This window comes from Helianthus annuus, chromosome 12 (genome assembly GCF_002127325.2).
Source record: "Helianthus annuus cultivar XRQ/B chromosome 12, HanXRQr2.0-SUNRISE, whole genome shotgun sequence".
Lineage (NCBI taxonomy): Eukaryota > Viridiplantae > Streptophyta > Magnoliopsida > Asterales > Asteraceae > Helianthus > Helianthus annuus.
Window position 1 is genome coordinate 63855931 of NC_035444.2, and position 72089 is coordinate 63928019.

The 72089-nt window shown below is 35.8% G+C and overlaps 1 protein-coding gene, 1 long non-coding RNA gene and 1 other non-coding gene across 23 annotated transcripts; 1 reads left to right on the plus strand and 2 right to left on the minus strand.

Annotated features, from left to right (window-relative positions):
- Positions 1-13509: 13509 nt before the first annotated feature.
- On the minus strand, positions 13510-28434 carry LOC110892999 (glutamate receptor 2.5). The gene is made up of 6 exons (XM_035981084.1): positions 28016-28434; positions 20116-20444; positions 16884-17717; positions 16279-16594; positions 14399-14799; positions 13510-14098 (listed from the first exon to the last, which is right to left on the minus strand). Exons 2-6 carry the CDS (start codon positions 20167-20169, stop codon positions 13733-13735), a joined length of 1971 nt encoding a protein of 656 aa, XP_035836977.1. The 5' UTR covers positions 20170-20444; positions 28016-28434; the 3' UTR covers positions 13510-13732.
- Positions 28435-29873: 1439 nt separating this feature from the next.
- On the plus strand, positions 29874-48911 carry LOC110895160. 21 transcript variants are annotated; one of them, XR_004875159.1, is made up of 18 exons: positions 29874-30373; positions 30873-30922; positions 31008-31074; positions 40567-40629; positions 40707-41075; positions 41204-41291; positions 41465-41575; positions 41680-41752; positions 42327-42517; positions 43001-43082; positions 43503-43572; positions 43879-43965; positions 44033-44109; positions 44221-44500; positions 44885-44954; positions 45356-45543; positions 45675-45774; positions 48747-48907. It is a non-coding gene; the product is annotated as an uncharacterized LOC110895160 (long non-coding RNA). The 21 variants fall into 21 exon arrangements; XR_004875166.1 differs by having other exon boundaries at positions 44449-44500; XR_004875158.1 differs by lacking the exon at positions 44885-44954 and having other exon boundaries at positions 29876-30373; positions 40707-40829; positions 40982-41075; positions 41145-41291; positions 48747-48908.
- Positions 48912-67585: 18674 nt separating this feature from the next.
- On the minus strand, positions 67586-67692 carry LOC118485289. Its single transcript, XR_004875594.1, has one exon. It is a non-coding gene; the product is annotated as a small nucleolar RNA R71 (small nucleolar RNA).
- Positions 67693-72089: the final 4397 nt, after the last annotated feature.

Here is a 72089-nt window from a genome sequence, read left to right on the forward strand (position 1 = left end):
CTAACTTGTTTTAGGGTTGGAACTTCATAGTTACAATTTCTCTAGAGAGAGAGGCAGAGGATTCGATTGGTGGTGTGTCAACTTGTACCAGACGTTTTGCTTTCATAGTAATAGAATGTGTGCAAGTTGAAAGTGATTCGGTATTGTGTTCTTCGTATTTTCTGTTTCTCGTGTTTTAATCTTGAATCATCTTGTGATTGGATTCCGCACTCTCACAAGATTAGGTTTGATATCATTGAAAGATCCGTTTTACGGGACTTACACACGGTTTAATGGGTCACGGGTACGAGTAAACGTGTCATTCTTCGGATCGCATAAAGTGGGCTATCCATGGAAGTTCCATATGAAAGGGTAAAATGCACGTTGAGAAGACCAAGTAAAAAGATCATGGGGATATGGATAAACCATGTGTACGTTGCCTCTTGGAGAATTAAGGTTTACATGGTAGAAAATACTAATATTATGTGGGCATTTTCTAATAAATGAATCTAGTCAAGGTTGACCGGGTTTGTCGCATGTGATCGTGTGAGCATGAAGTAGTTCTAAAATTTAGCAACTAGTAGGCAGAAGCTTTATTGTTTGTTTATTATAAATAGGGAGTTTAGTAGTTCATTAAATGTACACCCCTTCTTTCTTCGATAATATAGTAATAGAGCGTTTTATATTTCTTGTCAATACACATACATATTACATACATATACATGAGAGTTTATGTGTTGAGTGAGTGTGTTGTGGGGCCTGAACCAAAATTTGGTATCAGAGCCTAGGGCTCGAGAAGCGGTTTGAAGATCAGAGGAAGCCTTCGCCGCTGGCGGGTGTGTCGGTCGGTGGAGGGCAGGCGTAAAAGAGGGGTTCGGGATCGTTAAATAGCAGAAGACGGAGACCGAGAGGTGGTTCGTGTTGGTCGTTGTCGTGCAGAGAGTACCGATTAGGATGACGGGAGTGACGGGTGAACACCGGTGTGTCTCGTAGCTATTAGCGGTGATGAAAGGAAGATAATTCAGTGTTGTTCGGTTGTTAGTTGCGGGTTTGCGCAGTTGGTATACAACTGGTGATAATAGTAGATGGTGAGAACGGGTACCTTGATCAAATTGTTCGTGATAAGAGGAGACCGGCGTGTTGCGTGAAAAGCGGGCAGAAAGGATTAGTCAAAGCAGGTGGCTTTGGATTCGCTTCGTTTAGCAGTTGAAAGAAAACAATATAAGCAGGTGGCTTTGTTTTCTTTGTCGGTGGAGTGGCCTCTTGAACAAGGGTGATCGGAAAAAGGTAAAGGAAAAAATACATTGTAACATTATGGCGTTGGAGTTCAAATCGGGTGGCTTTGGATGTTACCAGGGTAAGGTCGTTGATCCGTGAAAAGTCGTGATGTTAGTGAGCGTTTCCAACGTGATGCCATGTGAGATGTTAAAAATGTAGTGAGTTGAACCAAGAAGACTTTGGACATGATCAGTGGAGGTTGGGTCTCCGGGATAAGTCGTGACGGTTCGAGAAAAAAACGGCGATTTGGGTGTCGTAAACGAGTGGTGTGAATAAAAGATTAACGGGGTGATTGTTGGGTTAATCGGTTATTCATGGTTTAATGGGTCACAGGTATGAGTAAACGCGTCATTGTTTAGATCGCATAAAGTGGGCTATCCATGGAAGTTCCATATGAAAGGGTAAAATGGACGTTGAGAAGACCAAGTAAAAAGATCATGGGAATATGGATGAACCATGTGTACGTTGCCTCTTGGAGAAATAAAGTTTGCATGGAAGAAAATATTAATATTATGTGGGCATCTTCTAATAAATAAAACTGGTCAAGGTTGACCGGGTTTGTCGCATGTGATCGTGTGAGCTTGAAGTAGTTCTAAAATTTAGCAACTAGTGGGCACAAGCTTTATTTAGCATGTGTTATAAATATTTGTTTGTTTATTATAAATAGGGAGTTTAGTAGTTCATTAAATGTACACCCCTTCTTTCTTCGATAATATATTAACAGAAGCTTTTATATTTCTTGTCAATACACATACATATTACATACATATACGTGAGAGTTTGTGCGTTAAGTGAGTGTGTTGTGGGGCCTGAACCAACAATGGCTCCTCTCAATCAACCAAATAACAAAGCCATTGTAAGTAGTGATTGTTGCTATTAACCATCACATTTCTATAGTGAAAGGCTTTAAGAACAGCAATGGTTGGTTTGATAATCTGGATCGAACTGATACAATCATCTCCAAACCCGACTCGGTGTATGGTTGTGTGAAATCTACAAATTCGTGTCTTTTCTCTGTAATTGTTACATCACCCGCTACTGCATCAAATTCATGCTCCAAATCAAATATATATACATGTATTAAATTTATGAGAACGTGGCAACTTAGTAATGGCAACTTAGTAATGGAAAGGGCCTTGTGCCACCCCAAAATTAAAGGTATGCATTTCCACAAATTTTATCATTTTCACAAAATTAATCCCAAGTTCCTGAATTTTCTTAACTTACACAACCCTTTCCAACATAAAAATCACTGAGTTCCCCCCTCAAGATCATTCTTGGTTTCGTTATATTACCAAAACGCAACCCAAACCTACTCTACCTTCAAACCTAAATCCAACAACCCGATTAAGACTTGTGTCAAAATGGAGCAAATGGACACTTCATAGATTCTCTCTCTTGAAACTCCCAACCCTAGATATTAAAATCCTCATCTTGTTTAGGGTTTGAAAAGCTTTAAGCCACTAATCCTCTCTTTTCTCCATGAATCCATCTTGTTGTGAGATCAATCCTCACAATCACCACTCAATTCGTCCTCCAGATGATCCTGATTTCCCCCCTCTGTCATGTTCTCTTAAGCACTGTCTTAAAAATCACTCTGTCATTCAATCGCAGGGTGCGAATGAAAAGTGGGTTCCATGTACGGCGCCTTCTGCTCCTAGATTGGTGGTCGATCTTACGGCGCCTTCTGCTCCTAAATTGGTGGTCGATCTTGACTTACAAGACTTCATAGACTCTTATCCCTCTTCAGAGACTCGCCAAGTTAGCTTTCCTCCCACAGAGACTCTCAACGAGGTACGTACCTCCTCCATTTCATCCCTAGGCAGTTGGGTTCAGCGTGTGGCAGATTCTAACCAAACAGCTGATGGTCTTTTGTTGCATCTACTAGAAATGGGGCATGTTACAGGTTCTCTGATTCGAAACTCCTCTATGTCAAATTCGATGGGTTTTGGGCATGGGGGTAAAAGCCCTAGGTAAATGGAGAATGGAAACCTAGCACAGGATATTGACATGGTTATGGGTGTGGTTGTTAACCCCCCCCCCCCCCAATTCGTGTGCCTACATAGGAGGAAAACCTGAACGAGCAACCTCATATAGCTAAATCTGTGTGGGAGAAACATCGTCCGGGAAGTAGAACCTTTGCCGATCAAATTAGGATGAACAATGAGTTTGAAGACACGAGGTTTGAATTTATCCCACCTGTGGTTTCTCCTGAGGGTAAGAAGCAGGTTTTAATCACTCAAGACGATCTCAGGTATTCGGCTAAATCATTCGCTTTACACCTCTATGGATACTTTCTAGGCACATCCATGGACTTTAAGGTTGTGAATTCGTGTTTTAGACGTTTATGGAGATTATTTGAGTTGGACACAATATCAAAAAGTTCTGTAGGGTTCTTCTTTTTCAAGTTTAAAAGTGAAAGTGGTATGAACCAGGCCCTTGAAAATGGCCCCTAGATGGTAAATAATGTTCCGATATTTTTGAGTAGATGGGAACCCAGGGTTTGTTTAGAAAGAATAGAACCTTCGGTTATTCCTTTGTGGGTAACGGTTCAACATGTCTCGTTGGAATTGTGGACAGGTAAAGGGCTTAGCAAAATTCTAAGTGGGGTATGGTATGCTCTATTAATGGATCGGGTCACCAAGGAACGCTGTGAAAACAAGACGGGCAAAATTAGGTATGCTCATGTTCTGGTTGATGTCCCTACCACTAGTAACTTACCTGATGAGGTAGAACTTGTGTTTCTCCAAATCAACCAAAGACCCCCTCGTAATGTGAAGCTGCATATTTCCTATCAATGGAAGCCTCCCATCTGCAGCCATTGTATTGCCTATGGTCATACGTTAAAACAATGTGTGAAGTATAATGTTCAATCTGTTTCTAGTGATAAAAATAGCACTGATATGTCGGCTGCCCAAAAAGATATAGATCAGTGTATGGAGGAGACAGGTGATGGTTTTGAAACAGTAGCAAAAAAAGGTGAACAACCCGAATCCCAAAATGAAAAGTACTCGGAAATCTTAAGCTCAGGTTAAAAACATGAATACAGCAGTTGTGGGTGGGACAAAGGAGAAGCAGAGTAATGGCCAAAAGAAAGATCCGACTCCTAAAATAGATAATTAGAGCAAGAAAGCGGCTGCCAAGACAAATAAATCAGGGAATGTGTCTGTGTATAAGGGTCCGGTTACAAGATCAGCAACAAAAAATCAAAAAACGTCCAATGGTTTTAACTTTAGCAAAGCTGTGAATAGTTTGGCTCAGAACCCCAAGAGTGGTTCGACTACAGCGCAGAGAAACAAAGGCACACTGGATACAAACACTCCCCCGGTTTCTTCTATTAACCGGTTTTCTGTTCTCGACATGGATGCTAGCTTTAGGTGTTCAAATCTTGTTGAAGATACTATTGATTTGTACCCTCCAGATTCGTTCAATCAAGAAACCATGGGTCATGTGGATATGCCGTCTACTTCTGTTCACACTCCTAGTGCAGCCAATCGTATTCTTCCTAAGTGGAACACCTCAAAGTCTACTGGGGTTGAGATTCGAGTAGGTTCGGATAATGACATGGAGGAATTTGATGAAGATGATGATGATAACGAGTATGACTATGGCATTACCCAAGCTCAAAAGGATGCCATCACCAAGCGTCTCAAATCGAAGTCTCAGACGGTGTTGGCCGAAGATACTCAGAATTGGGAACCGGGAGAATGGGATTTTTTCCATGATCAATGCCTCGAACTTGGATTAAATTTAGATTTTTGCATTGAGGATGTTGGTGAGGATACAAGTGAGTCTGCTCGTTTTTTCACAGGCCTCATGAGGGACCTGGTTGTGGCCAAACACTCCCATCGTAAGTAATTATGTTTCTCGCTAAGTTGATGTGTTGGGTCAGTGGGTTTGCTTTGTTGTCAAATTTTGTAGTTTTTGGTTGGTGGTGGATTATCTTCATGGCTTCGGTAGATTTGTGTTGGCTCTTGGGTTTATGTGATGTCTGGGTATATACCTCTATTATTCAATCTCCGGGTTGAGCGTCCGAGATTTAAATTTCCGGGGTCAAGCTTTCGTGTTTGTTGTTCGTAACCTAGTCTTATGGGTTTGGAGCCTGCGGTTTGATCCTCGGTCCTCAGCTCTGGTTTTTGGCTCCTCCGGGTGCGCTCCCGGGTTGTGTATTGGCCTTTCCGGGTTTATCTTTGGGCATGTTTCTGGGCCTGCTGTTAGTGTTAGCCTAAAGCCCAAATCCCTTGTTCTTGGTTTATTATCCAGGCCCATCTAATTTACCATGATGCTGCGCTGGGCTTGGTCTCCTTGGGCCTTTGTACAGCCTCTTCCAGCTAAAAGCCCATATATGTGTTGGTTTTTATTTTAAAGGCCCACTTCTATTGGGTTTTAATTATTTCTTTCTGGATAGTTTAACTTTGTATTTGTTGTAGTAGGTGTTGTTGATTTGTGTTTTCTAGTGGTAGTTAGTTTTATGTATCCTACTAAGTTACCTTTTTGATAGCCTAGTCGGGTGTTATAAAACTTTCTCGTTTTGTGAGGTTCCCAAAGCTTGTTTTGGGGTGTCCTCTTTTAGGAGTTTCGGGGGGTATGCCCCCTAAAAACCTATAACGCACCTCTTTTTGGAATATATTTATCAAGCAATGCTCATTTATCCAAAAAAAAAATCCAACAAGCCAACGAGTCTAGCGATGAAACCAAACTCGCCACACAACTCATCTAAGAATCTAACCCCTACCCCCACCCACAAAAAAAAGGAAGCATACTTGTACCAGGATGAGAACAAAACCATGGATTGAGGAAGGAGAGGCATTAGCCAAGGCCTAGATTGACACTTCAAACCTGACAAATGGAAATCAACAACGATTTTTGTGTCTGAACTTAAAGTCACCATGTTCAATGATTCTACCACAATAGTTTCATAGGGAGTGGAAAGATGTTGAATGCGGTGCTAGCACGAAAGTGTAGAATAGTACAACGACGGATATGAAAATGAAATGCTATTTTTAAAATAGTTTTTTTTTGTTATGATATTATTTTATAATTAATAAAAATTGTAGTTCCTATTTTTACTTTTTAAATTAGTTTTACATTTTTCATATTTTTTGAATAAACTTTATATATTTATTTTAATTTTTAAAAGACCCTGTTTGCGATGTGCACATATAATGTATTTTAACGTTATTTTACTAATTTCATGAAAATAACGTGTTAAAAGTGGGGGACGGTTAATCATGCATCATGTAAGTCGTTGATAGTCGAAAGACAAGGGGTTACATGCACTAATCAGCCTTTTTGCCGAGAGAGTTATGCGCCTTATGTCCAAGGCTTGATGCAAAACTATTTTGGAGTCAGTGGTCTCATTGGAAGCAGCCTCTCTAGTTCTTTGGGGTAAAGGTAAGGTTGTCTACATCTTACCCTCCTCAGACCCTATTTTAGCTTTGCTGTTGGTGGGATTTACTGAGTATGATGATGATGATGATTTCTTGTAATTTTTTAATAAATAATAAATGGATTACATATGGGTTTTCGGATCGCTGAGAGTTAGGGAAAATACGAAGAATAAAAATATATGATGTGTGGTTGATGTGGAGGATAAAGAGTGTGGTAATGATTATTATAGATAAAAAGATGGATATCATCTATCCTTATAAATGTCTACTATAATATATCTAACTTTTTTATCGCTTCAATCATTCTTCAAAAGAATGAGTGGGAATGAAATTACCATGATGATGCCTATGATTTGGGTATATGTACTTTAATTAACAAAGATGGGTTTACGAATCCGGCCCTACGATTAAGGTATGAATAATGTTTGTATTTTTGGTTTAATACCCAAACCTGGTTTTTCTATATCCGATTATAAAACCCAAACCCGGTTCTTGTTAATACCCTAACCTAGGTGCTTTCAATACGTGAACCATGTTTTCCAAATACACAGTTACCGTTAGAAATTGATCTAGCCGTTTTCAATGTTATTTATTATTATAAACTGTCTTGGTTGAATCTATACTCTATAATAAAAGAAACCAAATTTGGGACACATGTCACTCATAGAGGGCCTTTGGTTAAATGGGTACTTGATACGGGTATAATTCCTGACCCATGACCAACTTTCGGATCCTCTTATAACCCGTAACCACGCCTTTCTTTTCCCATCATATCCTCATTCTCTTCTCATCTTTGCCCTAATAAAACCTTTGGCAACACTCTTACCAGTAACCACCGTCTATACGCATCGCCACCGTCACCGCAACCACATATGGGTAAAGCTGCAAACAACGCCCCGAAATCTTCACTATCTATTGTTGATTGCTTTCGGCGGACTTGCTGGACTGGAAATCGATGCAAATCTGATGTGAATATGATGATAATATGAACAGATCTCAGATCTCCGGTTGAATTTCTTCTCTCCGATGAGAGTGATGAAGGTATGATGAGTGAGTTTGTTACTGATTTACCCTTGGTGTGTGTCATTCTGTTGTTGATCGGACTACTTGCGTTCTAGATCCGTCTTTATTCGGTGAAATTACTGGATCTGAACATCGTTTTATGTGTATATGATAATATAGTTTCAATTTCCGTCTTTTTTCGGTAAAATTACTGGATCTGAACATCGTTTTAGGTGTCTGAATCAAAAACTTGCAATTGGTAGCTTCTGCTCCAAGAACAAATGATTGTGTTTACATTTGTATTACTATGTTTCTTTATATGCTTGATCACGTTGGATGGGTTATACTATGAAGACAATTTGAAATTGAATCTGGGATCAGTTTTCTTAGGAGTTATTAAATTAGGGTTTTGATCTATTTTGTTTTATTCTTTACATTTGATTTGGTAGAGTTTACTGGATTTGAGTATTCTAGGATGTGTAATTTTACATGCAGGATGATTTTATGTTCGTTTATTGTTTTAGTTTTATAATTTAGAGAATGGATAATATTATTATTTAAAATTAATTGTAATTAAACTATTTAAACAATTAGAAAATAAAATAGAAATAATAATTTAAACATAAACGCGTAAATTGAAATATGATGAATCTATTTTAATATAATAAATAGATTTCAAAAGATGCTTCGCACCCCAATCGTTTTCCATCATCCAAAAGATTAGAAATATGATGAATCTATCTATCTAATATAATAAAAGAAACCAAGTCTGGGACACATGTCACTCAAAGAGGGCTCCTTTGATTAAATGGGTAGTGGATACGGGTATAACTCCTGACCCATGAACAAACTTCTGGATCCTATATAATCTCTTATAACCCGTACTCACGCCTTTTTTTCCCATCATATCCTCTTTCCTTTCTCATTTTCTATGAAACCCTAATTTCAAAATCCTCAATCGTATCATCCCTTTTCATCTCAACTATTAATTTCGATTACGGTCTCAGTGGGACAGAAGATAAGGTGCTCTTTCCTCCATCATCTTTCAAGGCTCGCAGTGGACCGCTACAACAGGCCATGGGGTTGGGGTTCGGGCCAGGGTCTATGCTGAGTGCACAACCTAGCCCATCTGAGACGGGTGTTTCGCCCAGAGAGTTGGCTTTGCAGAACACGCGATTGATCCTCGGTCGGGTGCTCGATAATTGTGCCCTTGGAAGAAGAAAGGATTATAAAAGGTTGGTGCCTTTTGTGACTAGCTCTGGTAACCTTTAAATCGTAGTTTTTATTAACTGTGTGTGTACATTAGTTGAGATACAAATGATGCCTATTTTGACTATTATGCATATTTAGTCTGTGAAACATACAATTTAAAGAAAAGTATACGCAAATTGAATGTAGTTGTTCTTGTCATGAAAAGAGTAATATTACACATGAAACATGATTGGCTTAGTATATAATACTTAAAAAAATACAATAAATTCATCATCATACAAGAAATTAAAAACGTGTGTTTCTATAATATGAGATAATTTGTAGACCTAATTTATTTTTACTTCATGTAGGCAGTAGGCTTTTTGATAGAAGCTTTCGGGTCAATGATATCTCCCGATGACATGGCGTCCGCGTACTGCCAAGCGGGATGATCTAAATAAAGCAAGTGATATGTCGCTAATGCACCGACTGAAACTAGAAACTATGAACAGTGATATCGAGATGTTCTTGCTTCAGATGCTTGGAGATGGTTTTCAGTTAGATATCAAAGTAATCAGAGAAGTTCTTGGTAAGAATTTTATTGTTTTCATATCCCCAAATTATTAGTAATTGGGCTTAATCTTTTGACCTTTGCAATAAATCCTTGTGGGCTCATAATGGGCTGCTTCAGATGAATAAAAAAGAAACTCAAGGCAGTTCCAGCTTTGCAGGGGATCGCATAACAAGTTATAAGAATAGCATTCAATAATAGACTTTTACACATAATTAATTGTCTTTATCTATTATTGTTTATTGTTTGAACTTTGTTAGTGTGTGAATTTGTGTTTTTATAGTAGGGTTAATAGTCTCATGGACATATCCACATTTTCTCTGTCGGAGACGAAGAGAGAATAAAATCGGTAGGCCCCGGCAAGTTGAAGTTTGGTTCCAAAACAGAAGAGCCAGGTATATATATTACTCCACGTTGCAAACAAAATTATGTATGCCATAAATCTAGAAAATTATAAATATTTTGATGATTTGTAATTTTATAAAAAAAGTGTTTTATAACATATGATTTAAATCATGTACAAAATATCGATCTTCTTTCTTATCTTTCAAATTTTCTAAATAAAAAACACAAAGTTGTAGTTGTAGTGAATTGATGGTCAGCCACACAATACTCTTCTTATATGAGGCATGGCAATGTCAAAACAAAACAAAAAATAAAAACAAAAAAAAATTGGGTCTTAGTACATAGAAAATAGAAACCATTGACTGATTGACATACCAATTACCAAATATCATTCTTTTGGGCTGGTCCACAACTCATGAAGTCATGGGCAATGGCTTGATCATAGACCTTCTTTTGGCATTTGTCCTATATGCATCATTCATTCATTTGTATGCAGACGTATACAAATAACCGGTTTCCAGACCGAAACCGGAAAAAAACCAGTTTATGTTTTTTTAACTGTTTTTTTTTTAACCGGTTCAGGCTTAACCCGAACTGGCGTTTATTGACCGGTTCTTATTTGGTCAGAACCGGTTATAACCGAACTGAACTGTTTCGTACCAGTTAGGCTTCCTATCAGTTAAAAGCGGTTAAAAAACTGGTTCGGTTTTTTTGCCAAAAAAAAGGCAGGTGTGCTACCTGCCGATGGACGTGTGTATTGTTTGTGATGGACAAAAGTTTACGGGGAAACTTTCAGATGAGCAAACACGGAGAATGTTGAAGTTGGGGTGCTGGAAACCGATGGAATGGAAAGCGATTATTGATAGGGTTATGGCTAGATCCTTTGGTCCGTCTAGGTATGTATAAGCTATAACCTCTTTCCTTTGAATTCCTTTTTTTTATATCATCACAAATATAATTATTGGATTTACAAACTTATAATGTTGGGTTTATTTAGAAAACTTTTGAAGAAAAGGAGTAAAAATGGAGGAATATGAATAACCGCAAGGAATGTGGAGCTCTATTTAGAAATCCTACACAGCAGAAGCAATATATGTAAGGCTAATGTATTTTTTTTGTAATATGTTTTTTTGTTTATTTTATTTTGATTGCAGTGATCAGTTAATGTGATATTTGTATTTCAATGTAATATGAACTAACAATATATTAAGTTTATTTGTAATATTGAATAAATTTTCATTTTATTTTTATTTAATCGGAACAAATTCAAAGAAATTCATTTGTTAAACCGCGTGTATACGCGGGCTCTAATCTAGTTCACTCTAAAAAAGGCTCAAAATCTCATAAACCACACTATAAATGCTCTAGAAAATGGCTTCCAAAAATGCTACTTCTTTTGTTGGTGTGGGTTCTTCGTCAAACCCCGGAGAACTTGTAGAAATAGTTCTTACAATGAGGAACCACGACATTTGAACGCATTGTCAATTTGTAATTCATCTGTGTTTTGTATTATATTTTAATTTATATTTGTCTAATATCTAAAGTTTTAACAAATATCTAATATAAAGTTAGTAAAATTTAATCGTTGTTACAAATTTTAATTATTTTTACAAAATGCAAAGCAAATTTAAAATGGATCTAAGAGTCTAAGAGATGGTGGTCAATGTGGTTCGGATTCTAAGAGTCTTTCATTTGTGTTCAGGGCCAAAATTAACTTAGACAAATCAAATTTGTTTGGGATGGGGGTGAGTGCGGAGGATCTCGGGGAGATGGCCTTGCTTATCGGGTGCAATGTGGGGTCGTTCCCTTTTTGTTATTTAGGGCTAAAAGTGGGTGCCAATATGAATCGGGTTGCAAATTGGAACCCGGTGTATGAGATTTTTGACGCTCGGTTGCCTAGATGGAAGGCTTCTTTATTGTCCATCGGAGGTGTAAGGTATCGGACCACATTAAACCAGCGTCGGGCAGTAACATTTCCGGTTCTGTTTTCGTGTGGGATTGGAGCAGGAATATCATGGCTGGGATCGAGGTTGACGAATTGGTGAATCTGTGTAGTAATCTGATTCATGTGAGTTTGGAGGATAGGTCGGACACATGGGAATGGATAGGAGCTGGGGACAAAAAATTCAGTGTGGGAGTAGTGAAAAGAATTTTGAATAGCAGTGGGCAGCCTGATGTTTCATCTTTGGTTCTTTTAGAAGAGTGTAAATGGTTACCGGAGAAGCTTAACATCTTTATGTGGAGATCGGCTCTTAACAGGATCGCGACGGTGGAGGCTCTTAATCACAGGAATATTCAACAGGTGCGTCTTTTGTAACGATGGGGAAGACTCGGTCTCTCATATTTTTTCGTCTTGTTATGTGGCGTCGGTCGTTTGGAATCAAATCAGCAGATGGTGCAACATTCAAAATTTGTTTTTCTTTGGATTCAAAGATATCACGGAGATTCACGAGTTCTTGGGATTAACCGGGGACAAAAAGGAAGCTTTCAAAGGTATCATAAGGATTGTGGTGTGGTGTATTTGGAAAGCTAGAAACAAGATGAGGTTTGAAAACAAAGAGGTTTGTATTGGGGACATCGTTAATGAGGTGGAAGCTTTAGGTTTTTTATGGTTCAAGAATAGAGGTAATTGTAAAAATATTGAATGGGTCGATTGGTGTAAATTTGTAATTATGTAGGTTCGGAGTGTTGTTTGGGCCCCTCGATTTGAGGGTGTCGTTTTGTGTTTTAACGAAGTTCTCCTTTCAAAAAAAGAAAAAAAAAATTTAAATGGATCTAAATAAGAACAATATATATTTTGTTTAGTCACCAGGCCATAATATCTAGCTATACCTAAACCAATTTCAGAGACCATACCTTAGCCGTATACACAGAGTTGGGTTTTTTTCCTTGTTACCTAAACCCTGCTCGGTTTCTTGCAATGCCTTTTTCATCAAAACCCGACATACCCGTAGTCTAGTGCGAAAAAAACCCCAAAAATGTGCCCCTTCTAAGTAAAGCCTTTTTCTCCTTTTTACTATTAGTTTCTCCAATGTTGATAGCTACTTCCATTTAATCTCAGAAATCGTATCTACTAGGAAATTGTATGTCTGAGATATTTTTTCCGATTTGAAATGTTCATCCAGAATTTCGAAGTTTGATAAATATCTGTATATACTCCAGAATTTTGAAGTTTGATAGATATATGTATATATATTCCAGCATTGTATGATGGCTCTCATACCACTTTGTTGGAGAACAAAGGCTATTTTGTTGGCGATAGTACATGAATAAAGATGACTCAAATAAATTGAAGATTATCTGTGATTTGAATTTTCGAAATAGACACGGTGCATAGACAAAAATCCTTTTATTAAATATACACATCAACCATCTGGCTTATTTACAAATAGAAATATATGTACATGACTAAATGGTGCCTTCAACCATTGCACCTCTTTAGAGCAGGCGGTAGTTTGATGACCCAGCAACTAACTTTTCTTTTTTTTTTTTTTCTGTTCTGATAGTACTTTGGATCATAATAATAGCCATAATACTTAAGATAAAGTCTAGATCAGATATAACACAAACGTATTTAACAACTAAGAGTAACATTAAACTTTTGATCATATCTAAATTGTCTGCCTCATTTATTTAATCAATCTTTATGGTGTTAAACGTTGGCAACTATTAGTATTATAAACATAATTTATAATTATTATTTGTATCAAACTTATACTTATTAGATATATGTGTATGTAAATGAACGGAGATATTCGAATGGATATGTTGGTTAGATAACACCGTTTAAAACGACGGTTATTCCCGCCAAACATAACTACTCTTATAACCGTTCTTATGAATATGTATAAATAGGTTTTACCGGCAAACATTACCGGTTACCAAGACAATTTATGTTACATCAGATTGTCCATTAAATTGTTCGTATAGTCTTTCTGTACTAAGTTTGATCGAATACATTCATAAGATTCCGCTGCTAATCTTCTGGATATGCAAGAGCAACTATGCTAGATGACTTTCTCATTCCACGGTGCCAACCTTTAATAAATGCTGAAATCAGTTGGAATAAACTTGTGTGTTCTTGAACAGATTTTTTGAAATCATTGATGCTGATGATGATATAGATGGCAAGAGCAACGGTTGATGTCCCTCCGGTTAACACGAATAGTACTGAAAAGCTGTGAAGGTTAAGACTCTCATTTTCATCAGGCGAGGATTCTTCATCCAGGCACTTCTCAGAGTTAATATATCGGTCCTCGAGTTCCTTGAGTGTCCCACTTTCGGATACATTCATTAATGCCTTGTTTGCATCTGCAAGTTTTGGAGATCCCCTAGCAAATGCCTGTAAATATAATAGTGGATGATGTTAATTGTCCAAGAAAATAATGGGGTTGGCCAATTACCGTACCCCACCCCCTAATTTTTTTCTCATACTCTGGTGAAAAGAACAATTAATGATGTGACATGTTAACAAAGAGCGGGTGGTTACGTTTAGCACAACCCATCTACAATCAGTGTGACTTTAGTTATAAATTCAAAAAGACTTCAAACATAAACAATGATCAATTTCAAATTATTTGAATAAGTATTTTCTAAAATTGGAAGTAAAAAATGTATTGGCATTGTGAGGTAGAGGACTTACAAATCCATAACCACCAACTTTGAATGTCTCTCCTGTTCTAACGAAGCTCTTGCAATACTGAGCTAGAAAAACTTTAGCTGCTGGAACATCAAGAAAGATAGCGGCGATTTCACCAGTTTTAAGGGCCTCAGCATATCCATGTGTTGAGTTATAGCTATTGGTCTTGATGTCCTCAAAACGGAGAACTTTTACCAAATAGTCCTTTACAATTGTTGATCCATCGCAATACCCTACAGTCGCATTCTTGTTTCTAAGCATGTCAACACTTGCTATCGTCGGTTCTAGCCTTTGAGCCGTGAGCATGCTTGCCAAGCTAGCGGTGTAGCTTTGCGTGATAACTAATGCCACAAAAAGCCACACGACTATTGCCATTCTTGACAAATTGCTATGCATCTTATCACCTGTAAGCGAAAATGATCATAAGTAAAATGACAAGCAAAGATTACAATGTTCTAGAGGTGCCAAGATTGGTGGTTAAAAATTAGATCACATAAAACAACTATGTTTATTATTGATGTGACCAAGCAAAAATTAATTTTTCCATATTTTATTTTGAGTAAATTGCCAAATCGTCCTCGAGGTTTGGGCATGTTTGTCATTTTCATCATAAACAACTTTTTGTACCATATAGTCCTTCACTTTTGATATATTTTGCCATTTTCATCCAAACGTCTGACTTTTTTGCCAAAATCGTCCCTAAGATTTGTGATTTTTTGCCATTTTCATCCCAATGTTTGATAGAAAAAAGAGTAAATTGCTAAAATGGTCCCTGAGGTTTGGTCACTTTTGACACTTTTGTCCAAAACTCAAACCTTTTGAATCTGGGTCCATGTGGTTTCAATTTTGTTGCCATTTTCATCCAAAATCAAAATCTAGTCAGAATTTTCAGTTAGCATCCATTTTTTTGTCTTTTTCTTCCGTTTTAAAGGGAAAAATGGTCTTTTAACGTTTTATTATAACAAATTAAAAAAAATGATCATTTTGTCCTTCATTAAAAAGGAGGAAAAAACAAAAAAACCGGATGTTAGCTGATTAATCTGACTAGATTTTGCTTTTAGATGAAAATGACAACAAAATTGAAACCACGGGAACCTAGATTCAAAAGATTTGAGTTTTGTACTAAAGTGACAAAAGTGACCAAACCTCAGGGACTATTTTGGCAATTTACTCTAGAAAAAATAAAGGAAACTAGACGTTTGGATAAAAATGTCAAAAAAAATCCCAAAAGTGAAGGACTATATTGTACAAAAAAGTTATTTTGGATGAAAATAGCAAACATGCCCAAACCTCAGGGACAATTTTGGCAATTTACTCTTTTATTTTATTTTTCAGATTTAATGTGTTATATGTAATTACAAAAGAATGTTGTTTTAAATAATAATACAAATATTTGAACAAAATGTATGAATTTAGACTTATGATCAATTTTCATTTGAAGATAAACTTGTCATTTAACGCGTTTGAGATAAAATAAAAGTCTTTGGATTTATAGATGGTTTGGAGACTTGCTAAGTGGTTCTAGACATTTGTTTTGAGTTCTTGTACATATAGGCAAATGAGTAGGGAACTCATTCAAAAGATGACAAAGAATTTTAACGTCTGTAGTGGTGGCGACTTGGTTTTCAATAAGATGTATATTGGAACGTGAGAAAGCAAGCATGCACAAGTTTTTCGAAGAAATTTCAGTTTGGAGTTTGCTTGCCACCTTAGCAGACGCCAAAATTCTGTCAGCAGCTTTTACATGAGTACTCGACCCTTCTTATTTGTACAAGAATTTTCAAAGAAATGACTAGAAATACTTACAAAATCTTAAAACCACCTATAAATCTAAAAAAAATCAAATAAAACATTATTGTTGATAGCAAAAATATGCAAGTTACCACGCAAAGTGAAGAGGGAAGTGAATGCAAGCCAAAAGACTATTCCGATTTGCGTAACGATATTCGGGCCTTGGAGACTTTTATTATGGCTCCTCTCAATCAACCATATAACAAAGCCATTGTAAGTAGTGATTGCTGCTATTAACCACCACATTTCTGCAGTGAAAGGCTTTAAGAACAACCATGGTTGGTTTGATAATCTGGATCGAACTGGTACAATCATCTCCAAACCAGACTCGGTGTATGGTTGTGTGAAATCTACAAATTTGTGTCTTTTCTCTGTAATTGTTACATCACCTGCTACTGCATCAAATTCCTGCTCCAAATCAAATATATATACAAGAATTAAATTTATGAGAACGTCGCAACTTAGTAATGGAAATGGCCTTATGCCACGCCCTAACCTTCAAACAGATGTTTGACGAATATGCAACCGGTCATTTAAAAGTATGGGGGCTATGACGTAAGCCCCAACCCTCAAACAGTCATTCGGTGCAACCTCAAACAACCATTTGAAATGATGTGGGATTAGATTGTTAGTTGCTTGTGTTATACAGGCCCCCAAACAAAAAATTTGTATTATTATGTATAATTTAATGTTGGACCTTTAATTGAATTGCTTCCACTAGTTCATCGTATGAACGACTAAATCGAACTGGTTCATAAGATTGATTCATTCTTCTCATCATTTCATCAAACACCTTGACTACGAATCCATCGAAGACATCTTCATTTTTCTGGATGTCAAATTTCACGCTCACGAATTGTTCAAACAAAGATTGATCAGGAATGCCAACTCTCATTGTTTTTTCTGAATTTTCCATAAGATTCCGAGGGTGACCTTGATCAGCATACCATGGTTGCACCGGCCACAGAGCTTTTCCAAGATTATCAATAGAAGTTGCTCCATTGGTGTCATCTTCAATTTTCTCTGAAAACCCTAATCCTTCAGTCCAGTACACACTATTATACCCCTTTCCAATCACGTTAACAATCTCTACTGTGGTCACCGAAATTGGTTTCCATTTATGGAAGTTCTTTTCTAACAACCTAACGGAGTTATATCCTTGCATGGCGAAGATTCCAGGTTCGTTTTGCTCTTCTTCCGGGTAATCGGAAATGAACTTTTGATGAAATCTTTTTCTGAAATGTTGAAACTCCGACGTGTTTTCTAGGAAGTAAGTTTTGACTCCAACTATACCTTTTAGTGAAGAAATCATGGTGGAGTTAATGGAATGAAAAAGATCAGTCATTCCATTAGTTGCGATCCATAGATACCCATCTCCGGTCATTTCCATCTTCTTGGCTGTTTGAAATAGGCGAACCCCGAGTTCTAGAGATGTATGAATTAAGAAGGCATTATGATCCTGTTTCTTAATTGCTGCAAGCTCTTCATCTAGCGAAGACGAATCCGATGTGAGTGGTAAAGTATTTCTTACCTAGATGAGGGACAAATAACCGAATTAACAAAATTATACATAGATTGGTGAGAGTGTTGTAACACTGGAAAGACACTAATATATACATATCAAACTGATTTTGAAAATTATCTTAGATGTGTATTTAATAATAAAATTATGTGTTGTCTTCAACTCATGCACCTTTTTTAGTTAGCACATTTTCTCTAATTATCATTTTTTTGCCACACCTTGTGTTATATACAACAAATAGCAATTTCGTCCTATGTCGTGATAGCCCAGGACAGGATGTGCAGCGAATTCTTCATATGAATTCGACATCGTAATTGCAGCGGATTGAAAGTTTAGAGAAAATGGACAATTATACAGTTGTGATAAATTGTCTTGGTAACGAGAATATCTCCCGCCAAGTACTATATATACATTGAAAAGTGGCGGTTTCTCCGGTTGAACAAATGGCGGGAGTAACTGCCATTTAAAACGTTTCAACCAAAAACCAACACACAGGTTCATATTGTCACACATACATATACATATAAAATCCATAATCTTAAATAAACCTAGATAGTTATACGAATTATGTTTATAATATATCTAATACCCTCCCCTAAACATGATTCTGTTTTCGAGAGTATTTCAGCACACTTGCATTTGCGTCGTCCATTGCTGCCTTCGCCCTATTGAAATCAAACTTTCGTCGTGCTTGCCTTCTCTTGTTTTCACTCCATTCATTGTTGACGAACAATGCATAGTGCTCCGATGAGTCTCTCACGGTTCCTTGAACATCTCCAGCCCTTCCTTCTTGATCTGCATCATGTATAGCAGCATCACCTTCACTACGGCTGCCTCTCGGATTTGCACTCTTTTCCAGCATTGTCTCCTCTTCAGTTACTTCCTTGTCTTGAACGTTGGATTGAATGGACTTGAATTTGTAATAATACACGAGAACGTCTAAATACATGGTATACACTAACCGCATTAACTCTCCTTCAGCATATTCGAAACCCATTTCTTTGGCTATCATTGGCCACATATTATTCTCAGTAATGCATCGGTGACCTCCCTCTCTTTCTACTATTAGATATAAGTCTAACAGAAATATTCTTCGGTTGTTAGAGGCATAGGCTGGAATTGGTCTTGTTGTTACCCCTAATTTTTCGATTATGAACCACTCCACCATTTCATCAAACTTTGCTTGCAAAATGAACTTGTATTTTCGGATGTAATTGTCGTCATCCATCATGTCAAGTAGTGCCTTGCAATCTAAGAAATCCTTGAATTTCATAGTTTGAAGTATCATTAAATTCCAGTCCGATTCCGTGGATGATATTTCAAGTTTTTCGAAATAATCATTCAAGAAATTCGTTTTATACTTCATGAATTCCGATTCCTTCTCTACTAGAATTTGTTTTTCCATTTGACCCAGTTCTTCTTCTTTGGTCATTCCACTTATCCTACTTCTGATGTTTATTAACGGAACACTGAACGTTGGAAACAATTTGCACTTGTCTCCGGTAAATTTCACCGTAAACCCTTGTATTATTAATTGATCATAACTTAAGACATTCCTGTCTATGTCTTGAGTATAGAACACACTTTGTATACGGGTTTTCTCTATTCCATTATTAACATCAACTACACCCATCCCTTTAATAAAGTAGAACTGATTTTCACCGGTTTCAGTTTCAACATCATTCATATATTTGATACGTTTAAACATATCCAGATTCCTGAGAAATGATGTTTAAGGGATTTACTTACATACCACATGTTCGACCAGAAACCCCCATCGGTTCCTGTCACGAGATATTCTGACTTCTGTCCGCTACACCGTTTGTCATCATCATCTTTTGGTTGTTGTTGTTGTGTTCCTTTGTTTATCGCTAGACGTAATAACTGAGACTCTTCATCATCTTCCTTCTTTTTGCAGTTTGTGATTTTGTGTCCCTTTTGGTTGCAATAATAACATCGTCTTGCAATCCAGTTCTGTTCCCTCATGTTGTGTGTATAATGATGACACGGTATGACTGTGGAATTTGCCCGGTGATCAGAATTTCCTGTTGCTCTGATACCAGTTTGATAGCCCAGGACAGGATGTGCAGCGAATTCTTCATATGAATTCGACATCGTAATTGCAGCGGATTGAAAGTTTAGAGAAAATGGACAATTATACAGTTGTGATAAATTGTCTTGGTAACGAGAATATCTCCCGCCAAGTACTATATATACATTGAAAAGTGGCGGTTTCTCCGGTTGAACAAATGGCGGGAGTAACTGCCATTTAAAACGTTTCAACCAAAAACCAACACACCGGTTCATATTGTCACACATACATATACATATAAAATCCATAATCTTAAATAAACCTAGATAGTTATACGAATTATGTTTATAATATATCTAATATGTCGTTAATTACCTTAGAACCGGTTTGTCGAAATGCCTGAGAAAGATGAGAGACAAGAGATGCCATTGAGGTTTCGTATATAAGAGTAACTTGGTGTATACCTAACGATTGTAAAACGGCAGCTGCAGCTTTCACCTGTGTGGATTGTGTGGGTACGGCTTGAATGAAAAATGGTCATTGATCGGTTGCATGCTGTGGAATTGAGCTTGCTAAGGAAAGAAAGATCGGGATATCATGATCAAGCTCATTGTCATTGATAACCTCAGCTATGGTAGATGCTTGTTCCCATGTGTGAGCTCCCAAAATAGCCTTTACTTTATGTTCATGAATTAGTTCTCTAGCTGCATAATTTGCACATCACGAATAAGTTAGCATTTTAGCTGAGTTTATTATGTATTATAGTTAGGGTGGGGTTCGGCTATAAAGTTCAATTTTTCTAAAAAGTGTAAAAAGTCATAAAACACTATAATTTCAGACATAAAACACACCTAAAACCCACAAATAAGAGAGTGAAGACTACTAAAACACCATATTCAAACCATAACAGTCCATAAAAACTTCAAACACACAATCATAGAACTATGAATATATAACACAACATGCTAATCAACACACAACACAATAATGTTTGCCTTTCGATAATCAGAGCCTTATCATCCAATACACAAAACACAACCCATTTATATGATGTTTTGATAATCTTCATTTTGTTATTTGTGGGTTTTGTGCGTGTTTTATGGTTGATATTTTGGTGTTTTATGATTTTTTACACTTTTTAGGAAATTTGGACCTTGTAGCTAACTCCTAGCCTTCTACTTAATAAAATTTGTTCCATCATTTACTTTCTGAAGAACTAATCTCTCGCATCCTTAAGTTCGAGGGCTGTTTTGTAATTAGTAGATAATTAGTTTATGTTGTCATTAGATTAGTTAAATAAGTACAAGAACCAGAAGCGACAAACGAAAGAATATAACCTACATCATAAGGGAATCGACATCCCCTGGAGACGCGTCGATTCATAAAGGGAGGCAAAACATCAGACTCTTAAACAGGCACGTTGATTAGGGGGTAGACGCAATGGTTCAGACGCACCTCTTCGAATAGTATAAATAGGCTTATAATTGCATTTGTAATTTATTCATGTACTCTCAAACATTAAAGATCATATAAAAGTTATGTTTTATTTCATTCTTTTTCATTTGTTCTAGAGATCAAAGATGAAGTCTGGGCAACCATTGGTATTAGGGCATCTGGCTCTAGACACCGGAATCGCAAGGCAAAGAAGATCGCAAGAATCATTCGCGATTACAAGTTTCGATTTTTATTTTTTCATTCGCAGTCAGTTTTGCTTCTAGGATCAAACTAGGGTTTCAAAATCAAGGAAAGTTTTTGGTTTCAAGTTATAGTGCAAATTAGATAGTTATAGGAATTTGGTGGTTACGCGATTGGTTTATTGGTGGGTTTAAGATCAGAAGGTTTACCGAATTCAAGGAAATTAAATTCCAACAGTACATGGATTCGTTTGGTGGGCAGTTTTTTAGAAACAAGAAAGTAAAGGTTGTTTGATTACAAGTTTTGTTAAAGTAAATATCGTTCGATCAGAAATCATGTTGGTATAACTGGACCAAATCAACAAGTTATAATCCAAAAGTAATGAAGTTCTCTTTCCCAATTTCAATGCCCAATTTTGAAACCTACAAATTACATCGTTTGGGCAATTTGCATCGAGACAATATTTCAAGTGAATGGACTTTAGGAAACGATTGAACTGTCAGAAAATACACAACCAGATGTAAAGAAAGTCAAGTCAGCAATCATATATTTGTTCGAAGCAATATCAGTTGAAAACAAGTCACATTGGTGTTGATCGAGTACAAAAGGCTTGTTTCCATACACCCTTGTTAGAATTTGAGTTATTGCAAATGAAGGAAGACGACACTGTGGATTCGTTCTCTGCAAAGATGAACAAGATTATTACAAGAGCAAGTGAATTTTGAACAACACTGAATCTGTCTATTCTGGTACACAAACTTTTAAATGATATACGAAATAGATTCACTCAAGTTGTAGCCTCTACATAACAATACTCCGATCTGGATACAATGACACTAGAAGAAGTAGTTGGAAGACTAAAGACTTACGAAGAGAGATTTAGGTTAAAGAAATGAAGCTCAGGAGATAGTTAACACAGATTGTTGTTTACAAATCAAGACAACAATTCGAGCAGAGAAAGGAAGTTTGGAAACCGCGGGCGTGGCAGGTTCAACCAACCATGTGGAAAATGGCGAGACAATAAAGATAAGCACTAAAAATAAGGGATCTTCATACAGGCTTAGAGGTGGAAATTTTAAGAATTGGAGGATGTTTGCTAGGAACCAAATAGATCCAAGCAAGATCTGGTGTTTCAAGTGTCAAAAGTTTAGACACTTTAAGAGGGACTATCCTTAGAAGGAAATTGTACAAGAAAATTCAAATCTTGTGGAAGAAGATGAAGTACCAACTTTCTTGATGACAATTAGAGAAGACAATGATGTTCAGAAAGAAGTTTTACTAAATGAAGAACACAAAAAACCAACAAGGTATGCCACTATAGACGAAAGTCTATGGTACTTAAACAATGGAGCAAGTAATCATATGACAGGTGTACGAAGTCAATTTAGAGAATTGGATGAAAAAGTGACTAGACAAGTACATTTTGGTGATTGGTCGCATGTAGAGATTAAAGGGACAGGTTCAATAATTTTGGAATGTCATAATCAAGAACAAAGGATTATTTCTAAAGTCTATTGCATTCCAAGTCTGAAAAGCAACATATTAAGCCTTGAACCACTCACAAAAATTGTTTGCAAAATGATTATGGACGGAGTTCTACTAACACTTCATGATCGAAATAGAAAGTTACTAATACGAGTCCGAATAATGAAGAAAAGGTAATACAAGGTTAAATTGAATATTGGGAAGCCAATCTGCCTGCTCTCAAACACTGAAGATTAAGCATGGTTATGGCATGCAAGGTTAGGCCATTTACACTTTGATGCTATTAAATAAATTTTAGGCCATTTACACTTTGATGCTATTAAATAAATTACTCAAAACAAAATTGGTACAACGAATTCCTCAAATAAGTCACGTTGGTCAAATTTTTGATGCATGCTTATTATGGAAACATAGTAGGGCACCATTTCTAAATCAGGCAAAATTAAGATCTTTTTAGTCTATGGAGATCTATGTGATCATATCCCCACCAACACATGCAGGGAAGAAGTACATATTCCTACTTGTAAACGATTGCACTCGCTACATGTTGGCATATCTACTGACTTCCAAAGATCAAGCATTTGAAACTTTCAAAGAATTCAAAGAAAAGGTGGAAATAGAGACACAAACCAAGTTAAAGATGCTAAGGACAAACAAAGGAGAAGAATTCACATAGAATGAATTCAACCAGTACTATAAAGATAACGACATAGCAAGGCAGCTTACAGCGCGATCATCCCCATAGCAAAATGGAGTAGTAGAGAGAAGAAACAGGACGATGTTATCCACTAGTCGCAGTATGTTAAAAATGCAATGAACATGCCACAAAATTTTTGTGGTGAGCGGTACGACATTCAATATACGTACTAAACAGGGTTCCAACGAAAGCCTTGGTAAACAAGACACCATATGAAGCATTGAAAGGAAGAAAGCCAAATAGTTGCACGACATACGCTAAGGTATTGCCACTCCAACTCAAGAAGTTAGATGATAGTAGCATGCCTATGGTATATCTTGGAATAGAAGAAGGATCAAAGGCGTTAGATTATATGATCCAGCAAAGAACATGATATGTGTTAGTAGAGATGTAAAGTTCATGGAAGGTCAACCATGGAACTGAGTACTTGCATGGAAGGGGTAGATTCAGGAAATCCTGAATGGACAAACTTTGTCTTTCAAGAAAATGACGACCCACCAGAGTTAGAAAAAAGCGCACCAAGTAGCCCTGATAATATTGGGCCACCCCATGAAGATGCAGGAGTAGATCAATTAGAAAACAATCCAGACTCCTACATAACTCCGCCAGCGTATTCGTGCACTCTGAAGTCATCATGGCGATCTAGCAGCTTATCAACAAGTATAGGTTCATCTATATCTGAAAGTACAACCAAGAGTATTAGTGACACTCCTGTACAACTAAAAAGTCTTGATGAATTATATGATGAGACAGAGGAAATTCAAGTAGACCCATATGAATTTTGGTTGTTGAAGAAGAGCCAAGGAATTACAAGGAAGCATCTATTGATAGCAAATGGATTGAGGCAGTGAAGGTTGCGTTAGACTCAATAAACAAGAATAACACTTGGAGGTTGACAAAATTTCCAAGAGATCACAAGGCAATAGGATTAAAGTGGGTATTCAAGACAGTTCGTCCAACAAAGCAAGATTGGTAGCAAAAGGTTACGTTCAACAACACGAGATAGATTTTGATGAAGTATTTAAACCAGTGGCACGCATCGAGATATTTTGTCTAATGTTGGCTTTGGCAGCATACCAAGGTTGGGAGGTACATCACTTAGATGTCAAGTCTGCATTTTTGCATAAAAATCTCAAACAGGAGGTCTATGTCTCACAACCGAAAGGATTCATGAAGCCAGGAAATGAAGGAAAGGTTTACAAACTATCAAAAGCTCTGTATGGATTGAGGCAAGCACCACGTGCTTGGAACACGAAGTTAGATCAAACTTTAAAGTCACTTAACTTCAAGAAGTGCACTTTAGAACACGCAACTATACAAGGACATATAAGACTTCTAAACTAATTGTTGGAGTCTATCTTGATGATTTGATAGTCACTGGAACTCCAAAGAGGAAAATAGATATCTTCAAGTCTTAGATGTAGAAGAAGTTTGAAATGAGCGATATTGGATTGCTAGCATACTATCTGGGAATAGAAGTCACTCAAACAGGGGGTGAGATAGCTATAAAGCAGATAGGGTATATAAAAAAGTTACTCAAAGATGTTGATATGTTGAACTGCAACGAAACAAAGATTCATATGAATTCAGGAACACAATTAACAAAGACTGAAGAGGGAGATTTACTAGATGCCACACCTTACTGAAGCTTGACTGGTTCTCTCAAGTACTTGTTGTATACAAGACGAGATCTATGTTACTCGGTCAGTTTGCTTAGCAGATTCATGCAAGAACCAAATGAGCATCACTTGAAGGCAGTCAAGCAAGTAATATGTTACATTAAAGGAACTAAGGAGTGTAAAATCATCTACAAGAAGCAAGGAGGATGTAAGATCACACTTATAGTGATAGCAGTTATAGTGTTAACACAGTCCAAGGAAAAGGTGCAACTGGTATGGTATTTTACTTTGGAGAATCTCCTATAACCTGGTGCACACAAAACAACAAACAATGGCACTTTCGTCATGTGAATCAGATTTCATGGTAGCCACTATAGCAGCATGACAAGCACTATGGCTTAACAGGTTGTTAAGTGAAGTTACATGCTAGAAAGAAGAGAAGATAACACTAAGTGTGGATAACATTTCTGCAATAGCACTCATGAAGAATCCAGTCTTTCATGGAAGGAGCAAGCACATAGACACATGCCATCATTTTATAAGAGAATGCGTGGATAATGAACACATGAATGTGGAACACATCAGTGGTGAACTACAAAGAGCAGATATATTCACAAAGGCATTAGCAAGAGTCAAGTTTGCTACAATGCGAGAATTGCTCGGAGTTCAAGACCTACAACAACTCAAGGATGTTCATGATTAGGGGGTGAATGAAGAACAAATCTCTCACATCCTTAAGTTCGAGGGTTGTTATGTAATTAGTAGATAGTTAGTTTATGTTGTAATTAGATTAGTTAAATTAGTGCAAGGACCGAAAGCGACAAAATGAAAGATTATAACCTACATCATAAGGGAGTCGACATCCCCTAGAGACGCATCGATTCACAAAAGGCGGCAAAACATCAGACTCTTCAACAAGCACGTCGATTAGGGGGGAGACGCAGTGGTTCAGACGCACCTATTCGATTAGTATAAATAGGCTTAGAATCTCATTTGTAATTCATCCATGTACTCTCAAACATTCAAGATTATATAGAAGTTCTGTTTTATTTCATTGTTGTTCATCGTTCTAGAGATCAAAGATCAAGTCTGGGCAACACTTTCAAGTTTCTTTGTTAATTATTAGAGTAAACTGTCATTTTTCTCCATGAGGTTTGGTCACTTTTGCCACTTTAAGTCCAAAACTCAAACCTTTTGAATCTGGGTCCCTGTGGTTTTAGTTTTATTGCTATTTTGGTCCAAAAGTAAAATCAACTCAGACTTCTCAAATAAAATCCTGGTATTTTATCCTTTTCCTTAGGAGCAAAATGGTCATTATAAGTTTTATTATAATAATTATTAATTAAATAATAAAATTAAATATTTTGTCTTTTTCCCCCAAACATCATCTTCTCTAAACCCACCCTCTACCCTTTCTTCTTCATCTCTCATCAAACCACCAGCACCATCGTCACATCTGCCAAGATTCCGGCGAAACTTAATGGGTTATAATCTTTTTTACAGGTATGGATATGTTATGCCTGATGATGTACCCGTGTTGTTTGATCAACACACTGAGAAAGGTGAACTTGTAGACCGCCTTTGGAGGTAATTATGTTCTATTTCGGTGTGTTTTGGAGTTACGATTAGAATTAGTTATAATTAGGCTGATAGCGATTTTATTAGTAATCATTCATTTGTGTACTATACATATGAACATGGGTAAATAGACAAAGAAATGTGATGACCATGTGAAGCGATACATATCTGGATTGTTGCTTTTGTACTCTCTGTAGTTGCCTAGTTGGGTATAGATAGACGATGCATTCCAAGTGACAGATCGATGATTTATCGATCTTTTAAATGATTAAGATCATCGATAATTGTTAAAAGAGTCTACTTTCCCTAGGGGCAAATGGGGTTATCAGAACAATGCCAAATGAAAGCTCAAGAACAAGGGTTACAGCAAACGGTGATGACAACATGGAAAGAAGCATAGAAGATGAATCACCGGTGCAGGATGACAGTTGTTGTTAGGAAAATGGTGGTTCTGCATGTTGTCGGGTTTCGAACCCGCCTGAAAACGCAGTGAATTTCAATCTGGAATCGAAGATTAACGGTGAAAAGAAAAAGGGTATCAAGAAGCAGATTTCTATCAATATCGGTAACAAAGGTGCACCTACTGCCATCCACCTGTATATGCAGTGAATTTATGAGGTGTCGGAAGTTACAGGTTCGCCGGAATCTGGGCAGATGTGACGGTGGTGCTGGTGGTTTGATGAGAGATGAAGAAGAAAGGGGTAGAGGATGGGTTTGGAGAAGATGATATTTGGGGAAAAGGACAAAATATTTAATTTTATTATTTTAATTAATAATTGTTATAATAAAACTTATAATGACCATTTTGCCCATGAGGAAAAGGACATCTAAGCTGATTTTATTTTTGGACCAAAATGACAATAAAACTGAAACCACAGGGACTCAGATTCAAAAGGTTTGAGTTTTGAACTAAAGTATTAAAAGTAACCAAACCTCAGGGGCCAAAATGATAGTTTACTTTAATTATTATTTTATCTAGTTTGAATAGTATGAAGTTATTGACATTTTTAAATAGACAGGGTCACTTGGTTTTTAGGTATTCAATACACAGAACATAATATCCACCAATATAGTTTTTCAATTATTTTGAATTCTTTCTAGAATGATTATGAATTTCCATATCAAAGTTATATTTGAATTTAGGACTTGATTATGATTTTGAAGAGAAAATATCACAGAATAGTAGATGAACCTGTAAAGAAATGGGTCAATGGAGATTTGATATTATAAAGACATATTCTCCTAAAAGTGAATGATTTACCTGCAATAGCTGCACGGACAGGTTTGTTTCTAGAGTTTTGAAGATGCAGAACCCAATGCTTACTGGTTTTGATGTTCAAATCTTGTATTGCTAGCTCGATCGCCACTTTGGCCTCTTTGCCGGGCCTAGAAGTTTGGTCAAGAATGGCACCGATCCCAGTTGATCTGAAGAGTTCTGGTACCGTACTCAAGCTTCCGGTGATTAGTGTCGCTTGCGGAAGAAATACAACAAAATAAAGGATTAGGTAAATGTGCATCTCCGTTAGATTCTCCTTTTGGTGGATTCCTATGTACCTCAAAAGCTAATGCATCTTTTTGTTAGACATGATGGTATAACTTTATAATGATTTTTTTTAAATAAAGGTCCTTATCACACGTTCGGGGGAAAAGTATGTGCTATAGAAATTTCCATCAGTTTTCGTTTATTGTATGGCGACGTATGTGGCATAGTCTTACCCATTCATTTTTATGTTTTTAGATTTTAGGATATTAATAATCGTTGAGAATTCTCAATAAGAATGCTTTTACTAAGTTCATCTATCATCTTTTGTCAAATTAGCATTCGAATCCTACAAATCAGCTCATTTGTACTCCACACCTTTTAACTCGTATTATGTCTAGTGTTTTCTAAACTAGGTTGGCCGGATGAGGAACTCTTTCCTTGCATTCCTCGAACACTAACACGCGACAAGCCGACAATCACCAACTTCATCACTGCCTTCTTGTTACACATCGATTGGGTTCCCACCCCAGCTCTGAGTTAACAATTTCAAAGCTTTATCCCTTTCTTCTTTCTTTCCTACCCTATCTAACTATTTTCCAGTTGAACAGTCCGGTTGGACCGGATCAGATGGTTGGACCGCAATTCTCATTTATAGAATCCCTTCATATTTTATTTATTTAAGTCTCAATATTTTATTAATATTGCAAGGTCAAACAAAAAGTAAATTATTTTTCATTTTATTTTGTAATAGATATATTTATATAGTTTTATGTTTATATAATTTATAACATTACGTCATCCGGTTTTTAAATAAAGTCTGAGCAGTGAACCTGATATGTCAACCAATTTGTCATTTGATCCGGTTCTGTAAACATTAATTATATCTTAACTAATATCTCACTTTCATCTAATATCAAATCTCATCATTTTAGATAGCTAAGGGTATAAGGAGTGGTTAAACACTTTAAAGTGGCAAACCAAAAAACCGATCAATGAGAGCGCGCCATGTCAATCAGTCAAAAATGTTTAAACTTTGGTGAAAAATGTTGGCAATGGTTTAAACACTTGGTGAAGTGGTAAACTATTTTTTAAAAAAAAAGGAAAAAGGTGTGATTGGTTGAGATAGGAATGGACCCCACCCCACACCCCCTCTCTCTCTTTCCTTTCTCCTTTCCCGCTTCGGTAAAGCTTCACCGCATGGGATCCTCATTGATCGGTAAACTTTGGTTGGCAATGGTTTGCCATTTCGGTAAACCAAGTTTACCGACACAAATATGTGCCACACCGTATCCCCTAATGACACTATAAACCGCTAATATAAACATCACATATTTCACTTTTTTTATACTAATATTTCAATAAATACTAGGAATTAAGGTAGGGTATTCTAGAGAACCCTGGTCAATGATTTAACTAAAATGTGAAAACGTTTATGGTTGCGTGTTCTGACTTTACATGCTTTAAATGTCCAATGTTGTTATTTGCAACTTGCAAGTAATGACATTTTCTGATATTTATATACACCAGGATCTGATTAGTCATTCTAGATGGGTTTATATTAATTCTTTTTCCAACCTTTAAGATTTGATAATTATAAAACAACTAATTTGAATCATATCAAGAGTTTAACCAGTTGAAAACAACAAACCGACCAAAATCCACTAGTACACAAGTCAACTGTTGGTGCGATGGATTTTTTTTTATGGTGCGGCTCAAGTATACCACCGCATCATCATATCTTCATTTAGAAATCAACCATCAAATAACAAAGGATCCAGCACCATTTAAGAAAGAATCGCACCTTTTAACAATATAATAAAATAATCTACTAATATATTTTTCAGCATTTCTATCTCTCCCCCAAAATTGAGCTTCTCCCCCCCAAAATTTTCAACCAAAATACATCGATCTCTTCCTTACCGCCACTTTTACTCTGTTCTTCATTACTCAATACACATCTTTCTCCTCTCCCCAAGAACCCTAACCAACCGACAGAAACCTCTACCCCAATCGAAAACCCTAATTACTAACCGGCGGCTACAAACCCTAATCGGAGTGTAAGAGGAGGATGTTGTTCTACCTTTTCAGTTGAGCTTGAACCGCCGGTCCACCTCCTCGGCGCCGCCGCACCACCAGGTAATCCTGTTGCCTTTGATTGTCTCTAATTAGTATTATATATTTACATATTTCTTGAGTTAGAATGTCAAAATTATTGAGTTAAGAGTAGTATAGTAGGTTATTGTGTGAATGTAAAGTAAGAAAGAGCTGAGTTAGAGGTTAATTGTTGCATTTTTTTGATAACTAGGTTTGGAGAGTAGTTGAAGTGTGTTGGTGTTTGGGTTTAAAGAGTAGTTGTAGGGATGGATACTTCAAAATTGGAAAATGTTAGAAAATTGATTAATGAGATGAATATAAAATGACCCAAGTACCCAACCATCCGAACACCCTCTTATTCTTGATTGTGGTGATGATATTTTGGTGTGCTTTAGTGGTTGAACACTCTGGTGAGTCTTGTTCTTTCATTCTATATCTTGCCATGGACTCCTGACAATATAGTTTAATCTTTTTTATTCGGTTCTCTTTTTGGTCACCTGCTACTTGCTATTTAATAATTACAGAGGTTTGGATTTTGCAGGTATCGGGCTCTAGAGTTACTTCAGTCGCCAATATATGGCTCTGCAGTTGGTGAGTTGATGCAACTTTGCAGTAATGTTTCTTCAAGTGTATTACAATGCTTGTGGATCTAATATTTCTTTCATTTCAATCACAGATTTATGGGCAATGGGCGCCATCATGGCTGAACTATTTACTCTCCGTCCCCTTTTCCCAGGTTCAAGGTATAGTATGATCCTTGCAATCGTATTTGACATACTAATTACTTGTAAAATAGATTAACAAGAATCGTTTTAACCATACAAAATTACCTGTTAACTTACTCGCCCGATCACTCGATCATGGATCAAAGTTATTCATATACCGTTACTCCAGCCGAAATTACCGGTTGCGTGCATCGAACCGATAGCCAAATCACTCGGTTGCCAAATTTTAAACAAGGCGAACCAACAAAACTGTTAGGAGTTTTAACTGATTTACCTGTCCTTGGTCCAAACGGTTAGTGTTGATGAAAAAGTTTGCCAAAAGAGAAATTTGTGTACGCAACATCATCCTCAAACATTATTATATACTACTAATTCTCATGTAAATTTGATTTTTCAGAAATAACATGTGTTCGTTAACCTTTTTTAAGTTGAATACGTAGGTGTGTTTAATTTTTTTTCTTGACAATCGGTTACGGTATGAATTTTGTTGGAAACGGAGTTCTATTCAAAGTAGACTATCTTTTTGGTATAGTAAGCTGTAGTGATTGCCCGTACCGATGCGGTGACATAAATAACCGATACCAACCTTGGCACCAACTTTGGGTATTATCATTTGTTGGTACGAACACGTGTCAATATTCTTTTAAGCATATCACAACTTTACTTTTTATATTATTTTTTTCGTTTTCACTTTCGATTGCTAAACCTAGTGCCACTACCGTAATGAACCGAATTAATACCGACCAGGGATGGCAATGGGCCGGGTGGGTATGGGTAGGGTATGGCTAATCTCATACCCATACCCGGTTGCAAAATCTTGTTCCGTACCCGTCCCATTACCCGTTGGGTATTTGACGGGTATTTACTAGTCTGGTATCGTGCATACCCGCGGGTATCGGGTATACCTGTTGGGATTTTCATGTATATGTAATTTTTACTTTCCTTTATAATTTTATTTTTTTAAAGCCTATATAATATATTAAATATTGATATTTAAAAATGTATTTATATTATAATATAATCTCAAAAGTTAATTTTCCATTTCGTAAGATATAAACATGAATGATGTATCAAAATAGTGAAGTTTATTTTGACAAATTTGTAGTTCTAGATTGATAATGGCCTTTTGACATGATGACTAGAAGATAGACTGCCGCAGTCTTCTTTGAAAAATTGTATGTTATATTTTAAAAGATAGACTGCCGCAGTCTTCTTTGAAAAATTATATTATATTTTAAAAGATGACTAGATGGTGTTGCATGCGAACCGGGCCTTCGTCATCAAAGTCCACAAGAGATATATACGCATGCACGTGTTTCCTTTTTAAATTTGTCCCAAGAATAAGCCCAACCTGAATGGTCCATCAAATAGCCCAACGCTGTGTGGCTAAAATCTGGGCTTGACTTCATTAGGTTGGGGCATGCAACATTTGATCGAATAACAAAGCCAAGTGTTCTTAGATTAACGTGAGTAACCGTCACTAATACTTTAGTTGTGGTCACGGGTATTTAAGTTCCATCTATGATGGGCTCGGGTGAGTTTTTTCCCTCTAGGTCTCAACTTCAAGTCTGGGTGATAAAGGTTTTCATTGAGGGGTTTAAATTGGGGATTTATTGTGCGAGGGGGATCTCTAACGCGAACACGATTAAAACAACGTATGCTAGACCTCCTGACATTTGCGAATAATTCACACCTTTAAAAAAAGATTAACGTGAGTGGTAAACACCAAAGTGGGTTAAAGGGTTGATTAAGTGAGGTGTTACTAGCTTGGTTAGTTGTCTCTATGAAAAGGTTTGTTTTCGATAATCCTTGTGGTTGGTTTTATTTGTTTTTATAATTTTTGTTATGCATTTAGACTCATGGTGGGTGATCCGACGTTTCATTTGGATCAGTTCTTGTACACGCTTTCGCTTGATTAAAAATTCAAAAACATGTGTACGAGTACCAACACAATATTAGGTAGGTTTTGGATACTTTTTCGAAAAAAATGGGTGTTTTAATAGTTGATTAGACACGGTTTTAGGTGCTTTTGAGGTTCCTTATGGTGGATAGTCTAATTATATCAAAATACAAATCCATATTATCCCAAATGGTTTACAAAAAATAAACCATATGCTTGACTTGGTGGGGACTTATCACCTATGTGATATAGCTAAGAATTACTAGATAAAATTCAAAATAGCACACGACTAGGTACCCTCTCGAGCTAATAATTTTCTTCACAAATAAAAAATTCCAATCCCACTAACCGCTGATTTGCACCTTTGTTCAGATTATATCCTTCAAACTCCATATTGACTTGCATGAAGTGCTATAAGATCATCAACTTAGAACAATGTTCTCAAATAGCTACGCCAATGACTTTGTACAAGTTGCTAAGTTATTTTAGTAAAATTACTTATCAATGGATGGTGGTCCATTGGCAAAGGCAAAGTTTTTGAACACATGGCTTTGAAAGAGAGATCTTGAGTTAAATTCCACAGACGATAGAAATTAAAAAAAATTATCACTCAGAAAAAAAAAATTATTTCAATTACTTAAGTTAGTTGATCGAAAAAAAAACTTAGTACAATTACAAAAAAAAAAAAAATTAATTTAATTATGGTATATACTTTAACTCCTATTGTATATATTATTAACTAGGTTAGAATTCAGTGTGTTACACACATGGATTAAGTGATAAATAGTTGGTTCGGTAATAGACAAAACCAAACCTTACATCAATGTTTCAAAATTTTTGTTTACCTTTCTAACAAATTTGTTTTAGTTAAGAAAGGTTTCGTCTTAGGTTGTATGGAAAGTCAAGTTCAGATAATCAAAAGTCTATTTAAATAAATCAAAGTGTGGTATAAAGATCAAATGTATTAAAAAAAAACCAAAATATAAATATAAATTGATAATATGAATCCAACAAATCAATTCCTATCGTTTTTTATATATATATTATTAGACAAATATTATACAGTGTAAATGTAAATGTGCAACTTGTTTTAAAGAAGTTTTATTTCATTTCAATCGGAACAAAAATTCAAATGTCATTCAAGCTGTCTATGTTTGTAATACATTAAAAATAAAAATTAGAGTTAATTACATAGTTAGTCCATGTGCTTTGCCCAAAGTAACATACTTGGGTACTAATAGTTTAAAATCACATTCTAGGGTATTAACTTTTCATTTTGTCACGTTTGGGGGTATTAACGTTATTTGTAGGTTTAAAATCACATTCTACTAGTACCTAAATATGTTATTTTGTGCAAACCACATGGACTAACTATGTTATTACCCTCGAAGTTAATACCTCGAAACGTTACGAAATGAAAAGTTAATACACTAGAAGGTGATTTTAAACTGTTAGTACCTAAGTATGTTATTTTGTGCAAACCACAAGGACTAATTATGTAATTAACTCTAAAAATTATAAGAAACATTTTCGTTAATATATTTACTAATATTATTTGACAAATATAATACCCATACGATAATTAACATATTAGTTAAAATTATATTAAAAAATATTTATAAAACATTACATAAATTAATATTTCACGTTCTCTAATATAATATTAATTAAAATTAATATTAATTTGTTATGAATGCAATCATTTTATGGCCCAACCCAATGTTTATGGACTTTAGGTTTTTAGGGATTCTATTGTACTAGTTTATATATACGATGTATATGTCAGATGAATGGTATGATTGAATCAGTTTCTCTCTATTTCTCTCTTGTTTTATCACACGTTATCAGCATACCGCTCTCCAAAATTCCTTAATTTTGTAACCGAATTTCCATTCATTTTCTTTTTCTTTCCACCTTTCTGATTTGTCATGATTTCAATAACCCAACCCGAAGCATCTTTTCTTTTCATTTGAGGGAGATATGAGGTGAATATACGAAGTGAAATAGAGAAAATTACCAAGCTAATTATTGAACAAACGGCTTCTTTGTTGCATTTTTTTTGTCCCTACGAACGATGACCATGGCCACCGAACCACGTCACCGGTCGCATTCGGAAACATGATCGCCGTGTTTGAGAACCCGACGGTGGCAGAATTCATGAATGCTGGATTGATGTGCGTATAAACACATCCGACTGAGAATTGGATATCAATCAAGAGCCGTATACAACAATTGAGGTAACATATCAAACAAACTTCTGTGATTTATTGCACAATACGTATATCATACATATATAGATATACATTATACAGATTATTCGGTATGGTTCTGTAAATTGATTTTTAGTTTCCGGCCAATAGTATTTTGTAAATTAGAAACTGAAAATAAAGAAGATTAATACAAAGCTAATATACCCAGAAATTAGCCCTCTCAAATATCCACATATAATTTTTGTAGTAGATGAACAAATAAAGTAGAAAGTGTTATTTTTACATTATGTGATGTAGTCTAAAAAAAAGAATTATCTTTTCAGGCAACCGGAAATCGTTTCCGGAGAAAATGACCGTAACCCATTGGAATCTGTTAGTTGGCCGAATTTGGTGGAATTGTAGGTCAAGGAGTTATTATGGTCAAAGCCTAGCAACCGTTTTACTCGGTCAAAAATTCAACCAAGTCATTAATTATCCTAATCAATTTAAATTAATCGGTCAAAAATTCAACCAAGTCATTAATTATCCCAATCAATTTAAAATTTGTTTCAAGCTCAAACTTTTATCATTAAGTTCTTGAGTTTTTTCCCAAAGTGGTGTTAGGGGAAAAAATATTTACCATTTTAGTGTTCCTTCAAAACTATTTACCAAAATAGTGTTTTCTCTCATTTTTTATTTACTTTTTTATTAAGTCATTCGTTTATTAAATAAAAAAAAATTGAAAAATTGGCAAATTTACTCCGTGCAGAATTCAACATTTCGGTGGAGTCATTTTTTGTTCTTTTATGATATTTTTTTATCTTCTTATTTGATTTACCATTTATTTGTTTTTTTTATTTTAGTTTTTTCAATCTTGAGTTTTATTTTTCTTAATTTATTATTATCAGCTTAACCATATTTCATTTTTTAACAACAGCCATGAATAATCTAAAATAAATCTAAACAATGAAATAAAAAACATGACAAAGCTAATTAAATATTAAACTTGACGCATTACCGGTTTCAATATCAAATACAAACAAAACTAAAAATGCTAAATAAAGTCGAGTCACAACCGATCTCAATTTCAAACAGATTAAAAGAAAAAATGTCAAAAAATCCAACCAACTTAGTGATCATTATTCGTTCTTCTAGGCTTAGCGGGACATCTTGCCCGGTTATGGTCAGGTCGTCTACAAATACCACAAAGCACAGTTCTTTTCTTCTCTTTAATATCCATTCCATTACGTAGCCTTGTTGAGCGAGGACGACCCCTTTTATCTCGTTTTAGATCTGAATTGGGAAGTAATTCTATAATAGATGATGGTTGTGGCCAATATGCTTCATGAGGGAGTGGCGAAAACTCATACGACCAAGTAGCACAATAATCAACAATTGAGTAGCATTTATAAACATATTGCCAAGTGTTTAAAGAAAGATTGGCGCATGCACTCAAAACATGAGAACAGGGATACTTGAATATCTCCCACTTACCACATTTGCAAGTTTTTTGTTCCAAATTAACTATTTGAACATTTTTTCCCTTTTGAGTTATCACCTCAAATATTCCTTTTTGTCGGTTAAATGATCTTAAAGAATGTGCACTAGCTTTTGACATCAAAGCTGCCTGTTTTGCAGCAACATGAGGAGTATACACATCTCCGTTAGCTTGAGCACTAGATCCCATAGGACGCCTTACATCAAAATAGTTAACCAATCTATAAAATGTAAGTTGAACACATGCTGTGATTGGTAAAAAACGAGCACCATTAAGTACACTGTTGAATATCTCTGACAAGTTTGTAGTAAGTAGCCATATCGCTTACCACCATCATGTGCAAGTGTCCATTTATCAAGTGCATGACTCTCAAGCCATTGACGAGCTTGTCGATTTATTTTCCCAATTTCTTCCATAATGGAGTTGAACTTTCGAATTTGATTTTGACTCCCAGCACGGTAAGCTAAAGTTTTCAGTTGTGAGTTGCGAAACTTATCATTAAAGTTGTTGATAAAATGCCTTAAGCAATACCTGTAGACAAGCTTTAAAGGGTGAGTTGTAAAATCAATACGATGAAGGTTACAAAAGATAATCAAACTTGGTGGTATATTCACAAACAAACAAAATTTTCACATGTACAGATCAATCGATGGATATATTATTATTAAAAAACAATCAAACTTTGCGGTATATTCACAAACAAACAAACTTTTCAATGATAAAAATATATAAACAGAGAATCGTATTAAAATAAGCGATCAAAAATTATGGTTTCAACTAAACCCTAATGCAATATTGTTTCAGATGAGATGATTATGGATAGACTTGTTTCGCGATCGATCTATGTTCTCGTAAGGACGATTTAGTTGGCTGTGATAGAGTTCAGCCATGGGGAAGAGAACATGGAGAGGTCAATAGTAGATGGAGGTATGGAAGTGATAAATGAAACGTCGGAGGGAGTTTGCCCCTTTTCTAATTTTTTATTCTAATAAATAAATGAGTTAAAATAAAAAAAATAGATGGAAACACTATTTTGGTAAATAGTTTTCAAAGAACACTAAAATGGTAAATATTTTTTCCCATAACACCACTTTGGGAAAAAACTCAAGTTCTTAACCTTATAGATTAAAAAGGAATTAATACATATCAAAAATGTTAAAATAATAATAAATGATATATCCATGAAAAGTATGGTGTTTTATCAACTGGGTTTTATAAACTATTTTTATATATAATTGATAAACGCATTAAAGTAAATAAATCATAAAGTTAATTTTTTTTGGGTTCTCTACATTGTAAGATCCGTTATCGATCATTATGATTATTTTATTTTTTACTGCGCAATGATATAGATTGTGGCATTTAGCACAAATAAATTGGTCTTAAGCTAGTTAAGTAAATAAGTTAATTATAACGAATCCTAAGTTTTTGATCATTCAATTTGTTACACTACTATGCATTGTCAACATATTACTTGTATAATTATTCTTATCGTTTTTGTATAGCTGCAAAACAAATATTGATAGATATTAATATAGTCAATAGTTCACACAAAAAAAATATGAAAAATAGGTAGTGGTCTCTTAGCTTAAACAAACTACATAGATAGATGATGAACCATCTTTTGAAGTCATTATTTTTCTCTGTTGTACCACGCGAATAAGTTATATATATGTTAAAATACAATTTAACTCTATTTAAATAATAAATCACTTTTAGTTCGAATTTTTAAGAAAATTCGAATTTTTAAGAAAAATGTTCAAAAGATCCTTCTTTTGATCATAGCACCTCTATAGAAAAAAATTGAATTTCACATGAATCCTAAATAATTGTTGGTACCCAAAGTTTTCTCAAATGTATACAAAGTCATGTTTCGTTTCCAATCCTAAATCATTGTTGGTACCCGAAGTTTTCTCAAATGTATACAAAGTCATGTTTCGTTTCCATGACATTTTTTTTTCAATGTTAAATTCAAACTTGAGTTGATCACACTCGACATATTCATCTTCGGATAACATATAGCCTAGTGGTGGAAAACCTTTTGACTAGTTCATGATTTCCCTCCAAACAAAGGTTAAAACTATAATATTTCTCCTCTGTGACATATTTTGGATGTGTGAAGGTACTCGATCAACATGTTTGACCACCAGAAGTTGGTCATCCTCTAAAAAGCTTGCTATAAATTTTCTTGACATGCTCCTAATGCAGCAATACCGAAAATGTGTTTTCACAAAATACTCGGAGGTTATATCACATCTTTTAAATTACAAATCAAAATATCAAGCTAATATTTATATTTCCTTTCAATTCAATCTGACTAACACGTGCTAGCTCATTCCCTGAGGTAAATGTTATAATTGGTTAATGTCATCAGATGAGAAAAAGGATTATTTGGCCATAGTAAAGGCCACACGTGTGGATGATCATGGTAATATAAAAAAATGATATCAATGGCTCAAACAAACTTAATATGAGTCAGTCACTAAGAGGCAGGTACGAGAAGGGGAAATATAAACATTCGCTTCAAATGTGGATAAAAAAAAAGAAAAAAAACCCCTTAACATACTCATGTGAATGCATGCATTATACATATGTGTATCTAGAAGCTCCAGTAGAGCAATCACAAATTAAGATGGCAAACGTCCGATATACAACAACACAATTAACACTATCACAAAACGTAAGAAATATTTTTACCAGTTGTAGTTGTCTCAGTAGAGACATTATTGATTTTTTAAGTTTCAACTATTTTTGGATAAAAAGTCATCACTTTGGAATGATGTTAAAGAAAAATGATACCAAATATGAAATATCTACAATCTACTACTTCTAATAAAGCAAAATAAACTTATGCCACATGGCATCTTCTTAAACCACCTATTGACACCTGGCATCTTATTATTGTATTCTGAATCAGTTTGAGCGGTAAAACAAAAACACGCTCTCCCCTTCCTTCGTATTCACATTCTCAATCCACCGCCTTTTTCTTCTCTGAATCAATTTGTGCGGTAAAACAAAAACACGCTCTCCCCTTCCTTCGTATTCACATTCTCAATCCACCGCCTTTTTCTTCTCTGAAAACCTCTCTGTATTCCTTTTTTTCTTTCATCCGCCTCTATATCCATAAACCCTAATCTCCTTTCTCTCTTCTCCCTCTTCGTCGCCTTTCATCTTCTTCCTTTGTACATTGTTTAGGGTTTTACAAAAATAGAGATTCAACAAACAACGCAAAGTATGAAACTGAGGAATAAAAGACCGATCCTTTTCTTGGTCTATTTTATTTTTCTTCTCTGATCGATCTTCTAATAGGTACTCTGATTTAACTTTTTCACTTTGTCAGTATTAATTTTGTTTTCGTATTCGATTGATTGTTGTAAGAATTTTGAGGGATTTGTTATCACTTTAGAGTTACAATCAAAATGTTTTCTTGAATCTTTTGTAGACAATTGTTCGGAAGTTTATGTTTTCACTAAACATTCATGTTCTTGAGAACCCTAATTTTTTTCTGTTTGATGATACGGATTGAATATCATGTGGTTTGATGCTGGTTGGATGTCACAAAAACACAAATTAATCTTTATTTTGTCTTAGGGTTTCACATTTTATTATATGAGACCGATTAATGGTATTTTGTTTTTCATCATTATTAGGATTTTTGGCATGCATAACTTTCATGTTTTTTAAAATACCTAATTATTCAGTTTTGTTGATACAGTTTTGTTGATACTGATTTGAACTTTACGTGGTTTAATACTGATGAGAATGTTACCAATACACATATTAGTCCTTATTTCATTTTAGGGTTTGACATTGGAGTATCTTGTGGTTTGACTTTATTTTTTTAAACAAACTGATAATGCCGTGACCTTTTGTTTGAATGATGAATCTGCGAATAATGTGTTTGTTTGTGTTTCTTTATATAGGTTTCTGGTATTAAGAGCATGGATGCTTTTTTTCAAAGTTTTGAGATACCCGGAAATGGATGAGTTCGTACTTTTCATTTTATATTCATATTTCGAAATATGATGTTATGCTTATTAATTTTATAACTTTTGAAATCCAGGTTCTTCCCAAAGCTTATGTCTGAAAAAATTTCAAGCGACTGCAACTAAAGTATCAGTTCATATGATACTGAGGTTTGATGGGATGCGTTCATGGCTTCTTACTTATAAGAGGCTTGATGATGGTATAGCAATTACGGATGGTTGGAAAAGAGTAGTCGATGACCTTGGTTTTAAACTTGGTTGTTTATTGGTGTTTACACCGTTTGAGTCTTATGTTGATTTCATGTTAACTGCGTTTAATGTTGACTTTCGTGTTGTCTGTCAATCTTGAAAGGGACTTTCTAATTTATGTCTTATGGATCTTGCTGGTGATAAAGAAAGCTCTTTCGGATTGATACGTCATGTTAGTGTCATCATGTAGCTGTGTGGTAGGTAAACAAAAAAATATATGTCATTAACTATATGTTTTATGTTATATTTTATGTTTGGTATTTCAGTTTTATGTATTGCTGTCCGCGATAGTAAGGCATCATCTTAGTTTGAAATGTTACAATAGGATGGCTCCTCAATTGTGTTGTTATGCTCTCGGTGTTCTTGATAAAGAGACGTAGAGGTTGAAGACCATTAAGATTGAGGCCAATACGGTATCATCTTTTATCCCCATTTCCATATGTCATATAGAATGGTAAATGTGATTATGAAAGGTGTTAATGTGATATGATTGAATATTAATATGCTAATTATTGATTGATTGTTTGAGTTTTTGATTCTTCTAATGTTCTAATTGTGAATTATTGCCTACTTATACCGATTTCAGTTGTGGCTTCTCTGTTTGGTTGCTTTTAGTTATTGCCTCGGTTAGAGCTGCCTTGCTGAGTTAACTTGGTTGTTTAATGGTGTGTTTTTCATGGACCATATTTGCACTAAGGTCAGTTCAATTCATAACCTAAGTACCAAAATCAGTTTGTTCATTTGAAATCCAATTTCTTTGAGTCTTAATCTGAAAATGGGGTGATTCGTTTTGGTGTCCAGCGCAGCTGCAAGCTTTCGTGTACTACTGTCACTGTTGTCCCATTCTTCGATTTGTTGCTGCTCATCTGTTGAGGTATGGATTTCTGGTCCGATTTCGAATATAGCTATGGTGATTATTAATTGATTCATGTGAGTAAACCCTTTTAGTTGGAAAAAGATATTATAAAGAAGATGAGATAATATTAACTATAAAAGAAAAAATCTCTACTTACGTTGTTTCCGTTCGGTTGCCGTCTGGTTTCCTCTGCTTGATATATTTGCTGCATGCGAACAAAAACCAGTTAAAAAGTGTCAGTGTTTCAAAAGTTTATCCGGATAATAAGATTTTATGCATCAATTGCAAGTATAAAAGGATTGGAGGAAGTAAAAGAGGAAACTGGTGATTTGAGTCTACAGTTAACTCGTGTTGATCATGCACCATTGGATGGTAATGTATCAACGCATATTGTTATTCCAAAAGTATGATTTCACAAAAAAAAAGTATTTTTTGCTGGAGCCTTAAGGTGAGATAGGGCTTTGAAATAGTTTTGCACCCAAAAAAAATGTAGAAATCATGCAACTTAATCGTTTGGTATGTTGGTTTTGGTTGTTTGATGCAAACATGATATGATGTGTTTACCGTTTTAACCACTTTTATTCCACTGCAGGTGCAACAGTACAAACATGAAAGGGAGTGTGATTAAGTTATTTGGAAACTGCAGGAAGATAAAGTTGCCAGCCTTGAGGACCTGATGGATGGTGTGTTGTCAGCAGTTGACTTTGTAAATGAAGAATTGAGATCTTTAGGGCAAGATAAAGTAGCCACCCTTGAGGACCTGATAGATGTTAAAGTATGTATGTAAGTTTTAAAAATCTGAATTAACCTGTTTGACACACTTCTCACTCTGCTCATTTTTCGACAAGCATGTACGTATGTAAATTTTGCATCCGAATTGACCATTCATACGGACATGCACTCCAGTTAATTATTTTTACAAGATTTTATCATCCCATCCTTCTGGGTGATAAGATGGGTTGCTTGAGTAATGGGTCAATTGGTTTGACCTGTAAAATCTCTCTTTTTTAAATGTTTTATAAGAAATGATGTCATATGTTTTTTTTCAAGGAAATTGGCGAAGATTTATAATTGGACGGTATCATTTGTTTTTGTTTCAAAATTTTATTTGTTTTCTTGATAAGTGTGAAATTATGGAGCATAACTTACTTAGGCGATACTCTTTGTTGTTTTGAAATTTCCCTTACGCCGTATAACAAGTTTTGCATTATGTTCTAAATAATTTTGATCCAAAATGGCATATAACTTGTGATCTTTAATTCTCAGATAAAGTTCATGGTTACAAGGCATATAATTCTACTCTTAGAAGGGAATAGAGTTAAGGAAGCAAGCCTTGATGACAACCAAGGTCTGGTAATAGTATATAAGCAAGTTATGATAAAGCTAAAGCAAGAGTTTATCGATGTATCATGAGTTAGTTGCCATATAAAAGTCTTATATATAAACTTTCTGTATTGAAGTTGTGATCCTTATTATTAGATGGTAGCAAAGGGTATCAAAAAGGCAATCACTCATCTCATGCTTTTAAAAACTAGAGATAAACGTAACCCGGATAAGCAAAAGGGTATTTGCCACCTATATGTGGACGAGTTAAACTTTGTCTCTATTAAAAAAAAATTTGGTTTGTATCTTAAGGTCTTGGTTCCAACATGAATTACATTTGTGGGAGAGATTGGGTTGATCCATTTACTCATTTTTATCCAATGTTAAAATCTAATTTATTTATACACTAATGTCTAATTATATCTAAATGTTTGCATTTTTGTAGGTACGAGTGTATGTTCTTGGGTCAAGCTGACCAAAAGTTGCTAAACTCAACCGGGACATGTATAGTACGGGTATAATGAATTCTTATATTACATCCAACCTCCTATATCACGTATGGCATACATTTTGTGGGTTTGGGTTTAGGCTAAACAGGTTTGGGTCAGAATCAAGTTGAACCCATTTAACTAAATGGGTCATGTTAGGGTTGGACCTAACGGGTTCACCCGTTTATTTAAAATAAAAATATATGTAGAGTATATAATATTGTGTCAATATTTAAAGTGGGTGTATTGTGTTAAAACAGAAACCTAAATATTGGGTGGCTAGAACATGGAATGGTCTCCCTTTAACCTAAATGTCTAATTTGGTAATTTCAGATCGACTCTTCGGGTATCTATTTGCCTACAAGTTTTTTTCGAGTTCTATCTGAGTGCGGCTCTATGTTTTCAAATTTTAGACGCGAGGTAAGTCTTTGTGATGTATGATACATTTGTAGTTTTGTACGCTAACACGTTGTGGTTGTTATTGCAGCATAGTACAAGTCCCCTTCATTTTTCTCAAGAAGCTAAAGTTGATGAAAAACATGGCTACAAGCTCCCTTATAACAGGTACGGGTTTGCATTACTTTGATATTTCTTTCACTCCCATGTGTTATAATGAGGTCTTGCATCTTGAAAATTTTTGAGGTTTAGATCAGCATAATGAATTGCTTTTTGTAGTTGTCTCATGGGGATTGGTGTCATAAGGAGACTTTAAAAGCCAAGGGAAGTCATCTTTTTAAAAATACACATCCTTAGTGATGTTTTATTTGTTTATCTTCCATGGAAATTATGTTTCATGGAAATCCAACATGTCTGTATATCTTCCATGGAAATCCAACATGTCTGTATATTTGTTGAAACCTATCAGAGGACCAATAGTTTAATGTTTGTTGTTATAATTTTCAGTCAACCTTCATTGATGAACTGCCGAAGTAGAGAGACTGCATTTCGTCTTGGGGTATATTTCTTTCGATATGTGTTTTAAAGTGGCAAACAAACAGGTTCTGTCAGTTGAAATTGGGTCAAAAAACTGAGTTTTATATATGTATAGTAATATATAATCTGATATTGATTTACTTATTGTTATTTCATGAGAAGTGAGGGTTTTAGAGCATGTTAAATATGTTGATAAGCAGCCGATTTTTGCTTGGGCCCAAGGCACATTCAGTCATTCACATTTGTGATTAGCTTTATGTCTTCACGATTCATGAATCATGTCGTTTAGCTGTAGTTTTTATCTTATGACATCTGACTAAAGTTTGGTTTAATACTTTTAAGTTTAATATAGGATTGATCTAACTAACTAGAATACTATAGTTGATTCACATTATTATTTTCTCAGGTTTACCAAGCATAATGTCAGGGGCATTCAAATTAACCTAGCAATATCAGCTACATTCAGTGTAGAAAATGTGTATTTTTTTCTTACTTGGTTTGATAATACTTAATTAACATGTAAATCTTTTTAAATCATGATAGTATACTACAATTTCTTTGAGATTTACAATGTCATTTTTGAAAATATGTGATTCCGCCTTCATGATAGTGCGTTATTGGATGCTTATGATAAATATCATGCTAGGTCTTTGAATCATGTACAAATGCTCTTAGGCTAATATAGTTTAAGATCCTACGAAATTATCAAGTAAAATGACCGAGCTTGGTCCACGTAGCAATCTAGGATCAAGCTTATAAACACCAGTCATTTTTGGGTCAGACTTTCCAAATCCAATTACTTTTTTTCGGTTTTACTATAATCGTATTGATAATTATATCACTAGCGAAATTTATATTTATTTTTATTTATTTTTAGGTGCACACAAATGGGGTAAATGTATAATGTTTATGCCAAGAAAGCGCGATATCGATCGGTTGGCATAACGCGATATATGTCAAGACCAGCGGTAGAAAATGCTATTGGGCTTTAGAGACGGTCGTTTCAATGTTTTAGTAGCCACTGATATTTCTACTCACGGACTTGATGTTCCTAATGTTGATATGGTATGTCTTCTTCTTTTATTAGGTATAAACTATTTTCCAATTTGGATATTGTGTTTTATAATCAAGTAATTCATTTTGTACTTCCACGGTCTTCATAAGTTTTTGTTCACCGGCGTTGTCGTACAAGCCAGGCTAGGCTGGAAAGAAAGGAAGACCATTTTAATTCATTCGTCTTAGCAATCGTCTGAGGTGAAGGGATCCAAGCACAAAGTAGGATGCAAATTTTTGAAGGTAGCATGACAAACTTATTAATATGACTGTTATGGTTCTAATTCTTAGTTACACAGATGAATCATATAGTTTTTAAGTTGGTTTTTAATTATATTATAACTTTTCTTTTTGTAGTTATTATCTTTAAGCATTTCAATAACTTCCAGTTCTCTTATCATTGTTGTTCTAAACTTTCATTTTTTAGCAGGTGATCATTATTTTCATTTTGTTAGGCATATTAAAATATGTATATTAAGAACATGCAATAGTAGCTTGAGAGTGTGTTAAGGGTTCTTATTTATTAGGACCATATGCATAAACCCTGCAATCCCATACCTGTGATTTTTTTTTCAATCCTATACCCAACCTCTTACCCGTCGGGTATCGAGTATACCTGTCCTAAATGATTCAGGTATACCCAACGGGGTCGCTGTGACACCTGTGTCACCGCGACCCTCAAACAAATACCAAGCATCAAATACCAAGTTTTGGGGCTGCAGGGACCAAAAGTGCCAATTTTGAAAGTTGCTGACCTGCAAGGTCCTTACGGTCTGTATGGGCCTTTGCTTACGGTCCGTAAGCATGTCCCAGATCAGCAGAATTGGTTTCCAGCTGTTCCACACCTTTGCTAATGGTTTTTCATCAATCTATGGGCTATTTTTGATGGTTTTTAAGTGCCCATGGTATCCAAATACCATGTGCCCACTTGTACGGCTTAGATCGAAGCTCAATCTTCGAGAAACGATCTTAACGGCTCTTGAATTCCTATAAATACCCACCCTCATTCATTCCTCCAACTCACACTTGATCTGATTTTGGCTCTCTAAGTTGAAGTTTATGCTTCATACCTGAGAGTAAATCGGATCAAGAGCTTGCGGGGACCTTCTGTAAGTACTCTTTCGCGTTTTTCATTCGTTTTAGCGTTAAAGTCAAACTGCGTTTGACTTTCTGCATTGACCAGTTTGTGGTCAACGTGAAGTTCGTTTGAACTTCATAACGTGAGCGTAATCACGATGGTTATAGTCCCTAGTGACTATACCCACTGATTACCACGTTATCTAGGCTCAGTGACGAGTCGTAGTTTCGGCCAAAATGCGTTTCCTCGCGTATTTTGTAACCAAACTACTCTAGGGTATCAAAACCGTTTGTTTTGATACCAAACCTGTTTTCTAACTTTACTAAACATGTTCTAGCATGTTTAGCTCGTCGCTTTTAGAATTGTGCTTGTTTAGGGTCGTAAAGGTAAGCGATCTAATCAATCGCTTATACTTTCGAACCCGACCCATTTGGTCGTTCATTAGGATCCGACCAACCACTTTAGGTGACCATAGTTGTATAGGGAATAACCTTCCGAGGTTATATCTTATGGTCACGTCGTTTAAGTAGTGGTATGATAGGTAGTTTATATGCCTTAGGTAAATTACCAAAATGCCCTTTTTACGCATAAATTCATTTTAAGCATATGTAACTTAAATTTTGACATCTAAACTGATTTAGCAACAATATTAGACATGTTAAGGCATATAATACTTGTCATAGGACTAGTTAGGCTTTCCGAACGCGTTTTACGCGTGCGACACGTTAACGTAGCGTAAGCTACCTAAACGGGTCGTAATGGGTCAAAAGCACTTAGGATAGGTTTTGTTTTAGTACGTAGGCTTTGTTAAACCATATTACATAAGTTCCCATACTTATTTGGTTTACGAACCCTCGTACTACCCGATCCTCCAATAGGTCCGTTTATTAATGTAGATACCTATATAGGTGCCGTTTGATTTCCGTGATCCCTCTAGCTTTGCTTGGTTGTTGTTCAAGACTTCTAAGCACCCTCAAGTGAGTACATAGACCCCTCTTTTACTGTTTTCCAAACATTTTGGGGTGAAACACATGTGCCTACTTGTTACTTTCGTGCTTTCTTGTTTTCACATCATATGCTTGCTATGTTCTTAGTACACTTATAGTACATGATTTCATTATGTTTTTGCTATGTATGTCCATTGTGTGCATACTTAGTACATCGTTTTACATGACATTTTCATACTATGTATGTTTATCATACTTAGTACATCGTTTTACATGACATTTTCATGCTATGTATGTTTATCATACTTAGTACATCGTTTTACATGACATTTTCATGCTATGTATGTTTATCATACTTAGTACATCGTTTTACATGACATTTTCATGCTATGTATGTTTATCATACTTAGTACATCGTTTTACATGACATTTTCATGCTATGTATGTTTATCATACTTAGTACATCGTTTTACATGACATTTTCATGCTATGTATGTTTATCATACTTAGTACATCGTTTTACATGACATTTTCATGCTATGTATGTTTATCATACTTAGTACATCGTTTTACAAGACATCTTATACTTGGTATCATGCTATGTATGTCCATCCGTCGCATACTTAGTACATTGTTTGTGCATTCTTACCTATGGTGTGGTTATTACATATTTCACTTGCCATACCTGACATTTTGTTTACATATTACTTGATTGACATTTGACAACGGTTTAGACATGAGCAATTTACATTGGTGGTTTATGTGGGTAAGTGATTTGAGTAACGAGACGTGTGTAATGTGATACAAGCATGGTGGATACGCCGCTGATACTTCCTATATATAAGTGCTTGTATTATATTACATGTGGTAGCGTTATTTAAATCATTCAATGTGTACTTATACATTTTTACATAAATAACATATTTTTTCACAAGACATTGTTTTACAAAACAGTTTGTTTTATACAAACTCATTTTTACTTGGTTATTCGCTTAACCTTACATCATTCTTTTTAACTATACATATCTATCATCGATTTTCAAACGTTTCATAAAAGCAAACACTTAAACTGGATTCATGACAAGTTTTAGGTTAAACATTTTCTTAAACCCAAGTCATGAATCCTATTTTCAGAAAACCTATGTACTCGCCGGCATTTTTATGCTGACGTACTTTCACATGTGTTTCAGGTACAATAGATGATGATATTTGATGATGATATTGATGCATGCTCACATAGGATTGGACGAGGCCTTAGTGACATTAAAAGATGCAAGACTAGTTAATTTTTGTTATGTTTCTTTATTGTTAAGACATTGTAATACATTCAATTCAATAAAACGAAATTTGTTTAATCCATGGTTGTGAAACAATGATTCTGTTACAACACTCCCCGATGTTTCCGCCACGTTTTGTTGTTTTACGTGGTCGGGGTGTGACAGAAAAGTTGGTATCAGAGCCAATGGTTATAGAGAATTAGGTTATTAGTAATGCTTTGACCTAGACTATCACCTTCCTAGGACCCTAACGCGAGTTTACTTGCGTTTAGTCATAAAACAATACCGTCACTTATCCTTAGGTGACAACCACAACAAGAACATAAATTTGATCTGCTTTGAAAACTAATCATCTGTTCTAGGATGATTTATTATAAGGTTTCGAACCTTTAAAGTTTTCAAAATTTCGTCAAAGTTTGGGTCTAAATAATGTGAACACGTGCAAACTGGAAGAGTGGGTGCCTGTACCCTGAGTTTTCTGTCTAAGGCTAGAGTGTTCGTACAAATCCGCAGTATCGGACCAGTCACTCTTACCTGGGAACTCTTGGGGTGAGTGTCCACTTATAGGCGAGCATGTCTTCGCGATACATTGTGGGGACCTATTTACTTTGATTCAGCCTTTGTGTGTCGTTTGTTTGCTTCGTGGTACAAACAAATGACCATCACCCATGCTTTTGGTCGGTAATTTCCTATTCTTACCCAATGCCATTTCACTTGTTTCTCTCTCTTGTTTCCCTTTTAGAATGCCTCCTCGACGCGACAATCAGATACCTAATGAAGAACTGGCAGCTATCATTACGCAGCAAATGACTGCTGTAATCCCGAACATCGTGGCTCAATGTAACCAAGCTCTCAACAACAACAACGCCCCCTGTAACTTCAAGACGTTCAACTCAGCTAAGCCATCAAAGTTTTCTGGGTCTCAAGGAGCAACTGCACTTCTGCAATGGTTCGAGAGTCTAGAGAGCACTTTCAGACATGTTCAATGCCCAAATGAGCGAAAGGTAGACTTCGCTTCTAGTGTCTTTGAGAAGCGGGCCTTGACATGGTGGAATGGTGTAATGAGAGATAGGGGTGCCGATGTGGCACTAGCTCAAACATGGGAAGAGCTTCGAGCTCTGATGATGAAGGAATTCTGTCCTCGTCATGAGATTAGGGCCTTGGAAAGGGAATTCGATGATCTTAAGCAAGACAGCGGTGAACATCGAGCCTACACCGATCGACATGAGGAGCTGAGCCTGTTGTGTCCTTCCATGGTTACGCCTTTGGATAAGGCGATCGAGAAGTACATTGATGGTCTCCCTGACTCAGTTCAGGACATTGTTACTGGTAGTAATCCTACCACAGTTAGACAGGCCATTGAATTATCTGCTACCCTAACTGAATCTCAGATCAGGAAACGTAAGCTTTTCCGAAAGGGTGACAAGAAACCGGTCGAGGAATCAAAGACCATGGATGAACAGACTGGATCCCCTAAGAAGTCAAAGAAGCGAAAGGCTTCTCAGAACTTCGCCATGGTTACTCACAATGATCAAGCCGTCCCTAACCAACCAGCTCAACCCCCTGCTAGAAAGCCCTACAACGGAACTGCACCCTTATGCAACCAATGTAGCCTCCATCATCATGCCAATGTAAAGTGCCGCAAATGCCAAACTTGTGGACTCATAGGCCATACAGCAAGAGTCTGCCCAGCTGCAGCTGCACCAAACCAAGCTGGCAACAATCCCGCTCAAGGTTGTTTTCCACCAGGTTCTTGCTTCAACTGTGGCGAGATGGGCCATTTCCGGAGAAATTGCCCAAAGCTTGCTAATGCGAATCCAACGCAAGGATGAGCATCTGACCGATTGGAAGACAACACTGTTTAGAAATAATCAATCCTTATTGTATTACTTTCTTTTGTTGTCAAAGGTCTATGAAACAGTTGTAATTGTTGTTTATAAATAAATCTTTTATTTTACATCGCAATATTTATATATTGATGTGGTTGCATGTATAAACAACATATCCCCTACAATACCGACAATCAAGGAATCGTATTCCTTGAAACTACTCCCAATTTCTTCCATTTTATGATCTCTTGCGTTTTTTCCACGAAAATCATAAGTACCCGTTTCCCCCAAAGAAAACAAAGTACAAAGCGCAAGTTACAACTCTGGACGAATACCCAATCCTTGGTGGGATACCTAAGGGTATTTTCGTAAGTCCTTAATTGTTGTATACCTTAATTCGAATATGGTGATTCCTTGTAATCAAGAATCGAATTTTTTTTTGAAGATCATCCTATCTTTTCAGATAGATGCATAAGGACGTTGAAGTCCATCAACTGGGTTTCTGGTATGCCTTGAATACCCATGTTCAAATCGATGTCAAGTTAATAACAGATTATAATCAAGTTAAACAATTATGTGACTTTGTGCTTATGTGTTCCCTTATGTGTTGTTGTGTGAACCAAATTATGTTATCCAAATCCTCGTAGAATCTTACATATCCTTGTACAAGAGATTCATAGTAGGATACCCAAAGGTATTACTTAAAATCCTCAATGGACTTCTATGTTATAGTTAAGTCCCTTGGATTATAAAGTACTACTTCATAATTAGACCCCTTGAGTGGTCAAGATAAACAGATTGATCCAAAAATCTGGCTAGGGATATCATGTGATGATATAGCTGAAAGGACTCCTTGGTGGCCTAACTAAAAACATCATCTGTCGATCTAATTAAAAGGACCCTATGGTAGTCTAGTCACCCTCATCACCAGTTTAATATTCTTCCCCAAAACATTACAAAACAAACTGTGCGGACTGTGCAAGGGATTACGTAATTATGGATGCATACATAATTATGGAATTTAGTGCACAGAAATCACAGCAAGTTCTGTCATGAGTCTAGAGTTAACCCAATTCATTTCCAACTCTGATGAAGCAACCGTTGAAAATGACTCCGTTAGTTCATTTTCGTTTCTGAAGATTTATCCGTTGAGGAAATGAATATCCGTTGAGTAATCCTTCATTTCCAACTCTGAGGAAGTAACCATTGAAAATGACTCCGTTAGTTCATTTCATTTCCGAAGATTTACCCGTTGAGGAAATGAATATCCGTTGTGTAATCCTTCATTTCCAACTCTGAGGAAGTAACCGTTGAAAATGACTCCGTTAGTTCATTTCATTTACGAAGATTTACCCGTTGAGGAAATGAATATCCGTTGTGTAATCCTTCATTTCCAACTCTGAGGAAGTAACCATTGAAAATGACTCCGTTAGTTCATTTCATTTTCGAAGATTTACCCGTTGAGGAAATGAATATCCGTTGTGTAATCCTTCATTTCCAACTCTGAGGAAGTAACCGTTGAAAATGACTCCGTTAGTTCATTTCATTTCCGAAGATTTGCCCATTGAGGAAATGAATATCCGTTGTGTAATCTTTCATTTCCAACTCTGATGAAGCAACCGTTGAAAATGACTCCGTTAGTTCATTTTTCGTTCTGAAGATTTGTCCGTGAAGGAAATGAACATCCGTTTGCTTATTCCGTCATTTCCATTTCCGAAGAATACTCGTTGAGGAAAATGACTTCGTCTGTTCATTTTCATTTCTGAAGAATGACCGTTAAGGAAATGACAGGATATTGCTTTGCATATCGCTGATGGGTATTTGGCAAAGTCACAAATAGACTCCTACGAATAAATTTCGGGACGAAATTTCCTAAAGTAGGGGAGACTGTGACACCTGTGTCACCGCGACCCTCAAACAAATACCAAGCCGATGAAATATTGTATTTCATACTTGGGATCTTGTATAAATATGTGTATCGTATGCACATATTGATTCTTGTTCGATTTCGGGCCTTAAATCGCTTTCTGGAAGGTTATACGCGATCTGATGCGTAAATATAACCAGTTCAATGCAACAAACACTTTGGAATAGTGAAATAGGCTTAACATACCTTAAATAACCCTTACATAACTTAGAAATAAGTTTTGGATGGTTTGGTATGCCGAAATCAAGTTTATTCGCTTACAGGGACTAAATTCGACAAACTGCGAAAGTATGTCAATATGTACTGTAACAGACCTTTCGGAACTTGATCATAAGTTAAATATGCCCTAAGTATCCTCTACATAGCTTAGAAATAGGCTTTGAGGTGTTTGGTGCGCAAAAATAAACTTTATACTCATTCAGGGACTAAAAGCGTCAAAAAGTGCATAAGTTTGCATTTTCGCGCATATTTTACATTCTGAATACTTCCGGACTTCCAAACATTTATCTAATCATTAAAATATTATGTTTTAGTGTTTGGCTTGTCAAAAATCCATTCGTCGCGCAATTTGGATCGTTTTTCGCGTTTATGCGCATTCCGTCGTAATTAACCGAACAACGCAACCGTACGACCAAACGAACCGACATCCAAGATATTTTTGAGCACATTTTAAGTTCCCTATACTTTAACTTCATTTTAGAGCTTTGAAATGGGGTTAACGGGGCTTAAACGTGTCAAAAATGCATCAAATACCAAGTTTTGGGGCTGCAGGGACCAAAAGTGCCAATTTTGAAAGTTGCTGACCTGCAAGGTCCTTACGGTCCGTATGGACCTTTGCTTACGGTCCGTAAGCATGTCCCTGATCAGCAGAATTGGTTTCCAGCTTGTTCCAGCTGTTCCACACCTTTGCTAATGGTTTTTCATCAATCTATGGGCTATTTTTGATGGTTTTTAAGTGCCCATGGTATCCAAATACCATGTGCCCACTTGTACGGCTTAGATCGAAGCTCAATCTTCGAGAAACGATCTTAACGGCTCTTGAATTCCTATAAATACCCACCCTCATTCATTCCTCCAACTCACACTTGATCTGATTTTGGCTCTCTAAGTTGAAGTTTATGCTTCATACCTGAGAGTAAATCGGATCAAGAGCTTGCGGGGACCTTCTGTAAGTACTCTTTCGCGTTTTTCATTCGTTTTAGCGTTAAAGTCAAACTGCGTTTGACTTTCTGCATTGACCAGTTTGTGGTCAACGTGAAGTTCGTTTGAACTTCATAACGTGAGCGTAATCACGATGGTTATAGTCCCTAGTGACTATACCCACTGATTACCACGTTATCTAGGCTCAGTGACGAGTCGTAGTTTCGGCCAAAATGCGTTTCCTCGCGTATTTTGTAACCAAACTACTCTAGGGTATCAAAACCGTTTGTTTTGATACGAAACCTGTTTTCTAACTTTACTAAACATGTTCTAGCATGTTTTGCTCGTCGCTTTTAGAATTGTGCTTGTTTAGGGTCGTAAAGGTAAGCGATCTAATCAATCGCTTATACTTTCGAACCCGACCCATTTGGTCGTTCATTAGGATCCGACCAACCACTTTAGGTGACCATAGTTGTATAGGGAATAACCTTCCGAGGTTAAACCTTATGGTCACGTCGTTTAAGTAGTGGTATGATAGGTAGTTTATATGCCTTAGGTAAATTACCAAAATGCCCTTTTTACGCATAAATTCATTTTAAGCATATGTAACTTAAATTTTGACATCTAAACTGATTTAGCAACAATATTAGACATGTTAAGGCATATAATACTTGTCATAGGACTAGTTAGGCTTTCCGAACGCGTTTTACGCGTGCGACGCGTTAAAGTAGCGTAAGCTACCTAAACGGGTCGTAATGGGTCAAAAGCACTTAGGATAGGTTTCGTTTTAGTACGTAGGCTTTGTTAAACCATATTACATAAGTTCCCATACTTATTTGGTTTACGAACCCTCGTACTACCCGATCCTCCGATAGGTCCGTTTATTAATGTAGATACCTATATAGGTGTCGTTTGATTTCCGTGATCCCTCTAGCTTTGCTTGGTTGTTGTTCAAGACTTCTAAGCACCCTCAAGTGAGTACATAGACCCCTCTTTTACTGTTTTCCAAACATTTTGGGGTGAAACACATGTGCCTACTTGTTACTTTCGTGCTTTCTTGTTTTCACCTCATATGCTTGCTATGTTCTTAGTACACTTATAGTACATGATTTCATTATGTTTTTGCTATGTATGTCCATTGTGTGCATACTTAGTACATCGTTTTACATGACATTTTCATGCTATGTATGTTTATCATACTTAGTACATCGTTTTACATGACATTTTCATGCTATGTATGTTTATCATACTTAGTACATCGTTTTACATGACATTTTCATGCTATGTATGTTTATCATACTTAGTACATCGTTTTACATGACATTTTCATGCTATGTATGTTTATCATACTTAGTACATCGTTTTACATGACATTTTCATGCTATGTATGTTTATCATACTTAGTACATCGTTTTACAAGACATCTTATACTTGGTATCATGCTATGTATGTCCATCCGTCGCATACTTAGTACATTGTTTGTGCATTCTTACCTATGGTGTGGTTATTACATATTTCACTTGCCATACATGACATTTTGTTTACATATTACTTGATTGACATTTGACAACGGTTTAGACATGAGCAATTTACATTGGTGGTTTATGTGGGTAAGTGATTTGAGTAACGAGACGTGTGTAATGTGATACAAGCATGGTGGATACGCCGCTGGTACTTCCTATATATAAGTGCTTGTATTATATTACATGTCGTAGCGTTATTTAAATCATTCAATGTGGACTTATACATTTTTACATAAATAACATATTTTTTCACAAGACATTGTTTTACAAAACAGTTTGTTTTATACAAACTCATTTTTACTTGGTTATTCGCTTAACCTTACATCATTCTTTTTAACTATACATATATATCATCGATTTTCAAACGTTTTATAAAAGCAAACACTTAAACTGGATTCTTGACAAGTTTTAGGTTAAACATTTTCTTAAACCCAAGTCATGAATCCTATTTTCAGAAAACCTATGTACTCGCCGGCATTTTTATGCTGATGTACTTTCACATGTGTTTCAGGTACAATAGATGATGATATTTGATGATGATATTGATGCATGCTCACATAGGATTGGACGAGGCCTTAGTGACATTAAAAGATGCAAGACTAGTTAATTTTTGTTATGTTTCTTTATTGTTAAGACATTGTAATACATTCAATTCAATAAAACGAAATTTGTTTAATCCATGGTTGTGAAACAATGATTCTGTTACAACACTCCCTGACGTTTCCGCCATGTTTTGTTGTTTTACGTGGTCGGGGTGTGACAGTCGGGTTACAAAATTAGCGATCCCTACTGATGTGGTGCCTTAAGTCAATATTTTTGTTTTAACTTTGAGGCTTTTTGTAAAATTTTTTTGAAAGTTTAAGCTACTTGTGAGCAAAGAAAGAAATAAATTCCCATAGGTATAAAACTATGATTATAGTTCAACAAGACTTTAGAAGTTACAATATGGATGGTGATCGGTTTAGGTTATTTTTTAAACTTAGAAACTGACATGATGGCCATTTTTTGTAATGTTTATGTGGGTTTAGGTTGTTTTTTAAACTTAGAAATTGACATGATGGCCATTTTTTTTGTAATGTTTATGTGGGTTATATATTATGGATAGCGATTAAAACACATATAGTAAATTCATTTTATGTACATCTTTTGTAACTTATCATTTTATTTTATATGGTCTGCATTATGTCTTCGCTTGGCCTGTGCTCTTATTCTGGAATGGCCATCAGTCTGGACTCAATTACTTCAGTTCCGGTGTGGCGGGTTCTACGCTGTGGAAGGCCCACTATGGGATGGGTTTTAAGCAATAGTTGCTGATGATGACCAGAGCCCACATAATCAGCTGGGGGCACAGTTTCTTGCGTTTACTGAAGGCCCAAACCTGGCCTGATTGTCCTACAAAAAGAACCCGGGTTTGGGATTTCCAAAAGTGGTTTAATTTTCAAGCGAAGGCCCAATACAGGGTTCTTATTGTGAAGAGCAGGGCCCACCTTCGTCGTTTGGGCCTGGTGATGTTGAGCTTGGTTTACGAGTGGTTTAATCAGAGGTGTGTGCCCGCTTATATAACTACTTATTGGCTTTGTAGTGGGTGGAGAAGGATAAAATGTCTAAAAGCTTCGGTCAGGCTCTGTTTAATGGAGAAAGCTCAAACAAAGGTTGGGCCACTAATGGAAATCAAGCACATATCGGCCCAACTTAAAAACGTCTTGCTGGGCATCTTTTTTGTGGTTTGTGCAAAGGCGCTAACGATGAAGATAAAGAGGACAAATGTAGTTTACAAAGAAGTTTTTACTGATTTGTGATGTTCATGTACCGTAATATTTTAAATTTTTTTAGTTCAGTATAAGTATAATGTTTATACGTGTGTATTGAAAAGTTTTTTCATTACAAAGTTCATCTAAATGTCATTAGATATTATATATTTGTGTTAAGCCACCCGCGAAACTCGCGGGATCTTAGGCTAGTATATCATATAGCAAATATGGCCAGAAGACTATATTAGAAGTTACTAGAATGATACATTATATCCACAATATTTCATTAAATCAAATATGGTGAGTAACCAGAAGTTACTAGAAAAATTATACGTTTACCACATGACATGACTAAATAGGTCATCAACATAGTATCACGATATGCCAAAAGTGCTAACTAGCACTACTAAGTAATCTAACAGCCTTGCTACCAAAACACTTCTTATGTATGCAATGAATTTTCTTAGCGAATCAATCTTTCAGCCATCCAAAAAGAAATTCCTACTAACTATCCCACTTATATGTGGACCATGTAAATATTCATTGGTCTTAAGTGATGCATCCATATTTTAGCAGGCTTTTAAGTGTATATGGTTGAAAAGGGATTTTGCCCAATAGTATAAAACATTGATCTTTGACATTGTTTAATGTTGAACTTTGACAAACAATTGTAGAGACCATTGTTGGGAACAATATGAAATATATAGTCGAGATAAATTTTCATATTTACCGACCATCTAGTCCATTCAAAACCAACTGCTAATCATAAATACTCCCCACAACAATTGGTCTCTAGAAGAGAACCAAAAGTTATTTTGGTTATGCGATATATGTAAGTACCAAAATGGACATGTTTACAACATCTATACTGACTATCCATTTAACAAACCAATATTTCCAGTCTTAAATCTCGACCCCAGAGAATGCATCATATTAAATCTCGACCCCAGAAGTGGTCAATGTTAATTTGAAGTCCAAAAGGGCATGACTTTTCAAATAATAGCAAATAAGATACCAGATGCATTCATAAACACAAATAGATTGGAAAAATTCACGTATATCAGCACTAAATTCACCTGCTCGAAATAAAGTAATCACAAAATGATTACCGTATCAAGAAAATGTAGGAGGTAAATCGGTTCAAAAAGACTAAACCCACAAATATAAAAAGAGCAGAGTAACACAGTTGGTGTAACCAAAAGAGGTTGCATAGGATACCCCAGAAGTGGTAGAATACAATACCCCATAAGTGGTTGTATACAAAACCCAAGAAAGGGTTGCATAAGAAAACCTTAAAAGAGGTTATTGTTAAAATCCTAGAGGAGATAGTGAAATTCTACTATAGGATAATGGAGTTCCAGAAGGGACTCGGTTACCAAACAAGTATGAGATCTCAACGATTTATGTACAAAAAAAAATATAATATGGAACCGTAATGAAACACGTGTAAAATGATATATTTGAATATGCTATAGCAATAGATGAAATCAACGAAAAAGATTACGTATATGGAAACTGTGCAAGAGTGTACGCACATAAATAGCCAAAATGGCTAGATGACTTAAATGCCAATTAAATTCGCTCGATAAACTAAATGTTTTTGAACTAGTAGTTCGAACACCCATAGACGTCAAACCAGTAGGTTATAAGTGGGTGTCTTTAAATAAAAAGAAACGTAAAGAATGAGTTTTGCGATGTAAGGCATGATTTTTAACATAAAGATTTTTTCCCAAATCCTAGTAGTTGATTATGTGGAAACATATACCCCTGTAGTAGATGCGATAATCTTTACATGTTTAATAGGCTTCGCAATCTCAAAATGACTTCAAATAAAACTTATGGATGTCGTCACTGTATACATGTACGAGACAATTACAAATGACATCTGCATAAAATCCCTGAAGGTTTAGAAATGATCAAATCATTATTTAACAATAACCCCATATGCGTTATATAAATCTTAAAGGGACTGGTCCTATGTGGTATAATTGACTTGGTTGATACTTTGAAAAGAGGGGGTACAAGTTTGAGAAAATGAGCTATATATATTATCAAGATTTCACTCTTAGTGTTCAGTGTAATTGGAGTTTACGGTGATGTCGTGAACACTATCGAAAGGAACTTCAAACTATAAAGTGAAAATTCTGAAATGATCTTTATACAGTGTAGTTATTCTCGACCCACAGTTCTAGTATATCACAGTTCGAATATATATGTACTATTTTTGCTCATCCATCAAACTACATCCATAAGATGTTATATGGATAAAATTCATTTGTTGAGTATGCTAATGGTTGTCAAATTGCTTGACATATGGAAAGGATTTTATTGTCCTTAAGAAGAGATGGATAAATAATTGGTCCAGAAGTATCATACTTAATTGCGAGCAGAACAATGGTGTATCTTGTAAACAAGATGACACCTGATATTGCGTTCATGATAGATGTATTGGCAAGATTACAGTTCCAATTTAATATGTTGCACTCTTTTTTCCCTTTACTAAGTTTTTCTATTAGATTTTCTTAGTAAGGTTTTTGATGAAGCAACATATAGCATCAGTTTATCTTATAGACACTGAAGTACCGACTTAACATCATCCTGGAGCATGTTGTTAATTATGTATAATGCGCAATGCACTCTTTTTCCCTTAGCTACGGTTTTGTTTCATTGGGTTTTTCCTAGCAAGGTTTTTAACGAGGCATAATTACAAAGCGTATTAAATGATATGGGATTCGAGACATGATATTTTTCATGAGAAAATATGGAGTCACAACTATTGGATTATGATAATGAAGGATATTTATTAGACCCCCACAAAGCTCAATCTCAATCTAAATATGTTACTAATGGAAGTCAATGATTTCAACATATTTAAGACAGGTGAAGACTAGAGTCAATAAAAGGAATTTTTCTTTTTTCTTTGAAGACAGTGCAAGCTGAATCAGAAGAAGTTGAGTTGCACTATTTAAAGGCATTGCAACTTGAATCAAAAGAAGCCTAAGCAAAGAAGACTACACCAAAGATCAAGTCAAGCGATTATTACTGAAGAATGAATTCCACACACTAAGAGCTATATGTAAAATTGAGGGGGAGTAATATACATGTACTCTTTTTCCTTAACTAAGTTTTGTCCCACTGGGTTTTCTTAGTAAGGTTTTAATGAGGCTGTATAACTGATCCTGAAGTGTCAGTTAATATCAGTCCTGAAGAACCGAGCCAATATCTTCCAATGTATAATGTTGATAGTGTATAATATAAAATGTTTGAGGGGGAGTGTTATGAATGCAATCATTTTATGGCCCAACCCAATGTTTATGGGCTTTAGGTTTTTAGGGATTCTATTGTACTAGTTTATATATATGATGTATATGTCAGATGAATGGTATGATTGAATCAGTTTCTCTCTATTTCTCTCTTGTTTTATCACATAATTAATGTTATAATAATTATTCGCTATTTGTATTGCTAAAAAATTACTAAAATATATTATCGTTAATATAATGATTTGTATAATATTAACTATTTACAATTTAAATTCCTGTAAAAAAAGAGGTTTTTTGTGATAATAGTAAGAAAGAATCTAAACCATTAGATATTTGATCTAATGGTTGACATCAATAGGGACCAAATTGTAAATTGTGTTATATTATTTTGGACTAATTCGAAAATTATAGGGGTAATAGAGTCTTTTTATCCATTTGAAAATAGGAAACTGTAAATCAAATCCCTACCATTTTGCGAATCAGTCAAAAATAATAAAGATCCAGATCTCGATCTTCTTCTCCAGACATCATCTTCTTCTCCAGAATCATTACATCTTCGTATCATCTTCTTCTCCAACATCGTCGCACCAGGGATCTCCGAAATCGACCAACACATCGGGTTCGTCTCTCTCAGGTGGGTGTCGGGTGGTTGGTTTTGAGTGAGAGAAAGTTATCCGGCAAGGTGGTGTCGGGTGGTTGGGTTCGAGCGAGAGAAAGAGAAGAGAGACTGTAGAGAAGCGGCGCCGGCCACCTTCCCATGACGGTGGGCGGCAATGGTGGTGCCGGTAGTGGAACGAACGGGTTGTAGTGTTATACAGAGTTATAATAGGGTAATATGGTGTTATATACTGTTCATAGTGTTTTATAGTGATTTGTAGTGTTTTATATTGTTTTGTAGTGTTTTATATTGTTTTGTAGTGTTATGTACTTATTATAGTGTTATGAACTGTTGAATGGTGTTTTGTAGTGTATTTAATAGTGTTATATACTTATTGAATGGTGTTATATACTTATTGAATGGTGTTATATACTTATTGAATGGTGTTATATATCTGCTGAATGGTGGTTGCAGTGTTATTCGTAGTGTTTTTATAGAGGTCTTTAAAATTGTGTTATATACTTATTGAATGGTGTTATATACTTATTGAATGGTGTTATATAATTGTTGAATTATGTTATATATGTGCTGAATGATGGTTGCAATGTTATTCGTAGTGTTTTTATAGATATCTTTAAAACAATCATGTTCCTATAAATAAGGGTGGTGGTTATGGAAGATTATCAATCAATTAAATCAATAATAAAATTACTTTTTTACCCTTTTGAATTAATTTAGAATTAGGACACATGTCACCTCCATAATATTTCTCACACTTCTCACATTTTTAACCTTTTTTAAAATAACCTTACCCTCTATATCTATATCTATAATCTATCTATACTTTCTATAAAAGGAGAAATCCCAATGACATAAGAAAAGCTGATGTGTCAGCCAGAGAGGCTGTCCAACAATGCTTTTCTTATGTCATTACTGCATCATAAAGCCTAATATATAAAATCATTTAAAATTCACTCAAACCTCTGCCAAGTAAACATCTGCTCATTTATATGTGACTTTACTTTAATATCTAGCAGCAGTTGTTGTTATGCTCCGTAATGCTTTTAGATTAGCAGATGTTTAAGGCTAATTACCGGCAAATTCAAATTTAAAACTGCATGGGAATAAGTAATTTGCAATTAATGCATGTCACTCAGAAACTCCTGTCAATCATCCTTCTTATATAAGGCTTTTCTTCTCATTTCCCTCTTCATATTTCATCATACTTTCGTCTTCTCTGATTTTGAAATTTCAAATTTGATCACAATCCGAATTCCGAATTAGAAGCATGTCAATATCAGTTGACAGTAACAATCTTAGTTTTGTTAATGATTTGAATCCTGGGAAAGATATGTGGAACATGAAAGCGAGAATTATTCGAAAATGGAATCAAGGTTACAAAATGGATCTCATCTTCATTGATGAAAAGGTAATTTGTATCTTTGCTTTTCCGTTTTATCAGAGAATGTAGTGGTGTATGCTAAGAAGATACTTTCTTTAAATGTTCTTCAGGATGCTAAGATTCAAGCAGGTATTAAGAGTCATTTGATACCTGTTTTTGATGGACAGCTTCAAGAAGATGTTGTTGTGATTCTGTCAAAATTTGGTGTTGGTGAGAATAAAGATTTATATAACATAGTAGTACAGCCTTATAAAATCAACTATTATAGATGCACAACTGTTACTCCTGTGAGAGATTGGCAAGGTGTTGAGTATGGTTTCAACTTTAGAGCTTATGAAGATATTCTTCAAGGAGAGGCGTTAAACTCTTTGAGTGTTGGTAGTGTATATTTTTGTAATCATGTCTTCCTTTTAGAATATTAGAGAGTTTTACTTATACTGTTGTATAATGTGATCATATAGATGTTGCTGGATCTGTGGTTTGTTGTGGAGATCTTGAAATCTTTGATCGACCTCCAAAGGAGACTAAGAAGATCAATTTCGATATTCAAGACTTGGAGTAAGTTGTTGTTTACATGTGCAGTAATGTACAGATCATTGTTTGTATTTAATGATGTTAATAAATAAGATGAAGAATGTTGGTATTTAATGTGGGATCATGGTAATGGTAATAAATGAGATCTATAGTGTTTGTATCTAATGCTGAATCATGGTAATAAATGAGATCAACAGCTTATTCTTAGTGAATATGTTAGTTAATTTATGGCTCATTAGCTACTTTAATAAATGTCATAAATGTCACACCCCATTCTAAGGCGGAAGCACGAGGTGTGATCGTGAAAGGTTTTCATTGCATACGATTGGTAAACATACTACATGCTCCTAAAAATAACTTCAAATGCCAAACATTACATAACTGAAATCATAGTTTAAGTGTTTACATCACGAAACAGCAAATTGTCTGAAAAGGTTACAACTTTATTCAAAAGTAAACATAAGCAACATCCACGAGTAAGAGTAAGACCGTGCACACATCCACTTTAGTTACCTGAAATACATGTGAGTTTTTGGAAAAAAACGTCAACATAATGTTGGTGTGAATTCATGCAGTTCTTGTATTGAACGTTTGTATACTTTGTATGAAAAACATGGTATGTATCTTGTATAAATCAAGTATTTCCGTATGTATCTAGGTTGTTAATGCGTTGCAAGGCCATTAACATGTGACACGACATAGGAAGCATCCAAACCATAGGCATTTTTCTAGTTGTCGATTCACGACTGAGACACAAAAGCACTACTTGGTACTAGTTTTCACCAAGAGTGTGGCTGCCCAAAAACCCATTAGATCTAACCTTTTGTTCTGCGGTCTTAGTATGTACACGATTAATGGTGCTTATGGTACCCTATTCGTGACACGATTTCTCGTATCATTCCTCAATTCTTGTATCCATCATACCATTTGTAACATGTATTTCACCCCCGAAGTTATAAAACTGAAAACAATTAAAAGAAAAGGGGGAGCATGAACTCACAACTTTGCGTTTCTTGCGCCGTAAACTTCACCATATTTGCTTATTTAGCGTTGTGACCTATACGTGTTTTATTAACGTTAGTCACTAGACTTGTATCGCACAAGTACAAGTTACTATCTTTTGTATATGTGTTCTTGTGTTAAAAATAATTTATATGTTTAACTATGTATCTTACTTATATTATTTTCTCAAAAATAAATATAAGTATCTTGTATTTTTCACCCGAATTATGTATTTTGTCCAATACTTCACTTCATGTTCATAACTTTGTCCAAGTTACATAATCTATCAAGTAATATATTTTCTTGTATTTGTCTAAGCATGTTGTATGTGTATTTTTGTATTTTCACTCCTTAGGAGTATTTAGTGTATTTTCAAGTCCTAATACACTATTACATGTAATACATACTACATACACTTAGCACAAAATTTGGTGATCAATAAATATATATATTTTTCTCAAAAATATACATACTTAATATCAATTTTAATCTTTAAAAAATCATCATTTCTTAACACAAAAATTAGGGAAACCTTGGTAAATATTTTTACATACATTTTTAGGGAATAAGTCTCTCAAAAACTTATATTTTTCTAAGTGTCAAAATTTATAAAAATTTTGACATAGTTTCCCCTAAAAATGGAGGTTTCCCATGTTTTCAAAACATGTGTTTATTTTCATTTAAATCATCACCAAACATCAACAACTCATTCAACACTTACCGAGTGTCAAAATCAAGCAAATTTCACTACATCGTGAACTTGAAGTTTTTGTAAAAACTTGTAGTAACTTACCATGTTATTTAGTAGGTTTAGTTACCCTTAAAAGTGTGTTTATTCCTTTAAAAATCTCATTCTTAAGGAAACTAAGTGTTTACAACTTGTAATCACTTTTTACAAAAATGTTTATTTATAACATCTTCTTGTTTCACTAGTATCTCTACACTTATTTTACCACCAAAAATAGTGTAAGTTTAAGTAAAAACCAAGATCTTTCAAAAATCATGTTTTGAACTTAGTTTTCTTGGAAAATCATTCATAAATCTTGGATCTATAACTTTACTAGCTCACTTTGTTTATTACTTTTGAAGGAATCATTTTGTTTTCAAGTTCATGTCTATGTATGAGGATGATCTTCTTGTGTTAACACATAATCATCCTCTAACTTGCTAGATCAAGTGTTCAATCACAATCTAGCAAGCTCCATGTAGTGATCAACATCAATATTTCTAGTAATCAACAAGCAAATATCATTCATGTACTAAACAACATCATTTCAACAAGATTTCATCATATTTCATCTTATGTTTTAAGATTCAAGTTTATGTCTTTTATGGTTCTAGTGATTTTCATCATAATATATCTTTTAACCAATCAAAATGGAAGTAAACAAGGTTAATAGGAATCTTACTACTAGCTTCAAGCTAGGGAAGAACAATGGTGAAAATCGAATGGATAAAAGTAAACGGAAGAGATCCTTGATGATCCACAAGCTCCACACTTCGTTAGACACCTTCTAGCACCTTATGTAAACCTTGGAATGGATTGAAATTGGATGAAAATGGTGGGTGTATGGTGGGTGTGTTGAGCCGAGAACAAGGGAGGAGAGAAGGAGGTTGAAGATGGTGTGTGGATGAATGAGAACTTAGGTTATCTTATAGTACATTCAAGATCTTGCATATATCTTTTGAGATCTTACATAATCTAAATGAATCCAAGAGAATCTAAGCAAGATCAAGAGGTACCTTGTAAGATTTTAGAAAAATCTTGGTGGTGGGGCCCTTCATAACCGTCCACTATATCGGGGGGGGGGGGGGGTAAATGTAATTTTTGGATGGTAATTAGTTAGTTAATAATTCAAATCAAAGTATATGGTTACAAGTGTTAGTTACTAGATATTCTAGTGGGTGTTAGGATGTTCGGGGACCATAACTAGCCAAGAAATAATTAAACAATGCTTCTAGCAATATTTTGGTGTTCCGGGTAATGTCCGGTTGTTCGGTTAGATATCGGTTCGTTAAAGTGTTAAATTGCACCGTTTAGTGTCCTTTAAGCATCCTTTTGTGCCCCTTTCAATTCCCGTCACTTAGGAAAGTATCCGGGAACATTTAGTCATGTTTTTGCATGGTACAATCTTGTTACACTGCTGAATTTTGCTGAAATATGTAAAATTCAGCATTTAAAGTGTGTTTCGGGTGCCTTTTAGTGCGTATTTTAGCTTCCGGAATGTCTATATGTTAACCCTTGTATGTACTCTTGGGTTTTAATGTATTCTTGTCGTTGGACCTACACCTAGGCCCCAATTCTTTTGTCTGACTACTTTTTGCAGATTTGTTGACACAATGTGTCTTACCGGTGAGTTTATTAGTATTTCCGACGCAACGCTGTCATTAATGCATAAAGCAATATTTTGTAGTATAAAAACATGCATGAATTCACTTGTATAGTATGTAATCAGACAATGTTGACATTTAAGCACATAATTGCAGTTATCAAGTATTAATTAAATTGTACGGAAATTACTGGTTTAGTGCCAGTTGTCACAATAAATTTCCTTTGATTGTATCCTTGCTGACTCAAACTACTGGGTTGAGGGTAACGTCACCTTCAAAAGAGGGGCCTACTACTATAACTAAGATAATCTCTTAAAAAATGCAAAAGTGCGGAAATCATCAAAGGTTACACTAAAGGCGAGTCGGATCCAAGTGATTCATCTTGTCTATCTGTTTTTATTTTTATTTTATTTATCAGCATTTTTAGTTTTTATTTTCATATTTAAAACCTTTTTTTCTAAATTTTTGATTTGATTAGACATTGAGGATAAACCGGTACTAAAAGCTCTTGTGTCCTTGGACGGCCTCGGTATCTTACCAACGCTATACTACACTCACGATGGGTGCACTTGCCCATATGTGTGGGTAGTGTTAGTAAAATATCGTGATTTATAAATTTAAAACTTGACTAAAGTGTTAAGAAGGGCTTAAAATATACATAAAAATATATTCACAATGACACACATCATTAATTCATTGACATAACCCGTTTTAATCTGTTTTGTTTGATATATAAACTTTTCCGAGTTACAGAGAGTGGAGCACGGGCTGTGTTGGTGCAGCACGGGGCCGTGTTGAACTCCCCAATAACAGGGATCCGGAAAAATATCACTGTAACTCCGACCACGGGGCCGTGTTCAGCTGAGCACGGGGCCATGGTGAAATTTCTGACCAACAATCTTTTTGTTTTTATCGCAGGACTTGGAACTCAGGCGTCGCACCTGAACTTCCTACGCAGTGTATGAGCTCCAGTTCCAATAAAGACATAAAAGAACCTCTAGATGAACCCGAACGCTTTCTAAGAAAAAGATTAAAGCTAAAAACCAAGAGAAAGTTTCGGGGGACCCACTTCCAATGGCGGATCAACGTACCCTAATGGATTACCTACGGCCTACGGTAGGTAATCTCGGTGCCGCTATCAAAGCACCGAATGTCGATGCCAACAACTTCGAACTTCGGCCGCATTTGATACAAATGCTCCAAAACTCCGCAACCTTCCACGGGCTTGCGGACGAAGATCCCCGTTTACATATTACCAACTTTTTGGAAATATGTGATACTTTTCAGATCAACGGAGCATCTAACGATGCCATCCGCCTCCGAATGTTTCCATTTTCACTAAAAGACCGAGCTAAGGCTTGGCTTAACACCCTCCCAGTTGGTTCGGTAAACACCTGGGATGAACTAGCCCAAAAGTTTCTATATAAGTATTTCCCTCCTGCTAAAACGACTAAATTAATGACTGAAATTAACACATACTCACAAGAGGACGGGGAATCCTTATATGAAACTTGGGAAAGGTTCAAGGAGCTACTAAGAAAGTGTCCCCATCCTAGTCTTGCGGTATGGAAACAAGTATCCACCTTCTATAATGGGTTGTTGCCACACACGAGACAAACACTTGACTCTAGCTCCGGGGGACTTCTAGGTAATCGTCGCCCGAATGAAATTTACAATCAAATTGAGGAAATTGCTCAAACCAATTTTCATTGGCACACTCCCCGAGGCACAAAATCTATTGCCCCGGGCGCCCATAAGGTTGACGAAAGCACCTCTTTGCAAGCCCAAATCGAGGCCCTCTCTTCAAAAATCAAAAAGTTAGAAATGGCAAAAACGGCCTCGGTTATGGCTTGTGAAGGGTGTGGTGGGCCACATGAAAATTGGAGTTGTATGAAAGAAATGGATAATCAAATAGAAACGGTAAACTACATTGATAATAGACCTAGGCCGTCAGGTCCTCCAACGGGTACCTACAACCAAGGATGGCGTAACCACCCTAACCTTGGTTGGAGAGAACCCGGCAATAGTAGTAACCAACAAAATCAAAACCAACGAACAAACTTTCAACAACAAAGAAACGAGTTACAAAATTTCTCTCAACAACAACAAGGGGGACGAGAGAGGCTTGAAGATGCTATCTCTCACCTCATCTCCGACACCGACAAGAAAAACTCGGATCGATTTCAACAACTGGAATCGAACTTTGGAAATCAACAAGCTAATATTCAAAACATTGAAAAACTATTAAATCAACTAGCTCAAAATTTCTCCGAGAGACCACAAGGCGCGTTACCCAGCAATACCGAAACCAACCCGAAGGCGCAAGTACATCTCATCACGTTGAGAAACCGTACTGCAGGTCCCGAGGAGGATCCGATACCTCCAACCGAAAATAGCCCGTCTAACCAAACTGCAACTTCACCAACGCCCAAAAAGAAACGACTCCTCCACCAAATCAAGAGCCTACCAAGAATCCTCCGGTACCTTACCCCAGTCGGTTATTTCGCCTAAAGACCGATGAGCAATTCACAAAATTCGTAAATCTACTAAAACAATTGCATGTCAATATTCCATTTGTAGAAGTCCTAACCCAAATGTCTAAATATTCAAAAATTATGAGAGACTTTCTCACCCACAAAAGGAAAATTGAATCATTGCAATTAGTTAATTTAAGCGAAGAATGCTCCGCCTTACTACTCAACAAACTCCCACAAAAGAAGATCGATCCTGGAAGCTTCACCATCCCTTGTTTGATTAGAGGATCACCCATACGCAATGCACTAGCCGATCTTGGGGCTAGCATCAACCTCATGCCTGCATCAATGTTCGACCGACTCGGACTAGGGAAAATGTAAGACCCAGTTTATATTACAAGATTTAACAACATAGAACCTTGCATTAACGCCAAAATGACGACTTAACAAAAACTTTCAATATTTTAAACCAAAACTAAACACAACATATATGTATAATTCTTACGAAATCATAATCAAGATATTAACTACAATTGTTTACATAGTTTTTAGAACAAAAGATCATATGCGGAAGCGTTTGCTAGAGTGTTCGGTTCGGATAGTTATGCTTGATCATCATCCTTTTTCTTGAATACCTGAAAACTAACATTTTAAACAAGCATTAGCGTTATCATTCTTGGAAATTTACGTATTCGAATCAGGTCCGAAAACTTGTTCAAGAAAATGAATTAAAAATTTCATCAAACTGGGCTCCACCGTAACTTACGGTGACACCGTAAGTTACGGTGGCTTCTGGACATTTTGAGGCCTACCGTAAATTAGTAGAGCCCCACCGTAAAATTTTTCTGGCCACCGTAAATTACGGTACCACCGTAATTTACGGTGAAGGCTGTACTAAACCTCCTTGTTTCGTTTGCAGTTTTGCTGATTATTTTCCATGCATCAAACAACTTACTTTCACATAAGTCGTTAAGTGACGAAGTAAATTTCCATACCCATATTCTACCTGTGCTAATACTCGACTATTCTCATGAGGGTATGTCTACGGAATAGCTTACAGGCTTGATTCCGAGGCTTCATGTTTAGTTACTTATGCTAAAATTTCTAAACTTTAACTCCTATATTAAGGGTAAAGTTTCTCAATTTGCTTACTGTGTTCGCTACACAGTTTACGCATCCTATAAAATCATGCATTATGTAATAGTATCTAGCTTCGTGCTTACTACAAGACTTGTTTGACCCGTTTGGGTGCTGAATTGCACTCCATTCAGGACATACAAGGTTTCATGCTTATCACTTGTTTTGACCCGTTCGCTTGTTTAAGACGTAAAGTCACTTTCGTGACATATTGGTCTATCTTGTTTACCTTGCTTTATATTACGACATAAAAACAATAAGAAATTTAATATAACGAAGTAGTATCTTCGTACCTTTAGAGCACGCCCTTTCCCTGTGGATTCCCTTCGGTTTGTCCGCATGACGATCCGGACTCTTTGCCTAGAAATTTCAGTTTACAACATGTTTAGAACTCTTTTTATGACCACAATCACATCATTATGGACCATTATCAAATCTGCGTTTTTATCAACATTTTACATTTAAATCCTCACTTAGGCATTTCAACAAACACCTAACGGGTCAGATTTTCCTACAATCATTACCAAGTTCATATCTTGTAATTTTCATCGAATTTCACTTTAATTAAACAACTTAGCACATATCTTATCATTAACATTTCAGAAATCACTTCCAAATTTCAGATTGTGCTAGAACAAGAATTTTTAAATTCTGCATTTATCAAGTTTCTTAGAGTTCACTACTCACCTACAATGGTGATTATGTAACCCTACAAGTATTATACAAGGTTATGTCAAGAAATCATCTAGGGTTTGATCCTAAACCTCATAACCCTTCTAATTTCAGCCATGCATCAACAATCAAGTTGAATCTCTTGTTTTTCACACTTAATCTAGAATTCAAAAAGTAGCAAAAACACCAAATTTCTACATACCTGTTGATCACTATGATTAGGTGATCGTTAATTCGTGTTTAGAACTTGATTTGAAGCAGATTTGCAGCCTTAATTTATGAATTTTGTGAAGATTCTAGGGTTTGAGGGATGGGGGTCGCCCCTTTCTTGCTCCTGATCGACCAGACACACCAAGAATGGTGTGTTTGGTGAGTTTTGTCACAATTCAGAATTTAACTTTCCTCTTTGGCAAGTTTAGCCCCTCAATTTTGTTTTATTCTTAAGTTTGTGTGTCTTAACCCTATTGTGAATTATTTCAAGACTTGAACTTAACTAGGTTAAGTTCCTAGTTTGTATATTCTTGTTTATTAACTCTTTGAATTTTCCAATTTAAGGATTTATATTTTCGGGGTGTTACAAGTCCACCCCCCTTAAAAAGGGTTTCGTCCCCGAAACCGAATTACGTACCAAATAATGTAGGGTGGAGTCGTCGCATCTCTTCTTCGGACTCCCTTGTAGTGTCTGACCCTTTTCTGTGCTCCCATTTGACTTTGACTTGGTTTATTATCTTGTTCCTCAAACTTTTCTCCTTACGATCTAAAATCGCAATTGGTTTTACTGCATAGTTGAGGCTGTTATCCACCTCGATATCATCGTAGTGGATATGAGCAGTTTCGTCGGCCAAACATTTTCGGAGATGTGACACGTGGAATGTGCTATGAATTCCACTCAACTCTTCGGGTAATTCAAGTCGATAAGCTACTTTACCAACCCGTTCAGTGATTCTAAATGGCCCAATAAATCTTGGGCTTAGTTTTCCCCTTTTTCTGAATCTAATAATACCCTTCCATGGGGATACTTTTAGCATAACCATATCGCCAACCTGAAATTCAATTGGCCTATTTCTTTTATCTGCATATGCCTTTTACCGGTCTTGAGCCGCTTTCAAGTGTGCCCGAACTATGTTGATTTTCGCATTTGTAGTTCGGATTATATCAGCAGGTGCTAGCCCCCGCGGACCCACTTATCCCCAACATACCGGAGTCCGACATTTTCTGCCATATAATAGCTCATACGGGGCCATTTTAATACTCGCGTGATAGCTATTGTTATATGCAAATTCGGCCAAGGGTAAATGGACATCCCAACTACCTCCAAAGTCAATAATGCAAGCACGCAGCATATCTCCCAACGTTTGTATTGTTCTTTCGCGCTGCCCATCCGTTTGTGGATGGTAAGCAGTGCTAAGGAACAATTTAGTTCCCATTTGTTCTTGGAATTCACGCCAGAATTTCGAAGTAAACCGAGTATCTCTGTCTGACACAATGGATATCGGTACTCCATGCCTTGCTATGATTTCATTGGTGTATACCTCCGACATTTTCTCAGATGTATAAGTCTCACGAATCGGAATAAAGTGAGCACTTTTAGTTAACCTATCCACGACTACCCATATAGCATCAAAACCACGACTTGTTTTAGGTAGTTTGGTCAATAGGTCCATCGTAATTTG

Bases quoted from the DNA above. Each gene is read 5' to 3' on its own strand.
- LOC110892999 (XM_035981084.1), bottom strand. From the start codon at position 20,169: ATGGCATCTCTTGTCTCTCATCTTTCTCAGGCATTTCGACAAACCGGT. The intron at 17,718-20,115 runs GTAATTAACGAC...TCCCTCATCTAG, and splicing joins TTCGACAAACCGGTTCTAAG to GTAAGAAATACTTTACCACT. The intron at 14,800-16,278 runs GTAACTTGCATA...TTTCGCTTACAG, and splicing joins TTCCCTCTTCACTTTGCGTG to GTGATAAGATGCATAGCAAT.